The 72,089-nt window shown below is 39.1% G+C and overlaps 1 protein-coding gene and 1 long non-coding RNA gene across 3 annotated transcripts; one reads left to right on the top strand and one right to left on the bottom strand.

Moving 5' to 3' along the window:
• Positions 1-25,075: 25,075 nt before the first annotated feature.
• LOC113894145 lies at positions 25,076-34,765 on the bottom strand. 2 transcript variants are annotated; one of them, XR_003511483.1, is made up of 3 exons: positions 34,571-34,765; positions 27,012-27,104; positions 25,076-26,846 (listed from the first exon to the last, which is right to left on the bottom strand). It is a non-coding gene; the product is annotated as an uncharacterized LOC113894145 (long non-coding RNA). The 2 variants fall into 2 exon arrangements; XR_003511484.1 differs by having other exon boundaries at positions 34,617-34,753.
• On the top strand, positions 34,444-57,091 carry DIPK2A (divergent protein kinase domain 2A). Its single transcript, XM_027544099.1, has 3 exons — positions 34,444-35,783; positions 51,174-51,477; positions 54,172-57,091. Exons 1-3 carry the CDS (start codon positions 35,127-35,129, stop codon positions 54,501-54,503), a joined length of 1,293 nt encoding a protein of 430 aa, XP_027399900.1. The 5' UTR covers positions 34,444-35,126; the 3' UTR covers positions 54,504-57,091.
• The last annotated feature ends 14,998 nt before the right edge of the window (positions 57,092-72,089 follow it).

The following is a 72,089-nucleotide window of genomic DNA, read 5'->3' as shown; positions in this document are numbered from 1 at the left end:
TACAATTCAATGAAAAAAAGCAAATAATCCAATAAAAAATGGTCAACAGATCAGAATAGACACTTTTCTAAAGAAGATTTACAAATGGCCAACAGGTACATGTAAAGGTGCTCAACATCGCTAATTATTAGGGAAATGCAAATCAAAACCAAAAATAATATGTCAGGCCTGTTAGAATGACTATCATCAAAAAAGATAACAAATGCTGGTGAGGATGCAGAGAAAAAGAAACCCATGTGCACTATTAGAGGGATTGTAAACTGGTACAGCCACTATGGAAAACAGTATAGAGATTCCTTCAAAAATTAAAAATAGTATAGCACTATTATATGATCTTTCCATGGGGATGGTCTTGATCCCTGTCTCCTGTACAATGTCACGAACTCCAGTCCATAGTTCATCAGGCACTCTATCTATCAGATATAGTCCCTTAAATCTATTTCTCACTTCCACTGTATAATCATAAGGGATTTGATTTAGGTCATACCTGAATGATCTAGTAGTTTTCCCTACTTTCTTCAATTTCAGTCTGAATTTGTCAATAAGGAGTTCATGATCTGAGCCACAGCCAGCTCCTGGTCTTGTTTTTGCTGACTGTATAGAGCTTCTCCATCTTTGGCTGCAAAGAATATAATCAATCTGATTTTGCTGTTGGCCATCTGGTGATGTCCATGTGTAGAGTCTTCTCTTGTGTTGTTGGAAGGGGGTGTTTGCTATGACCAGTGTGTTCTCTTGGCAAAACTCCATTAGCCTTTGCCCTGCTTCATTCCGTATTCCAAGGCCAAATTTGCCTGTTACTCCAGGTGTTTCTTGACTTCCTACTTTTGCATTCCAGTCCCTTATAATGAAAAGGACATCTTTTTTGGGTGTTAGTTCTAAAAGGTCTTGTAGGTCTTCATACAACCGTTCAACTTCAACTTCTTCAGCATTACTGGTTGGGGCACAGACTTGGATTACTGTAATATTGAATGGCTTGCCTTGGAAACGAACAGAGATCATTCTGTCATTTTTGAGATTGCATCCAAGTACTGCATTTTGGACTCTTTTGTTGACCATGATGGCTACTCCATTTCTTCTAAGGGATTCCTGCCCACAGTAGTAGATACAATGGTCATCTGAGTTAAATTCACCCATTCCAGTCCATTTGAGTTCACTGATTTCTAGAATGTCGATGTTTACTCTTGCCATCTCCTGTTTGACCACTTTCAATTTGCCTTGATTCGTGGACTTAACATTCCAGGTTCCTATCCAACATTGCTCTTTACAGCATTGGACCTTGCTTCTATCACCAGTCACATTCACAACTGGGTATTGTTTTTGCTTTGGCTCCATCCCTTCATTCTTTTTGGAGTTATTTCTCCACTGATCTCCAGTAGCATACTGGGCATCTACCTACCTGGGGAGTTCCTCTTTCAGTATCCTATCATTTTGCCTTTTCATACTGTTCATACTGGTTTTTTCTGGGGGGTGGGGGGTGGGGCGGGGCTCCAAAATCACTGTAGATGTTGATTGCAGTCATGAAATTAAAAGACACTCCTTGGAAGGAAAGTTATGACCAACCTAGTTAGCATATTCAAAAGCAGAGACATTACTTTGCCAACAAAGGTCTGTCTAGTCAAGGCTATGGTTTTTCCAGTGGTCATGTATGGATGTGAGAGTTGGACTGTGAAGAAAGCTGAGTGCCGAAGAATTGATGCTTTTGAACTGTGGTGTTGGAGAAAACTCTTGAGAGTCCCATGGACTGCAAGGAGATCCAATCGGTCCATTCTAAAGGAGATCAGTCCTGGGTGTTCTTTGGAAGGACTGATGCTAAAGCTGAAACTCCAGTACTTTGGCCACCTCATGCGAAGAGTTGATTCATTGGAAAAGACCCTGATGCTGGGAGGGATTGGGAGCAGGAGGCAAAGGGGATGACAGAGGATGAGATGGCTGGATGGCATCACTGACTCAGACATGAGTTTGAGTGAACTCTGGGAGTTGGTGATGGACAGAGGGGCCTGGTGTGCTGCAATTCATGGGGTCACAAAGAGTCCGACAAGACTAAGCAATTGAACTGAACTGAACTGATCATATGATCTAGTGATTCCACTTCTGGAAATACATCCAAAGGAAATGAAAATGTTAATTCTAAAAGATATATGCACCCTGATGTTCAGAGAAACATTATTTACAATAGCTAAGACATGATAGGGGTTTCCCTGGTGGCTCAGATGTTAAAATATCTGCCTGCAACATGAAACACAGTTTTGATCCCTGGGTCAAGAAGATCCCCTGGAGAGGGGAATGGCTACCTACTCCAATAGTCTTTCCTGGAGAATTCCATGGACAGAGGATCCTGGCGAGCTACAGTCCATAGGGTCACAAAGAGTCAGACATGATAACCACCAAAGCGTCCACTGACAGATGAATGGATAAAGAAGTTATGAAGTTATATATATATATGATATGTATGTATGTGCATGATGGAATATTTTTTCACCCATTAAAAAAAAGGAAATCCTGCCATTTGCAGCAACATGGATGGACCTTGAGAGCATTTATACTAAGTAAAATAATTCAGACAGAGAAAGACAAATACTGTACGATCTTATTTATATATAGAACCAAAAAAAAAAAAAAAACCCAAATTCATAGTAAGAGAGATCAAATCTATGGTTACCAAAGGAGTGTGTGGTGGGGGGTAATTGGATGTTAGCAGTCAAGATACAAACTTTCAGTTATAAGATAGGTAAGTACTAGGGACATAATACTTAGGACAATTGCACTCATCTCCCATGTTGGTAAGGTCATGGTTAAAACCTTGCATGCTTGGGTTCAGCATTATATGAACCAAGAACTTCCAGATGTCCTAGCAAGCTAGGTTTGGAAAAGGAAGAGGAAGCAGAGATCAAAATGCCAACATTCACTGGATCACAGAGAAAGCAAGGAAATTTCAGAAAAATATCTACCTCTATTTCACTGACTTCACTAAAGCCTTTGACTGTGTGGATCATAATAAACTGTGGAAAGCTCTTAAAGAAATGGGCATACCAGACCATCTCACCTGTCTCCTGAGAAACTTGTAGGTCAAGAAGCAACAGTTAGAACCCTGTATGGAACAACTGATTGGCTCAAGATTGAGAGGAGTACAACAGGGCTGTCTGCTCTCACCCTGTTTGTTTAACCTATATGTGGAGCACATCATGAGAGATGCCAGGCTGGAAGAGTTACAAGCTGGAATCAAGATAGGTGAGAGAAACATCAACAACCTCAGATACATGGATGATACTATTCTTATGGCAGAAAGCAAAGAGGAACTAAAGAGCCTCTTGATGAATGTGAAAGAGGAGAGTGAAAGAGCCGGCTTAAAATTTAAAAAATAAATAAATAAAAAATCATGGCATCTGGCCCCATTACTTCATGGCAAATAGAGGGGGAAAAGGTGGAAATAGTGACAGATTTACTCTCTCGGGCTCTAAGATCACTGCGGATGGTGACTGCAGCCATGAAATCAAAAGATGATTTACTTTTTGGTAGGAAAGCTATGACAAACATAGACAGTGTGTTGACAAAGAGACATTACTTTGTCAACAAAGGTTTGTATAGTCAAGGCTATGGTCTTCCCAGTGGTCATGTATAATTGTGAGAGCTGGACTATAAAGAAGGTAGAATGCCAAAGAATCAATGCCTTTGAACTGTCATGCTGGGGAAGACTCCTGAAAGTCCCTTGCACAGCAAGGAGATCAAACCAGTTAATCTTAAGGGAAATCAACCCTGAATACTCATTGGAAGGACTGACACTGAAGCTGAAGCTCCAGTATTTTGGTCATCTGATGTGAAAAGTCTCTGATGCTGAGAAAGATTGAGGGCAGAAGGAGAAGAGGGTGTCAGAGGATGAGATGACTGAATGGCATCACTGATGCAATGGACATGAATCTGGACAAACTTCAGGAGATGGTGAGGGACAGAGAGGCCTGGCGTGCTTCAGTCCATGGGGTGGCAAAAGAGCTGGACATGACTGGGCGACCGAACAACAAGGGACATAATATGCAATATGATGACTGTGGTTAACATTGCTATATGGCCATTTGAAGGTTGTTGAGAGTAAATCCTAAGAATTTTTGTCACACAAACATGCACAATTTTTTTCCTTTTTTATATCTATACAAGTTGATGAATGTTAACTAAATTCATTATTATAATCATTTCACAAATATTAAGTCAAACATTACACTGTACACCTTAAACTGATACAGTGCTGTATGTCCATTATATATCAATAAACTGGAAAAAAGATACATTTGCAAAACCTAAAAACAATAATAACTCATTTATTAAAACCACTCCAAAAGAAACCAAGACTGTGACTGTGTCATAATAAAAAAACATTTTAATACAGGTTTACACCTAGAAAATGGATAATAAAACAATTCTGAGTGGGAAGCTCAGAAGAAAAGAAAAGGGGCAGTTATCACCATAAGATTTTTGAGTATCTCTACAGCTGCTTCAAGCAAGAAAAAAACATCAAGCAAGGAAAAACAATTGAGTAAGAATAAACTGGGTGAACATTGTAAACCAACAGCTAGTAATTTAGAAGAAACTGGAAAAGAGAGAATGAGTAGGAAAGTCAGAATCAGAAAATAAATGTAAAAAAAATTAGTAGATTTCAAAGTAGTTTAAGACATATAGCTTGCTCTCATATTCTACCTTGGGATGAAGTGTGGTCTTACCCTGCCAAGTAGAGTTTTAAAAGCTGCAGTAATTTCCTGACATTGAGCATTACTTCAAGCTGTTAATGGAGTCAGGATGTTCTCCTCATTCATGCCTGCAATTTATCTTCAAAAAATTATACTTCAGATCCCACATGCCCACTTTCAATAATCTTTGTATCCAGTTCCCCAGTTTCTTTAATTGCTTACCTCATAAAATACTTTTTTAATATTTTATTAAATAATTTATTAAACTATAAAATTTATAATGAAAGCATTTTAAAAAGAAAAAGAGTTAATTTTGATAAAATGATCTTTTTTTTTTTTTTTTCCTTTTTGGCCACACAGCATGAGAGCGCTTAGTTCCCTGACTAGGGATTGAACCCAGGGCCACAGCAGTGAAAGCGCCCAATCCTAATAACTGGACTACTAGGGGATTCCCCAAATTTATCAATTTTTAAAATTTGATACCATGGGGAGAACTTCTGTTGTTTTAGCTCAAAAACTTTTTTCTACTCCAACTCTATGGAGATTTTCTCCTAGGTTTTCTTCCAGAAGTTCTGTGATGCTTTAACTGTTATGGTAGATCAATGACCCATTTAAAATTAAATATCTATAGTTTTTGAAAATTAAATTAATTTTGTATTCCTAGAATAAATTCCACTTAGTAATGATGTATTATTTTTGTATATTGCTGGATTTGATATAAATGTTTGCATCTGTGTTCTAAGTGATATTGGTCTGTAGTTCTATTTACTTATAATGTTTCTATCTGGTTTTTGGGTATTAGAATAGTGTTGGCATCATAAAATGAATTGGAAGTGTTTATTACCACTATTTTCTGCAGAAGTCTGTATACGATTAGTGATGTCCTCCTTTTAATATTTGTTTGGATATACCAGTCCAACAGCATGGGACTGGTATTTTCTTTGTGTAAAGTTTAAAATAATCAATTTCATGTTTTTAATATGGGAAACGGACATTTGTTTTCCCCTGTGCTAATCTTGTTAATTTAGCCTTTCAGGAGGAAATTTTCTATTGCTATTTTATATAAATAGTCATAGATTTCAACAACACATGTCTTTATTACTCTTTTAATGTATGTAAGCCCCATAGAGTTTTGACCTCTTTCATTCCTGTCTTTGGCAATTTTTGTTTTCCTTCATTTTTTCTGATAAGTCTGGAAAGAAGTTTATCAATTTTATTGACCTTTTCAAAGAACCAGTTCTTTGTTCAATGGATTTTCTCTATTGTTTATTTTCTATTTATTATTCCAGTCCTTATTCCATTCCTCCTACTTATGTTGGGTTTAATTTCTTTAACTTTTTAAAATAGAAGCTTATCCTTGGTTTTTAAGTGTTTCCTCTTTTCTAACATTAGCACTTAACGGTACAGATTTCCCTGTAAGTTATTTTAGGTGCACCCTACAAATTTTGATGTGTGTTTTTTTTTTTTTTTTATAGTTCAAAGATAATTTAATTTCATTCAGCTCAACATTTTTTTCTAATTTACCATGTTATTTATTCATCAGATCATGGTTTATGTAGAACGATGTAATTAAATTCTCAGTATTTAGGAATTTACTTCTGGATACATTTTGTCTGCTTTCTAAATTAATTTAATTGTGTCCATAGATTACATGCCATATGACTTTGATTATTTCACATTTATTGGAACTTCTTTTGTGACTCAACATATGACCTATCTTGAGGAACATTTCTTGTGCATTCACAAATAAGATATATCTTATGTTGGGCATAATTTTCTATAATTTTAGTTAGGACAATCAGGGTGATATTGTTATTCATGTCTTCTATAATCGTAGATAAATTTTCTGTCAAATTATTTGATCAATTAGTAAATTGTGTTGAAATGTTCAGCAACATTTGTGGATTAATTTATTTTTCCTTTCAGTTCTCTTAGCTTTTGCTTTCTATCTTTTGAAGCTCTTAGACACATATATATTTAAAATTATGTTCTCTTAATTAAATGATTCTTTAATTATTTTGAGATGGCATCATTTACTTCAGTAATATTGTTTGACCTGAAGTTTATTTTGTCCTTTATTAATACAGCCATTTTATCTTTTTTATGACTAAAGATCTATCATTGTCTTTATATTTAAATGGTTACTGACAAACAACTAATCTCAAAAATATACAAGCAACTCCTGCAGCTCAATTCCAGAAAAATAAATGAACAAATCAAAAAATGGGCCAAAGAACTAAATAGACATTTCTCCAAAGAAGATATACAGATGGCTAACAAACATATGAAAAGATGCTCAACATCACTCATTATCAGAGAAATGCAAATCAAAACCACAATGAAGTACCATTTCATGCCAGTCAGAATGGCTGCTATCCAAAAGTCTACAAGCAATAAATGCTGGAGAGGGTATGGAGAAAAGGGAGCCCTCTTACACTGTTGCTGGGAATGCAAACTAGTACAGCCACTATGGAGAACAGTGTGGAGATTCCTTAAAAAACTGGAAATAGAACTGTCATACGACCCAGCAATCCCACTGCTGAGCATACACACCAAGGAAACCAGAATTGAAAGAGACACATGTACCCCAATGTTCATTGCAGCACTGTTTATAATAGCCAGGACATGGAAGCAACCTAGACGTCCATCAGCAGACGAATGGATAAGAAAGCAGTGGTACATATACACAATGGAGTATTACTCAGCCATTAAAAAGAATACATTTGAATCAGTTCTAATGAGGTGGATGAAACTGGAGCCTATCATACAGAGTGAGGTAAGCCAGAAAGAAAAACACCAATACAGTATACTAATGCATATATATGGAATTTAGAAAGATGGTAACAATAACCCTGTATACAAGATAGCAAAAGAGACACAGATGTTTAGAACAGTCTTTTGGACTCTGTGGGAGGGGGGGAGATGATTTGGGAGAATGGCATTGAAACATGTATAATATCATATAAGAAATGAATCACCTGTCCAGGTTCGATGCAGGATACATAATGCTTGGGGCTGGTGCACTGGGATGACCCAGAGGGATGGTATGGGGAGGGAGGTGGAAGGGGGGTTCAGGATCAGGAACACGTGTACACCCGTGGCAGATTCATGTTGATGTATGGCAAAACCAATACAATATTGTAAAGTAATTAGCCTCTAATTAAAATAAATTTAAATTAAAAAAAAATGGTTATTGAGGAAACTATAAAGTTTGGCCTTGCTTTTTCATCTAGTCTGAAAATCTCTGCATTTTGATGGATTGTTAGAATATTTGTATAGATCCAGATTTCCACCCGGTATTATTTTTGGTGGGGGGAGCTTCCTGGGTGGCTCAGTGGTAAAGAATCCAACTACTAATGCAGAATACACAGGAGACTTGGCTTCAATTCCTGGTCAGGAAGATCCCCCCAGGGAAGGAAATGGCAACCCACTCTAGTATTCTACCTGTAAAATCGAATGAACAGAGGAGCCTGATGGGCTACAGTCCATAGGGTTGCAAACAGTCAGACACAACTTAGCAACTGAACAGCAGAACAGCAGCATTATTGCTATATAGCCAATAATTTGGCCAATAGCCAAATTAATTTCCTTTATCATTGTAGTGCTTCACTGTTAATGACATATTTTCTTAGTTTTGTCTGAAAATGTCTTTATTTTGCCTTTATATTTGAAGGATATTTTAACTAGATATGGAATTTGATTAATAGTTTCCTTTTTTTTTCCCTTTCAGTCCTTTGAAGATGTGTTTCCATCACCCTCAAGCTGACAGTATTTTTAAAGAAAAACCAATTCTAACTCATCTCATTAATTCCAAAGCATACAACATGCCTTTATTTCCCCTTTGGTTAATTTAAATTTTTGTCTTTATCACTGATTTTCAACAGTTTGATTTTATGTCCCTTGGTATAGTTTTCTTGAGCTTGCTCTCCTTGGGACTTACTGAGCTTTGTGGGGTTGTGAGTTGATAATTTCCTTGAAGTTTGAAAAATATTTGACCATTATTTTATCAAATATATTTCTGTTCCCCTCCTTTGAAACACCATTTGTACTTAAGCTGGATCACTTGATATTGTCTCATAGCTCACAGAGTGAATGTTTTCATTTATACTCAGACCTTTTGCTTTCTATATTTTAGCTTGAACAATTGTTAATTGCTATATCTTTAAGTTCACCGATCCTTTATTTTAAAATGAAATCTCCCATTAAGTTCTTTTATTTTTTTCATTTTGGACATATTTTTCAGGTCTAGATGTTCTTTTTAGTTCTTCTTTTGTATCTTTCTTTCCTCTCTTTAAAATTCCTTAAAGTATTTCTAATTGCTATTTTAAGGAATGTTTCTGCTAATATTATTATCTATTTCATGAGTTTATTTTTATTAATTAATTACATTCCTAGTAATTTTTATTTTATTTTCATGTTATTGGGGGTTTTAGTTCTCCTCTAAAGAATGCTGGCTTTTTTGTGTGGCTCAATTATTCATCCATTTGAGTTTAAGTAGTTTTGTTTATGAGATACTAGTCTAGCCTTAGGGCTTCCCAGGTGGCTCAGTGGTAAAGAACCTGCTTACAATGCAGGAGACACCAGAGGTATGGGTTCAGTTCCTGGGTCAGGAAGATCTCCTGGAGGAGGGCATGGCAACCCACTCTAGCATTCTCACCTGGAGAATCCCATGGACGGAGGGAGTCTGGCTGGCTACAGTCTATAGGTTGCAAAGAGTCAGACGTGACTGAGCACACAGCACAGCACAGAGTAGCCTTAATATGGACATAATTTAGCCTGTTACTAAGGTAGCATCCTTTTGGGGTCCCTGCTGAATGCCTTGACTGTTTACTAATGTTTCTACCTTTGGCTGGTCTGATCTCAAATATATCCCAGGCCTATCCATGCTCTCCCTTCTTGCTTTTCATTCTGAAAAATGCCTCCAGTTAGAAAGGTAGAATGATTGCAAGACTCACTTAAGTGCTTTCCCTACTCTTTAGGATCACAGCTTCGTGCTGCCAAAGTCTGAAAATAATTGTTCCTATATATTCTCCAATTTTTTAGTTGTTTATGGTGTGCCAGTCTGAAATAAAACTTGCTTTATTTTTTGTCTTTTTGTTGTAAAATAAAATAAAGTTACAGAAAAAAATGAAGCTTATGAATTATAATACTATAAGGTTAAACAACTGCTATGGTTTCAAGTTTTGTGTACTCACCAAAATTTATATGTTGAAATTCTAACTCCTAAAGGTGAAGGTATTAGTAAGCAGTGTCTTTGAGAGTTACTTCAGTCAGGAGGGTGGAACCTTCACAAATGGTATTTGATTAGTGCTTTATAAAGGAGGCACGGAGAAGGCAATGGCACCCCACTCCAGTACTCTTGCTTGGAAAATCCCATGGGCGGAGGAGCCTGTTAGGCTTCAATCCATGGGGTCACTAAGAGTCGGACACGACTGAGAGACTTCACTTTCACTTTTCACTTTCATGCATTGGAGAAGGAAATGGCAGCCCACTCCAGTGTTCTTGCCTGGAGAATCCCAGGGACGGGGGAGCCTGGTGGGCTGCCGTCTATGAGGTCGCACAGAGTCGGAAACGACTGAAGTGACAGCATAGCAAAGGAGGCAACAGAGAGCTCCCTAGCCCTTTCTGCCTACTGAGAATACAAGGGAAAGTTTGTGACCTGGAAGAAGGCCCTCAGCCAGCTATGTCAGCACTGTGATCATGGACTTGAGCCTCCAATACAGTGCAAAATAAGGTTCTATTGTTTATAAGCTACCCAGTTGTGGTATTATGTTACAGCAGACTTTTGTAACCATCACTCTGGTCAAGAAACAGAAATTGGCTAGCCATTCTCAAAGTCTCTCTGTGTGCTCTTTCCCTCTCACATCCCCCTCTCACCCATATCCAGTATCCCAATTTTTATAATATTTGTATCCTTGGAGTTATTATGGTTTTTCAGTCACCAAAGTGGGCACCCGTAAATACTCACCCATTTATGTTAACTTGAATTGTCTTATAAGTCTCTTTATACACAGGTATTTCATTCATTGCTTTCTTTTCTTTACTACTTACCTGCTGGAGAGACAAGCTGCTTGTCCTGTCCAGTTTCTCACTGACTGAATTTTGCTGATTCTGTATTCATGGTGTTATTCAAATGTTCTATTTTTTCTATTTCTTGCAAATTCTCTTCAGGATACAGAAGTTGATAAAACTATCTTTTTATCCCTTTGGTAAGACTATAATTTTAATCTGAAGGCCCTTATAGCTGTTTTCATTCAGTTTTGATACTGGCAGCCATTTGTGTTCAACGTCTGAATTCACTAATTCATTCATGTTTGCAAAATAGTGATATCCATACCTTCCCTTGTGGCTCAGGCGGTAAGGCATCTGCCTACAATGCGGGATACCCGGGTTCAATCCCTGGGTCGGGAAGTTCCCAGGGAGACGGAAATGGCAACCCACTCCAGTATTCCTGCCTGGAAAATCCCATGGATGGAGAAGCCCGGTAGGCTACAGTCCATGGGGTCGCAAAGAGTCAGACACGACTGAGCTACTTCACTTCAATGTTTTTATTAACTGAAATAAGTTTATAAGAAGACACAACCTCATTACTATTTACCAAGTATGGTAAATAGTGAATGGTATGGTTCATTTCCCAGGTGGCTTAGATGTTAAAGTGTCTGCCTCCAATGCGGGAGACCCGGGTTTGATCCCTGGAGAAGGAAATGGTAACCCAATCCAGTACTCTTACCTGGAGAATCCCATGGACAAAGAAGCCTGGTAGGCTACAGTCCATGGGGTCGCAAAGAATTGGACACGACTGAGTGACTTCACTTTCACTTTTCACTTTCACGGTTCATTTAGACAGGGTGACAAGAATGTTGCTTTCCTTTCATCTGCTTTTAAGACAGTGATTTGGGACTATAATAGTCTCCTACGGCTGCTGTAACAAATTACCACAAACCTGATGCTTTAAAACAACATGTATTTATTCCCTTACAATGCTGGAGGCCAAAAGGCTGAAATGAATCTTAGGGGACTAAAATCAAGGTTTCAGCAGGGTTTCACATTCACTTCAAAGGCTCTCAGTGAAAATCCCATGTCCAGGTCCTACCTCCATCTTCTCTCGTTGACAATGTTTCCATCACATGGCTTTCTTATTTCTCTCTGTAGTCAAATCTTCCTCTGCCTTCCATAAGAGAATACTTATGATAAGTTTAAGACCCACCTGGATAACTGAGGATAATCTCCCCATCCCACCATTCTTAGTTACATCTACAAAGACCCTTTTTCCACATACAGTTAAAAACTGTATATCTTTGGAGGTTTACCACAGTGACAATAAAATCTTTTAAAAATGTTATTTAATATTACTATGAACTTGGAGGTTTAAACATACTTGATTGGCTTCAATTCATTGTAATTTTTCTACAAACTGTGGTGAATTAGAGCCTCAATTTGATTTCTGAATCCTTGTGACATGACCTTTGTAGTTTTTTTTTTTTTAATTGTTTTTCTGTTATAAATGCTTCAAGATATTCTAGTATATTTTCTACTGTAGATCTGGGATCAGTCATATCTTGAAAAAGTTTTATGGTTTCCTTTAAGAGAAAATAGTGTTTCTAAAGAATAGTCTGGAAGCTAGGGTTTCTATTTGCACTGGTGATTTATTTTCTCCTGGGAATTTTCAAATTCAGGACTACAGGGTTTTTACTTAACCTTTTTTATTTTACACCTTTCCACACTGAGAATCTTCACTCTCAAGGTCACAAGTAATGATAGATTTAGAATATATCATAATTGCTCATTTGTTTTATCCTACTTACTTTATCCCACATCTTATATATGTTGTTCCATGTCTTCCTGCATAAAGCATTTTTATTAAAAAATCTGATGATAATTTTGATGCCCTTATGAAATACGTGTTCTTTTGGTTAGATTCCCAATGATTTGTTTGTTTGTTTGTTTAAGTCCAATACCTTTGTAAGAATACTTCTTGGTCTAGTTGCTTTGGGTTGATATTCTCAGGTAACAGGGTGTTCTTTTAATGTATACTTCACAGTAATATTTTTTAGCAAGCGTTTAATATTTGTTCTATTTCCTAGATCTTTTTTCTTTCTTTTTTTAGGTATTCCTGTAACTGTATATCTTCTTTTTATAACTTTAATATTTGTCATTATCCTTCAAATCCTTTTTATTTCTTCATTATTTTTAAAGATTTCCTCCCTTGGATCTATTTCCTGTAAGGCATTACTTGTTGTATTTGGTTTTGTGTGTGTACGTGTGTTATGTGTTTTTTCTTCTAATTTATTCTTCAGTTCTGAAATATTTTTTCTTTTATGAGTTCTATTTGCTAGTTTCTGAATTTTTCTGATTTTTTACTGTTTTTTCATATCTTGTTCTTTTCACTATGCAACATTGTTTCATTTTGAAATGTAACATTTCAATTTGCATACAAGATGAGCATGTGTTTCTAGTGTTTTCTTTGACTGCAGGGTTATTCTGCTTCTGTCATCTTATAGTTACTTGTATGTTATTTGACATCAATAGCTTTCCAGTGCTCATTTTTACATGGATTTAACTTGCATGACTTCTTGGATTTGGTCCAGATAGCTTTCTAACTTCTCACAAGCTCCCTTTTCTATGCTTTTCTATAGCAGTAAAACTATAATTGCTTTCTTGGTGTAGTTGGCAGCTCTGTTTCCTTCTCTATTTTATCTGAATCTTTTTTTCCCTTTGTCCTAGTTGTTCCTATGCTGAACAATTTTTTTTTTTTTCAGTTCAGCAGTTTCTCTTCAGTATGAGACATGTACTTGAAGGGAACTCTAGTGCCTGTCAGTTATGAGAATTTATGAAAATGGGCCAGCAATAAGACTTAGTTCTGACTACTGGAACATGCTAGACCTCTCCCAGTTTTAGCTGCTGTTCTCAAATTGAACTGCCATGATTCCCAGTGAGTAAGTTTTAGTTTATGTGGAGTTTTTCTCCTCAGGTCCATCAGATGCCCCATGGCTTCACATTGCTTCCCCCTACATAGACACTGATCAGACATGGGTCTTGTGGCTACTGGTGGCTTTTCTCACCTGCTTGTATTCTCAGGTTTGTGAGGATAGTCTGTTATCTTTTTTGCAAATATTGTTTTTAGCTTTGTTAATCTAGCTGCAGTGTCTTTTAATGTGGGAATTCCAAAGATCTCAAACATGTTACGTCTCCACTACCACTTTCTCAGAATCCTACAGTTATTTAAGTGAGATTCCTTAATATAAAAAGTTCATTAGATATTAAAGTACCAAAAGGCAAAAGAAAAATTCTTGACCATTACAGGGCTAGAAACTGTAGGAAGTAACTACCATATCTAGATCTGGAAAACTAAAGAAGTGTTTAGTACTTGGCTGGTGCTGGCAATTCTGAGTTCAAATGAAGGGACTCATGGAATTGGGATCCAGCCCTAAGAGAAGCCAGAGCTACAGTGGTGTTGGTTCCCCTGAGTGGGCATATTCAGCATGGTATTTGAAAGACTGCAAAACTACAGTCAACTGCTGCTGTGATGAGGAAATGTTACTAACAAGTGAAGCTTTATTGTGCTTGTGCTTACTCACTCAGTCATGTCCAACTGTTTACCAGCCCACGGACTGTAGCCCACCATGCTCCTCTGTCCATGGGGATTCTCCAGGCAAGAATACTGGAATGGGTTGCCATGCCCTCCTCCAGGGGATCCTCCCAGCCCAGGCATCAAATCCAGATTTCCCATATTATAGGTTGATTCTTTACCATCTGAGCCACCAAGGAACCTATGAATACTGGAGTGAGTAGCCTATCCCTTTTCCAGTGGATCTTCCTGACCCAGGAACTGAACTAGGGTTTTCTGCATTGCAGGTAGATTCTTTACCAGCTGAGCTTCCAGAGAAGCCCCGAAGCTTTATTAAAGTCATGCTAATAGGAAAAAGTACATCATGAGAAACTCTGGGCTGGAAGAAGCAGAAGCTGGAATCAAGATTGCCGGGAGAAATATCAATAACCTCAGATATGCAGATAACACCACCCTTATGGCAGAAAGTGAAGAGGAGCTAAAAAGCCTCTTGATGAGAGTGAAAGAGGAGAGTGAAAAAGTTGGCTTAAAGCTCAACATTCAGAAAACGAAGATCATGGCATCTGGTCCCATCACTTCATGGGAAATAGATGGGGAAACAGTGGAAACAGTGTCAGACTTTATTTTTGGGTGCTCCAAAATCACTGCAGATGGTGACTGCAGCCATGAAATTAAAAGACACTTACTCCTTGGAAGAAAAGTTATGACCAACCTAGATAGCACATTGAAAAGCAGAGACATTACTTTGCGAACAAAGGTCCATCTAGTCAAGGCTATTGTTTTTCCAGTGGTCATGTATGGATGCGAGAGTTGGACTGTGAAGAAAGCTGAGGGTCGAAGAACTGATGCTTTTGAACTGTGGTGTTGGAGACGACTCTTGAGAGTCCCTTGGACTGCAAGGAGATCCAACCAGTCCATTCTGAAGATCAGCCCTGGGATTTCTTTGGAAGGAATGATGCTAAAGCTGAAACTCCAGTACTTTGGCCACCGCATGCGAAGAGTTGACTCATTGGAAAAGACTGATGCTGGGCGCGATTGGGGGCAGGAGGAGAAGGGGACGACAGAGGATGAGATGGCTGGATGGCATCACTGACTCGATGGACCTGAGTTTGAGTGAACTCCAGGAGATGGTGATGGACAGGGAGGCCTGACGTGCTGCGATTCATGGGGTCACAAAGAGTCGGACACGACTGAGCGGCTGAACTGAATAGGAACAAGAAGCAAATGGTATAAGAAAAAAGAGTTTCTTTCCTCCTCTTCTGTCTTGTGATCACCCTTTATTTCCCCTATTGCCAGAGCTTAACAGGGAGCAAGTAGACAAATCAGAAATGCAATTTCCAGAGCTCTAGTGCTAACATCACAAAACAAAATATACAAGGGTAAATATGAAGCTGAGAGATAGTAACTTAAAAACTGGCTTATAATTGTTATAATCTCTTTGTAAACTGAGCCTTTTATCATTGAATAATCTTTATCTTAATACTTTTAATTTTTATTTTATCTATTAATGTTGCCTTTCCTCCATTTGTATGCAGTTGCTTTTCTCTTATCCTATTTCTTATTTCAAACATTTCTTCATTGCTTTGCTTAAATGTGTGTGTATGTGTTTAGGAATACATGGGTAGATTTGTTTTTATCAACTCAATCTGAGATTGTTTTATATGTTGGGGAATTTAACCATTTGTGTCATTTATTGCTTTCACCTTACCTTGTTTGCATTTTTTAACTTTTTCCTTATTTCCTTCTAAATATTTCCCTTATTAGTTTTCCTGTCTGATCATTACCATTACTTATCTTTTTCCTCTTTTTAATTTGGAAATTTTACTATACTTTTCCATTCAACTGGTGATTATAATTTTCATTTACTCAAAATCCATATGAAAAGTAAGGGCTTTATGAAAATAAAAAAAACAACAATTAATTCTCTTTTTAGGTGCTCAGTTCCTTCACTCGGTGAACTATTTAAAACACTTTTATTTCTCCTCTCCTCACCTCCAAACTCCTAGGATTTATTGCCCTATTTTAATTATTTTTAGCTAGAGTCTTATCTTCCCTGGCTCAGACAATAAAGAATCCGCCTGCAATGCAGGAGACCTGGGTTCAGTCCTTGAGTCAGGAAGATCCTCTGGAGAAGGGAATGGCTAACTATTCCAGTATTCTTGCCTGGAGAATTCCTCAGACAGAGGAACCTGGCGGGCTACAGTGCATGGGGTTGCAAAGAGTTAGACATGACTGAGCGACTAACACTTTCACTTTTCACTTTCAGAGTCTATTATCAGTGTAGTCTTGCTGTATGCCACGTCTATTTCAAGAACTGACCATTAGGACTCATATTATACGTACCCAGCCTGCATTTCTGTTTAGAATTCTCTTCAGGTTACAGACATGTTAGAGCTCATCACTCTTTCATTTAGTCCATCTTCCTGTCCTGAGATCTACATTTTTTTGTTTGTTGCTTATTTACAGTCCTTTCCTTTACTGTTTCTTTAATTGTACTACTGATATATTCTATCAGTCTTCAAGTATTTCCAAATAACTTTCTTTGAAATTGACAATTAAATGATATCTGAATTAGTTATTTGATCAGTCCTTTTTCTCCATATAAATGATACTTAATTTTTCTCTTGCTTCTAATGGTGTAATTAAAAGGTGATCTGATTCTTTTGCCTTCAAGATTTACTCTTTCTCCAAAGAAGGCAGACTTTTTCTTTATCCTTGGAACTTAGAAATTTAACTAGATTATTTCTAATATGTCCATAACAAGATACTACTAAAAGTCAGAATGTAAAGGAAGTTGAAATTTCAACAAAATGATAGATCCTTAAGATACTAATGAGTAGATTCTATGATCCTTCCTAATTGTATGATATTGGCACATTTTTCAGGGAGACAGTTTGTTTGCTAATTTCTGACTGCCAATATTTCCTTTCTCAGGGTCAGTGAAGTCCTTTCTTCCCTTTTGCCTGTAATGTACTTCCTGGAATTGGGCTTTCATTGTGTTTAAAGTAAACCATGATAATTTTATGTATTAAGAAATTAGTTATGATTGCTTTGCTATAGCTGATGGGAACTCCTCTCCTTTTCTGCAATGTCATTCTTAGTAAATGACAAAGTCTTATTTAAAATTTTAAGTCTATAGTCGAATTTTCTACAACAATGTCTTCCTTCATCAGTCATGGCTGAGTGGGACCTTTTATTCTGCAGATCTTTCTCTAGTTCAGGAACTTTTTATTTTTTCTATATAAAATTTTTTTATATGAAGTACTTCTCCATCTTTTTGCTTCCTCCCTTTGGAACTCCTGTTACTCACTGTCGGGTCATCTATGTCTTTCAGTTTTCTGATCTTGTCTTTTACACTTTCTATCCACTTGTATTTTTGTTCTGTACTCAATTTTCCTCCATTTGACCTTTTATACCACTAATTCTGATATATGCTTTACATGCTGAGGTTTTTTTTTTTTTGTTTGTTTGTTTGTCTTTTTTATGTACTGAGCTTTAAAGTTTGAAAATCACAATTCAAATCTTCACGCTGGGATACAGTGAGACAGGGATACCAGTTAATGTGCTCCTACAATTTTCTGGCTGAAGATGCAGGCCTGAAATGAGCATATGTCAATAGAAATGAAGAAGGAATAATAAACTGTGTTAGTTTTCTGGGACTGCCATAACAAAATACCACAGACTGGGTGGCTTAAACAACAGACATTTATTTTCTCAAAGTTCTGGAGGCTGGATGTTTAAGATCAAGGTGCCAGCAGTATTGATTTCCTCTGAGGCCTATCTCCTTGGTTTGCAGATGGCAGAACTCTCACTGCCTCTTCACATGATCTTGTCTCTGTGTGCACGCTCCCTCGTGTCAGTTTTTGTGTCCAAGTTTCTTCTTCTATAAGAGTAAATGACTTAGGCCCCAAATGGCATCTCTTATGTCCAGAAAATCATGCCTGGTTCTCTTTCTCCAGGGAACCCCTACCCTAACTGCTTCACTTTGTCAGAACCACTCCCAGAACACCAGTCAGATTAGCTTAGGACCATGCTAATGCCTAATTTTAAGTTAATTATTGCTTTAAAGACCTTATTTCCAACTACGATTATACTTTGAGGTACTGGGGATTAGGATTTCAACATATAAACTTCTGGGAAACACAATTCAGCCCATAACAACTATCATTGTTAAAAGTAGATATTTGTTGTTTATTCATATCAACTAACTCTTGTATCACCTAGGTTTCCAATAATTAAATTCTGACACCAACTCCCAGAGTTAGCATCAGGATCTACAAGTGTCTCAGTTTCACAAAAGACACACCCTCTTGAAATTCTGGCCAAAAATGGTGTGCAAAAGCTACTCATATCTCTGCTCAGCAGATTAAATATCAAGGGTTCCCTCAACCCTCTCCATAGATTTGGTAGCTCACCAGAACAACTCACAGAATCAAAAAAAAAAAAAAAAAAGCATTTACTTATGACTACTGGTCTATTGAAAAGCAGAGACATTACTTTGCAACAAAGGTCTGTCTAGTCAAGGCTATGGTTTTTCCAGTGGTCATGTATGGATGTGAGAGTTGGACTGTGAAGAAAGCTGAGTGCCGAAAAATTGATGCTTTTGAACTGTGGTGTTGGAGAAGACTCCTGCAAGTCCCTTGGAATGCAAGGAGATCCAACCAGTCCTTTCTGAAGGAGATCAGCCCTGGGTGTTCTTTGGAGGGAATGATGCTAAAGCTGAAGCTCCAGTACTTTGGCCACCTCATGTGAAGAGTTGACTCATTGGAAAAGACTCTGATGCTGGGAGGGATTGGGGGCAGGAGGAAAAGGGGACAACAGAGGATGAGATGGCTGGATGGCATCACCGACTTGATGGACGTGAGTTTGAGTGAACTCTGGGAGTTGGTGATGGACAGGGAGGCCTGGCATGCTGCGATTCATGGGGTTGCAAAGAGTCGGACATGACTGAGGGAGTGAACCGAACTGAACTGAACTGGTCTATTATAGAAGATATACCTCAGCAACAGTCAAATGGAAGAGGTATGTAGGGCAACGTATGGCGGCAGTGATGGGAAACTTCAGTGCCTTTTTTGGATGCATTAACCCCAGCACCTCAATGAGTTTATCAAATGAAAAACTCTCCAGATTCCATCCATTAGGGGTTTTTAAGGAGGTATCATTATATGGGCATGATGACTAAGTTACTGAAAACTTGTAAATACCCAGTCACCAGCCCCTCCCCCCTTCCTGAAGGTTGGAGGGTAGGACTGAAAGTGTAAGTGGATAGGGTAAGGGGTCCCAGCGAAAGAGAACCAGGCATGGCTTTGTAAACATGTGAGAAGCCATTTTTGTCCTAAGTCATTTTGTGATCTAAGCCTGGCCACAATACTTGCTCTTCACAAAGTCTATTGCAGGAAGGGAGACCCTTTCCAGGCCCCAAACGGGGCTCTTGTCTAACACTTGGAAATGAATCATCTGAGGAGATACACTTGCTGACAACGCAAGAGAGTTAATTGGGAAGGGGACCCCAGGCAAACAGCAGTAGGGTAAGGGAACCCAGGAGAACTGCTCTGTCACACGGCTCCCAGTCTCGGGTTCTATGGTAATAGGATTAGCTTCCAGGTTGTCTCTGACTAATTGTTTTGACTCAAGAGTCCTTCCTGGTGGTACACGCATTGCTCAGCCAAGATGGATGCCAGCGAGGAGGATTCTGGGAGGTGCTCAGATACATGGTGTCTCCTTTGGACTTTTCCTGAACTCTACCAGTTGGTGGTGGCTTATTAGTTCTTGTTCCTTACCAGGACCTCCAGTCATAAAACAACTCTTGCAAATGGTTACTACGGTGCCTGGCCAGGGTGGACAGTTTTAGTCAGTGTGTTTCTGCTAACAGGTCTCAGTAATTAATAATCTTAAAAGAAGTGAGGAAATGTAGGAACAAAGCAAAAGCGGTCAAGGAGCAACAGTTCAGTGATAAAACAGATTCATAGTTCCTCCTCAAGGGATATACATAACACTCTGATACATATCTTTGAGTTTCACAGGAACTATCCATTCAGGTGAAGGACAGTGAACTACCTACATGCTGAGATGTCAGAGTAGTGGAACCTAAGGAAAGATGATGCTTACCTTTCCTGATATTTGTGACTTTTAATCAACTAAAGCCTGGACCTGGTCAACCTCTGCCCCAATACAGTGTGAAATTCTCCTCTGCTTAAGCCCCTTCAGGAATATGCATACACTACTCAAGCCCTTTCATGAATATGAATATAGTCTTAGCTTAAAACTTCCTCAATTTTGCTGTATGGGGAGAGAAGGCTTTGGGAGAAATCCCTGTTATCCTCCTCACTTGCTGCAAGGAATAAATCCTTCCTCTGCTCTTTGGCTTGGTTATGTCTTTTGCACTCTCCAAGAGGCAAATCTATGTAGTTTTCAGGCAACAAAACTTCCAAGCTTCTAATCATGGTGCTAGGTAGTTAGAATAGGAAAAAGGAATCCAAAATAGCAGGGGCTAAAAGACAAAGAAAGGGAAAAGTCTATGAAAATGGAACAAAAGAAAACCCATGGACCTGAGTGAGAACTTCAGGTCAAACAAACACTCCCCTTCTTGGCTAGCCCAATTTACATAGGGCTGGCGGGGGTGGGGGGGGGGGAGGTGCGGAGACAACTGATAAAAAGAGGAAGCCAGGATGGATTGAAGCCTCTCCTTTTGGGTCAGCCCACTTTCATGCCTCAAGGGTGTACTATCCTTTGCTTGCCAAATAAAACTGAGCTGTAACCAAGCTGTAATACTGGTTTGCCATTTCAAATCTTTGCTGATGTGAGACAGAACCAAGAAAATTACACACTCCCCTGACAACAGATTGGCCTTTCTGGTGACCAGACCCCATTCTGAAGTGATCTAAAGGCCTGCTTATCACTAAAGAAGTTCAAGAAATTTTAGTTTTGTGTGAGGAACTAGAGACAAAGACCAAATATTTGTCTATTTCACTACATTTATGCAAAAAGGTAACAAACTGGACTACAAGATGCTTCTGAATCACTGATGAATACAAACTGGGGAAAATGCCATCTAAATATTATAATATGTCTACCTTTTAAGAGGTTAAATATATCTTTAGATTATTTCTTTGCTCTAAGAAAGACACAAAGTGGCCTGTAAAGTAAATGTAAATCAAGTCATCAAATCTATTGTTCCTGGGCAAAGCTCAAGAATCTTGAATGTAAATATCTTAGAGCAGCTCAGTTTTGTTTTGTGAAGCAAGTGTACCTAGGTATCACGTTTCTACAGGTTTTTTTGGCTTCTTTGGGGAAAACGTCCTTTGCTGTTTGGATTTGGATTGCCCCATGTATTAATTTTGTCATTTTTTCTTGAACAGTCATAGGAACTCTTGTGTTGTAAAAGGGAAAAGTCTAAGTATAGAAAGCTGACTGGAAAGGTGACACTAGAAATCAGTGCAAACTCAGCCAACTTTAGGGACCAAGCAAGTGACATAAATGTGTGTGAAACTGTTCATTCTAAAACTGAATTTAGTGGTAAATAATTTAGTAGTAAAGCTGGAAGGTTTGTGCCTTCTCCAGGAATGGAATTTCAAAAAAAATTCTTTTAAACACTCTGAAGTTTAGTTTCCAGCTATGGTAGAATAAGAGGAACCAGATTTTAACCTCCAGCCATAAAAAATAGGGCTTCCCAGGTGGCTCAGTGACAAAGAATCCATCTGCTAATGCAGGAAACGCAGGTTTGATCCCCGATTGGGAAGATCCTCTGAAGGAGAAAATGGCAACCCACTCCAGTTTTCTTGCCAAGATAATCCCATGGGCAGAGAAGCCTGGCGGGCTACACTCCATGGAGTCACAAAGAGTCAGACATGACTGAGCAACTGAGCACATGCATGCATAACGAATAGAAACTGGACAAAATACATGAATCAATTGTTTCAGATTATGGACAATGTCAGCACAGGACAATGGTCAATGTCCCTGTTAAAAAGAATATATGGACAATAATCCCCATTTTGCCCAAGCTTATTTCTGGAGTTTCCAGGCTGCATCATATGAAAGGGTACCGAAACAGAAATTAGCAGTCACTGTAAGTGAGGAAACAGAGTTTGGTGTTTAAGGATGTCAAGTATTCTATAATTTGCAAGATATAATGATGCTGAGGAGAAATAATAATGAATAGAAAGCACTTCGGAGATCTCTAGAAAGCTGACCTATAGTATTCCTGAGGATTAACCTGCATATTAAGCTGTGACTTTTAAAAACATCTGTGGAATTTGAAAGCAATTTTTTAAGATAATTTTTTTCTTAGTATTTTCTCTGAAATTTCCTTTGCAATTACTTCAAGTTTGTAGTCAATTTAGAAGGGACAAACATTCCCAACAATTAATAAATGATTATTCATGTTATGATTTAATGATTTTTACTGCAAAATGTTTACTATTTACTATTGGCCATTGCTTTAAGACTGACAGTGAGCTAGTTTTTCTCTCCTAATATTGGAGATTACTGTTTTCTAAATTATTGTTCATTATCTACAGTTCCATACTAAGTGCTAGTGTCTTAAAGACTTGGGAATCAAAACCTTACCCAAAGAAAGAGTTAAAATCTTCCCTTGGCAACTTCCTGACTAATGGTCAGACTGGAGGCTTTCACTCCTAGGGTCTGGGTTTGATCCCTGGTACGGGAACTAAGACCCTGCAAGCCATGCAGCACAGCCAAAAATAAAATAAAATAAAATCTGCCCTTATGTAGAGTTTAAAGCTTCTTTTAAAATAAATTCTAGAACTTCAATTACTGTATTTGCCACTAGGTCTGCAAACTGATAGCTGTAATTAAGTGCTACCTTATGTTAGAACGGGCTTCCATGGTGGCTCAGATGGTAAAGAATCCGCCTGCAGTGTGGGAGTCCGGGGTTCAGTCCCTGGGTTGGGAAGATCTCCTGAAGAAGGGAATGGCTACCCACTCCAGTATTCTTGCCTGGAAAATTCCATGGACAGAGGAGCCCAGCAGGCTACAGTCCATGGGGTTGCAAAGAGTCAGACATGACTGAGTGAATTTCACTTATGTTAGAAAAATGTAACACCTATAAAAACATACTTTATTTTGACATTTCAGTTTAATCCACTAAGTTGCTGTTTTCAGTTGGTCAATAAGTTCTAGCAGTCCTGTTATCATTAATTAGATCACTTTTTAAAAAAATATATTTTACTTATCTACAATTATTAAACTTGTATTTTCTAAGAAGGAGGCAAATCTTCAAGGAAGCTTATTTATAATAAAGGAATATGTAATATTTCTAATCCCTTTGATGTGATTTAAAATTTTAATTCTTGACTTTGAAATTGAGCAGGATCCTGCTGGGCCCTCCTGGGTACAAAAGCCCCTCCATGTCTCCTGTTTCTTGTTTGCAAAAAAAGGCTTTAATCTCCTAGGCCTTCCCAGAGTTCCAAAGAGCAGGGTCAAACTGTTACTAATTAGGGAAGTGAGAGGATACAGAAACAAAGGAAAAGCAGTAAAGCAAGAAAAGTAATGATAGTGGAAAAAAAAGAGACCTAGTTTTTCCTCAAGAGATACACCTAACAATCTGATGAATATCTCCCTGTTGGTCTATAGAAATTAAGATCCCCCTATGGAGAAGGCAATGGCAAGCCACTCCAGTACTCTTGCCTGGAAAGTCCCATGGGCGGACGAGCCTGGTAGGCTGCAGTCCATGGGGTTGCTAAGAGTCGGCAGGACTTCACTTTCACTTTTTCACTTTCATGCATTGGAGAAGGAAATGGCAACCCACTCCAGTGTTCTTGCCTGGAGAATCCCAGGGACGGAGGAGCCTAGTGGGCTGCTGTCTCTGGGGTCGCACAGAGTCGGACACGACTCAAGCGACTTAGCAGCAACCCAAATGGAAGAAGGTGACTACATGCTGACCACAAGCACACAGACCCCTGACTGGTTGGAACCACAAAGCTGATGGTTGAGATTCCTGAAAGGTCATGCTGTTACCTCACCACTAACCAATTAGAAGAAAGTCCATGAGTTGAAACCCTCATCCCAAATGTTGCCTTTAAAAACCCTTCCAGGAAAGCCACTGGGGGTTGGGTCTTTTGAACACAAACAGCCCTTTTTCCTTGCTTGTGTCAAGGAAATGTGTGCTCAGTCATGTTCCACTCTTTGCGACCCCATGGACTATAGCCTGCCAGGCTCCTCTGTCCACAGGATTTTTCAGGCAAGAATACTGGAGTGGGTTACCATTTTCCTCCTTCAGGGGATCTTCCCAACACAGGGATTAAACCCATGTCTCCTGTGTCTCCTACATTGCAGGAGGATTCTTTACCTGCGGAGCCATCAGGGAAGCCCTTCTCCTTGCTTGTTAGTTGCTCAGTCGTGTCCAACCCTTTGCAACCCCATGGACTGTAGCCCTGCCAGGCTCATCTGTCCATGGAATTCTCTAGGCAAGAATACTGGAGTGGGTTGCCATTCCCTTCTCCAAGGGATCTTCCCAACCCAGGGATCGAACCCAGGTCTCCCACACTGCAGGCAGATTCTTTACTGTGTGAGCCACAGGGGTTGGGGCCCTGCAAATAAATACTGTACTTTCCTTTCCTACAACCTAGTGCCAGTACGTTGGCTTTGCTACAAGGCAGGCAAGTGGACCCAAATTCGGTTCAGTAACAACTTCTCAAAAAATTACTCGAGCTTTACTATTTCCTAGAAGACAAGAGAAAGAAAAAAGCCTCTCAATCTGTCAAATTGGATAGACAGGTCAATCAGTTATATTTCTATTCAGAACTCACAGTTCTACTGGCCATACTATACAATTAGATTATACTGGATGATAAGACATCTCTTCAGTTAGTTTCTGTGATATAGTTATTTTTATTTTATATGGAAGTACAGCCACTTAAGAATGTTGTGATAGTTTCAGGTGGACAGCAAAGGGACTCAGCCATATATATACATGCATTCATTCCCCCCAAACTCCCCTCCCATCCAGGCTGCCACATAACATTGAGCAGAGTTCCCTGTAGGACAGTAGGTCCTGTTGGTTTTAAATATAGCAGTGTGTACATGTCCATCCCAAACTCTGTAACTATCCCAGTCCCCCATCCTTCCCCTGGGCAACTGTAAGTTTGTGAGACTGTTTCTGTTAAATTAATAAGTTCATTTGTGTCATTTCTTTTTAGATTCCGCATATAAGAGACATCATAGGACATAGTAAGAAATACATATTTGGCCTTTGGTTCCTGGCCCAAAGTTCTAAACACCTGGAATTTCCTGAGCAGCCAGCAATGTGTGCACCTTTTGTTACAATACTTGATCTCTTGTCCTCAGTTCCTTAAATCACTCCAGAGCCATCAAGGTGAAGATATCTTATTCATAACAAGCCCCCTTCCCCTACAGCTGGTTCTATGTTAATGAGGTGACTTTTGCAGAGCACCTAAGGATGCTGCTGGTTGCCAGGGGAACCAATTCAAACAGAGAACTTTTCAGTCCCACTCTGTCCTAGGGGAGAGGAAAGAAGGGACTGGATGTTGAATCAATCACCTATGGCCGACCAAAAGTTTAATCAGTTTTGCCTATGAATGAAGTCTCCACAAAATTTTAACAGGATGGGTCAGAGAACTCCTGGGTTGGCGAACAGGTAGAGAGTTAGGAGTGGAGAGGGCATGGAAACTTTGAGTCCTTTTCTGATACCTTGCCCTATGCATCTCTTCTATTTTGCAGTTCCTGAGTAATATCCTTTTATAATAAAACAGTAATCTAGTACATAAAATGAGTTTTTTGAGCCACTTTAGCAAATTAACCAAATCCAAGGATGGCATATGGTGAGAAGCATAGGTGATAACCTAGACTTACAACTGGCTTCTGAAGTGGGAGTGGGAGTCTTAATGGGGACTGACTCCTTAACCTATAACCCAAGGAGTGGGTCCTAGGAACCTCTGATTTGTAGCTGGTCATCAGAAGCACAGGTAATAACCTGGGCTCACAATTTTCTTCTTAACTATAGGGTGGTCTTGTGGGACTGAGTCCTTAACCTGTGGAATCTAATACTGTCTCCAAATACATAATGTTAGAATCGAGTCAAATTGTAGGACACCCAGCTGATGTCAGAGAATTGCTGATGTGGGGAATGCCCTCCCACATATATACACCCCACACACAGGAATTAGTGACAGAATCTTTAGGTCCCCAAAATGGGACTTCTTATTTGCCTAAAGGGTTTATAAACTCTTTTATAAGGAAAAAAACAAAAACATATATCAACCACATAATTTTGAATACTAAATACACACTATGATACTCAAACACAAGACATAAATAGGCTTCCTCAGCTGTGGCTGATTTTTATAAAATGAGCACAACAATTAGGCTGGAGACTACTCAGATATTTTACCTATACATGTGGTTTCCATGAAGGGATCTTTACTTAGAAGTCCAAGCATTAGCTACCCAGAAGATGCTGTTGCTCTGAAAAGGGCAGCTGTGGTTCTCCCAACTTTTTGCTTGCTTGCTTAAGAGCGAGCATTGGGCTGCAGTTATTATCATCCAGCAGAGATGGCAGGAACATCATCAGTAAATTCAGGGAGGTAGGAGTCACAGAATGTGAGGCTTATGAGGAAAACAGACTATGAAGGAAAAAAGAAGCAAAATTATATTAGTGAACTCTCCTAAAAGGAGTGCTATCAATGCAAAGGTAATGTCTATAGCTATAACAATTTCTTGTTTATGATCCTTTAATATTTGCTTACATCACATTTCTCACAAACATGTTAAAGTTAATATGTATGTACCTGTCTCTCCACAGGACTCTAAGAACCCCAAACCTCAGAATCTTGTACTTGGTGAAATTGGATAAGGGGCATTTCTAGTACATACGCCAACTCCTAAAAATAGAAAATAATATTAATTTACATAGGCTTTGGTTTAATTTTTCAACAGATTTTAATACAGGGTAGTAAGTGATCTCTCATTGAAATGCTGTTAATTTTTTTGTCTTTGCATATCTTACTTTCTCTGCTGAAACAAACTGGGGGAATAAAAACCAGAAGTAATAAAAATTTACTAAGAGAAAATGTGCCTCTCTGGATTAGTCTAGTTAAGGCAGAAAACACTTATGTAATATTGCATGTTAATCAGAATTAATATAAATCAAGAATTATAAATTACAGTTCCACTTGAGCTAATTTGAATTATTCTGACCATGTCAGAAAAACTATGATTCAATGTTCTCAAGCAAAATCATGGTTTTGATGTTTATGAGTTTGAGAAGTCTATTTTTATCCAACAGAGCCAACTGTTTGATATTAAATCCATCCTAAAAAATACCTGTGTATAATGTCATTGATTTAAAATATAGTAAAATGAGATTAAAACGTTATTGAAACACTGAACAGCTTTTAACAATATACATAAATCAGATAATTAACATTAGTTAGTGGAAGACTTACAGTTAACATTGTCAAGCATTTCAATTTTAGGTGTCAGAACTGAAAACAGGGAAAAGACCCCATCATTTTGTGATGACATAGGTCTTTCAATTAGACTAAAAGTAATAATTATTCATACATTGATAGATAACTGTATGTCTCAATAGCTAAATCAAGCTTAGAAACACAAACGTGGCACTGAAGTAAATGGACATGGAAAATTTTACTTGTATTGCGACTCTGTGTGACCCCAGAGACAGCAGCCCACCAGGCTCCCCCGTCCCTGGGATTCTCCAGGCAAGAACACTGGAGTGGGTTGCCACCTCCTTCTCCAATGCATGAAAATGAAAAATGAAAGTGAAGTCGCTCAGTCGTATCCGACTTGTAGCGACCCCATGGACTGCAGCCCACCAGGCTCCTCCATCCATGGGATTTTCCAGGCAGGAGTACTGGAGTGGGGTGCCATTGCCTTCTCTTACTTGTATTGCGTTGGCCAAAAAGTTTGCTCAGGTTTTTCTTTTTGTATTTATTTTTAACTGGAGGACAATCAGGTTTTTCCACAAGATGTTACAGAAAAACCCAAACAAACTTTTTGGCCAATGCAATATCTTTCTCATTCTTTTCCTCTCAACCTTCTTCACCTCAGTAAAGTGGTAACTCTTTTAGTAGTTTAGGACAAAAACTATGCATTGATAGCTGATGCTGTTCTTATTCTCACCCAAACCTTGAGTAAATTCTGTTAGATCTATCTTTGGAATATATTCAGAATATTCTCATCAACTTTAACCTGGGTCTCCCGAATTGCAGGCAGACTTGTCTGAGCCTTGCTATCAGCTGTCATTTCCAGCTTTGGACTATTACAATAGTATTTAATCCTAAAGTGTTAATTACTTCAGTTGTTCGTCCATCCACCTATACAACAACTACTAATAAACAATCACTTAAATCAGACACTATTTTAGGTACTTAAGTACACAGAATTATCTCTTTGGCCTTTCCAAAAGGAATGCCTCTTACGCATCCTAAATTTATTATGATATATTGTTTTAGGACATAACGATGAGGGGACTAAACAGTCAATAATGAGAAAATTAGTGACTCAGTAAGGAATCATTTTCTAAATCAAGATTCCAATGCTTTTCTTCTAAACTGGAAAACCGAACTGATATGTCCATTAAAAATATTCTGATAAACCACTGTAAGTAATGATTTTTGGCATACAACATTGAAGGAATAAAAATTATTTAAGGACATTACTGTGTAACATTTTTTAACTCCTCTCAAATAAACAGACATTTTGGCCTTTACATCTCTTAAGTTGAAAAAGAGAAAAAGAATTATGTTGAACTCTGTCAGATTACAGTAATAAATAATACTCATCTGTAAAAACTTTACCTAAATGATAAAAAAATCCAATCTCTTAAGAAATGTATTTCAATGAAGTATTATTTTTATAATGCTCAAAATGTGACATTTATACTTTGAGCAGATGTATACTAGTAACAGCTGTAATGATACAAAGTTTCTTTGAATTGACAATGTTCATAACATTATAATCACAAGATATGCAATAAGTGTAAATACACACACTTTTTATGCTGTAGAAAAGAATGCTAAACAATAAAGCTTTCATACCTAAAACCTTACTACCTAACAGCAGAATTTTGTAGGTCAGAATTTCTCAATAGCATATCACTATTGACATTTTGGGCTGGTTAATTCTTTGTTGTTGGAATTGCCTTGTACAGTATAGGATGTTTTGCAATATTCCTGGCCTCTTCCCACTAGATACCAATCCCTACTCCTTGGTTATGACACCAAAAATGTTTTCAGAGGTTGTCCAATGTACCCTTTCCCCACCAAGAGGCAATATTCCCTAATTGAGTACCACTGCTGCAGGGGACCCATTGATGGATCACAGCCTTGTCATGGTGAAGGGGCCTGAGTAACTCAATGAAGCTATGAGCCATGCCATGCAGGGCCACCGAAAACAGATGGATCATAATGAAGAGTTCTGACAAAACTTGGCCACTAGGGAAGGGAACTGCAACCCGCTCCAGTATTCTTGCCATGAGAACTCCATGAACAGTATGAAAAGGCAAAAAGATACGAAACTGAAAGATGAGTCCCCAGGCCAGAAGGTGTACAATATGCTACTGGGAAAGAGTAGAGGGCAATTACTAATAGCTCCAGAAAGAATGTAGAAGTTGGGCCAAAGCAGAAACGATGGTCAGTTGTGGATGTGTCTGGTGCTGAAACCAAAGTCCGATGCTGTAAAGAACAATATTGCATAGGAACCTGGAATGTTAGGTATTCAATGGACATAAATTTGAGCAGACTGTGAGATAGTGGGCTTCCCTTGTGGCTCAGCTGGTAAAGAATCTGCCTGCAATGTGAGAGACCTGGGTTCGATCCTTGGGTTGGGAAGATCCCCTGGAGAAGGGAAGGTTACCCACTTCAGTATTCTGGCCTGGAGAACTCCATGTACTATATAGTCCATGGGGTTGCTAAGAGTTAGACATGACAGAGAAACTTTCACTTTCACTTCCAGAAGATAGTGGAAGACAGAGGAACCCAGTGTACTGCAGTCCATGAGGTCACAGAGTCAGCCACAACTTAGTGACTGAACAACTACAACAACAGCTACAGGGGATATAATAACGACATAATGTAAAACTTTAATTTTCTAAGAGCAAGTTCATTTTTTAAAAAAATACATGATGGGTATTCCATTAAATTGTTTTCCTCTATTTCTTTACATTGATCATTGAGGAAGGCTTTCCTATCTCACCCTGCTATTCTGTGGAACTCCACATTCAAATAGGTGTATCTTTCCTTTTCTCCTTTGCCTTAAGCTTCTTTTAAAACAACAGAAAACAATAGAATGGAAAGACTAAGAGATTTCTTCAAGAAAATGAGATACCAAGGGAACATTTCATCCAGACATGGGCACCATAACGGACAGAAATAGTATGGACCTAACAGAAGCAGAAGATATTAAGAAGAGGTGGCAGGAATACACAGAAAAACGGTACAAAAAGATCTTTACGACCAAGATAATCATGATGGTGTGATCACTTACCTAGAGCCAGACATCCTGGAATGTGAAGTCAAGTGGGCCTTAGAAAGCATCACCAGGAACAAAGCTAGTGGAGGTGATGGAATTCCAGTTGAGCTATTCCAAATCCTGAAAGATGATGCTGTGAAAGTGCTGCACTCAATATGCTAGCAAATTTGGAAAACTCAGCAGCGGCCACAGGACTGGAAAAGGTCAGTTTTCATTCCAATTCCAAAGAAAGGCAATGCCAAAGAATGCTCAAACTACTGCACAATTGCACTGAGTTCACATGCTAGTAAAGTAATGCTCAAAATTCTCCAAGCCAGGCTTCAGCAACACATGAACCGTGAACTTCCAGATGTTCAAGGTGGTTTTAGAAAAGGCAGAGGAACCAGAGATCAAATTGCCAACATCCTCTGGATCATGGAAAAAGCAAGAGAGTTACAGAAAATCATCTATTTCTGCTTTATTGACTATGCCAAAGCCTTTGACTGTGTGGATCACAATAAACTGTGGAAAATTCTGAAAGAGATGGGAATACCAGACCACCTGACCTGCCTCTTGAGAAACCTATATGCAAGTAGGAAGCAACAGTTAGAACTGGACATGGAACAACAGACTGGTTCCAAATAGGAAAAGGAGTATGTCAAGGCTGTATATTGTCACCCTGCTTATTTAACTCATATGCAGAGTACATCATGAGAAACACTGGGCTGGAAGAAGCACAAGCTGAAATCAAGATTGCTGGGAGAAGTATCAGATATGCAGATATACAGATGATACCACCCTTATGGCAGAAAGTGAAGACGAACTAAAGAGCCTCTTGATGAAAGTGAAAGAGGAGAGTGAAAAAGTTGGCTTAAAGCTCAACATTCAGAAAATGAAGATCATGGCATCTGGTCCCATCACTTCATGGGAAATAGATGGGGAAACAGTGGAAACAGTGTCAGACCTTATTTTTGGGGGCTCCAAAATCACTGCAGATGGTGATTGCAGCCATGAAATTAAAAGACGCTTACTCCTTGGAAGGAAAGTTATGAGCAACCTAGATAGCATATTCAAAAGCACCCATTACTTTGCCAACAAAGGTCTGTCTAGTCAATGCTATGGTTTTTTCAGTGGTCATGTATGGATGTGAGAGTTGGACTGTGAAGAAAGCTGAGGGTTGAAGAATTGATGCTTTTGAACTGTGGTGTTGGAGAAGACTCTTGAGAGTCCCTTGGACTGCAAGGAGATCCAACCAGTCCATTCTAAAGAGATCAGTCCTGGGTGTTCATTGGAAGGACTGATGCTGAAACTGAAATTCCAATACTTTGGCCACCTCATGCGAAGAGTTGACTCACTGGAAAAGACTGATGCTGGGCACGATTGGGGGCAGGAGGAGAAGGGGACGGCAGAGGATGAGATGGCTGGATGGCATCACCGACTCTATGGATATGAGTTTGAGTGAACTCTGGGAGTTGGTGATGGACAGGGAGGCCTGGCGTGCTGCGATTCATGGGGTGGCAAAGAGTCGGACACGACTGAGTGGCTGAGCTGAGCTGAATCTTTTAGATAGTCTTGGGTGCCTGCTCAGTTGCTTCAGTCAAGTCTGACTCTTTGCGACCCTGTGGACTGTACTGTACCAGGTTCCTCTGTCCATAGGATTCTCCAGGCAAGAATACTGGCGTGGGTTTCCATGCCCTCCTCCAGGAATAGTCTTGCATTATACCTCAATTCTCTCAGCTTTATCACTGGCAATAATTCCAATGGAATCATTCACTCTAAATAAAAATATTGAAATGCATGTAGTGCTTTTGTTTTAAAGCAATTCCACATAAATCCTCTAGTATTGATTGAACATATCTAAATGACAGGAAGAAAGGATGTTAGGGATAAGAATTTTGCAGTTTAGTAATAACTAGCCCAGTTTACTCGGAGAAGGCAATGGCACCCCACTCCAGTACTCCTGCCTGGAAAATCCCATGGATGGAAGAGCCTGGTAGGCTGTAATCCATGGAGTCGCTAAGAGTCGGACATGACTGAGCGACTTCCCTTTCACTTTTCACTTTCATGCACTGGAGAAGGAAATGGCAACCCACTCCAGTGTTCTTGCCTGGAGAATCCCAGGGACGGGGGAGCCTGGTGGGCTGCCGTCTATGGAGTCACACAGAGTTGGACACGACTGAAGCGACTTAGCAGCAGCAGTAGCAGCCCAGTTTACAAATCAGCAGAGACAGAAGCAGAGCTGACATCTCCAGACCAATCACACCAAACTCTCAATGGAGATATTGTTCATAATTCTACATTTCATGAAGTTATAGGATGCTCTGAAAGTAAGTTAAATCAAGTTACTGCCGAAGACTTCAAAAAATCCTTAGCATTATGAAACTTCAAGTCACTTTGTACAAACTGAAGAACTAAAACCGCCCAATTTGTCTGGAGTCAATGTAACATCATTTAAAAGTCACTTCTACGCTGAATATATTTATTAGTTGTACAAGTATGTTTTTTTCCCCCAAAGTTTGAATTCTTTTATCACGAAGGTCAAAATGCTGACTACAACAGTACTTCTCGAGTATAGCTCTTTCTTTTACAAGTAAACAATGTTGAGACCACCACACAGAAACCAGTACAGACTTTTTTCATTAAGCCCTTCTAGAGTTGATTTCTACATGCCAGTGAATGGGTCTCCTAAACATCATTGTTCAACCCCTATCATTAACTCGGTTAAAACCCAGATATTTTAACACCGCATGAGGAATCACTTGTGCATCAGAAAAACTGCTCATTTTAATTACTTTAGCGCTAAAACTGAAAAGCATTATAACTGCATATTTCAGCTACTGTAGATAGAGTCTGGGTTCCCTTAAACTTCTACCAAAATAAGGCGCTGGAGCTACAGATTTCCGAGTTATTTTTGTAGTCGTGGCGTGAAGCTGAGCCAAGGTGCAGGTGTGGAGCACCAGGCAGCCCGGGTCCCCATGGCTACTGTCACAGCAACGCGTTGGGGCTCTTGGGGCAGGCCTGAGTCCGAGACGGGAAGTAAGGGCCCGCCCGCGCCTCAAGGGAGGCCCTGGGACAGACTCCCCGGAGTTGAAGAAAACGCCTTCAGTTGAAGGAAACCGGCTGGGAAAGCTGGCGGGAGCAAATTAGCTGCTAGTTCCAGCTCCTTCGCAGTGGCTAGGGCAGATTTTCCGGCGACGCCAGGCCGCGTCTGTTCTCTCTTCATCCTGCTTTGCCATTTTTTATCACGCTGCCTCGCACACTTCTCTTTCCTGGTGCCCACTCAGCTTTAATTTAAGATGTCTTCACAGACGTGACAGATGCCGAAGGTGAAGCCCCTAAATAGTCCCGCCACAACTCACGCCTTCTCCCACGTTTTCCTCGCAGGCCCGCCCCCGGAGTGAGCGGCGCGCGGGGCCGGGGGGAGGCGAGCTCCCGCCGCGGCCTCGCCTCGCCCCGCCCCCGGGCGCGCGCCCCTACTCGCATAAGGCCCGGAGAGCACGCCGCCCCGCCTACTCGGCCTCCACCCCCGGCGCGCCGTGCGGAGGGCAGGGGCTTGCAATAGGCTTCTGCGGCTCCTTTATTTTTTTCCCCCTAAGGTGACTGTTTGCACAACGGCAAAAAACAGGTCCCAGTAAAAGGCAACAATCAGAAAAGAGTAACTGTTACTAAAAGTATTAAATAATTTCACTACAGGAGCTTGCGAGTTTACCCAGCCTCCAAAAGCTCGAGCTCCGCCCCGTGGAGCAACCCTCCCCCCACCCCAAAGCTGCCCCCGGGAGCCCACGCAGACGCTCTCTCGGCGGCGCGCTAGCTCCGCCCCGCCAGCCCCGCCCCCCTGCCCCCTCGCTCTCCCTCTGGAGAGTCAGCGCGCACGAACCGGGGCGTGAGGCGTCAGGGACGCGCGGGCACCTCATCCTTCCCACCTTCCTACACTGTTGCTACTTTTCGGTGTGAGTCATTCCAGCTTCCCCTTCCGTGAGTTCCTCCTTTTCTCTTCTCAGAGACCTCGCTCGTCCCGCAGGCGGCCACCTCCGCCGCAGCTCTCGCGCCCCCAGCGAGTAGTGCGCGTGCGCGCACGGCGCACGCGGGCGCGCGGCCGTCGAGTCCCTGCGCTCCCTCCCTCCTCCCGTTGCTGTATAACTTGACTGGCTTGGAGGAGGCGCCGCCGGAGTCGGAGGGCGGGGAGCTCGGAGGAGGGAGCTCGAGAGTTGTGGAGACTAGTGACTGGGAGAAGTCGCAGCCTGCTCGGCTCGGCTGGTTCCCGCTCTCCGTCTCTCTCTTACACACCTACTCCGCTTCCCGCCCCAGCCCGCGCGCCTTGCTCCTTCTCTCGCCCGGGGGCCCCTGCCGGTCGCTCTCCGGGTTTCGGCGCGGCGGGGGCGCCCCGGGGGTGCCCTCGCCCTCCGGGTGCTGGCGGACGGGCGGCGGGCGGGATGTGGCGCCTGGTGCCCCCGAAGCTGGGCCGCCTGTCCCGCTCGCTGAAGCTGGCGGCGCTGGGCAGCCTGTTGGTGCTGATGGTGCTGCACTCGCCGTCGCTGCTCGCCTCCTGGCAGCGCAACGAGCTGGCCGACCGGCGCTTCCTGCAGCTCAATAAGTGCCCGGCGTGTTTCGGAACTAGCTGGTGCCGCCGCTTCCTCAACGGGCAGGTGGTGTTCGAGGCGTGGGGCCGCCTGCGCCTGCTGGACTTCCTCAACGTGAAGAACGTCTACTTCGCGCAGTACGGCGAGCCCCGCGAGGGCGGCCGCCGCCGAGTGGTGCTCAAGCGCCTCGGCTCGCAGCGCGAGCTGGCGCAGCTCGACCAGAGCATCTGCAAGCGGGCCACCGGCCGGCCCCGCTGCGACCTGCTCCAGGCCATGCCCCGCACCGAGTTCGCGCGCCTCAACGGCGACGTGCGGCTGCTCACGCCGGAGGCGGTGGAGGGCTGGTCCGACCTGGTGCACTGCCCCTCGCAGCGCCTGCTCGACCGCCTGGTGCGCCGCTATGCCGAGACCAAGGACTCGGGCAGCTTCCTGCTCCGCAACCTCAAGGACTCCGAGCGCATGCAGCTGCTGCTGACCCTGGCCTTCAACCCCGAGCCTCTGGTGCTACAGGTAGGCGCGGGGTTCCGGTTGGGAGCGTCCTGCCGGGAGGGCCGGCCGGGGAACGGGAGTCGGGAGAAACGGCCCCGCCCGCGCTGGTCGCCCTGTCTGGACCGGGCTCGGCGCGGCGGCGGGCGTGGGAAGGCGGCGGCGCAGGGGGACCCGGGGCGCAGTGCGGGGTTGCGAAGGGCGACCCGCCTAAGGGTGAGTCGGCTCTGGTCAGCTGGACGCGGGCGCATCTCCGATCCGACTGCGGATCCTTCAACGCCAGAGGGAGCTTGTCTCTCGTTCGCTCCCAAAATGTCTCTTCGGCCAGTTTCCCGGGGCTCTTCTCCCTCCCTGCCTTTCTGCTTTGATCCGCCCGGGCTTGCGCTTCCGCGGCGAGCTCAAGAACCATTGGACCTTTTTCTTAGTACTCTTGTCAAGTGTTTTTTGCTCTCCTCTTTAGTACCCCGCGCCGGCTGCCCTAACTTCGGCCCCGAAGTCTGTCTTTGTTTTATTCCTTAGCTCATTCACCTGGCACATCATCAGGGCAGCCAGACTGGGAGGATGAGGTTGGAAAATGGGGATCGTGGTTGGGGTGGGGTTCATCCTTGAGTCGTGTGCTTTGGGTGGGATTAAGAAGAGGAAAAATAAGGCACGTTGGAGTTGAGGCTGCGAGGGTGTCAGGACGGACATTTTCATGCTGATCCGGTGACCTTCTCTGTTCGTTTGGTAATTTGGCCGCAGGGAGGAGGTGAACGGTTAGGCCAGGGCCAAAAGAGTCACCTCTCCTGGTTGACGTATTGGCTCTCTCATGACTTAGGGAATAGGCTTTGATCTTTCTGCTGGCGGTGACAGCCAAAAAAGAAAACAGAATCCCTCAAAACTGTGTTTACCTTGGGGAAAGTTATTGAGTTTATACACATTCCCATTCGCCTTTAGTGCGGTGTCCTTGGACAGTTGTTGCAACTGTGGGGGTGTGATCTGTCCTGATAACCTCAGGGAAAGTTACCTTGCTCCTTCCCCATACCAATTGTGCTGTATTTCAAATACAAAGGGTGGGGGCAGGGGGAACATGACATAAAACTAATCCCAAGTAATTTAGATATACTTCACGCCCTGTCTGCGCTGCTAAGAATGTCACCAGTGGCTAGGAGGTTTGTACAGGGTTGCATTTTTTTTTTTTTTTAATCTAAAGTGCATGTATAGAAATGTCCATTATTCATTTATATGGCTTGCTTTTCTCAAGTTTTTCGCTGCCCAACTTAGCCAAAATAAACCAGCATTGTTTGATTAGTGTAGCCAAATAATTTTAACACAAAATAAGTATTTTGCCTCAAATAAAACTGTAGTAAATTTTAAGGAGTCATAGGATGTATGTAATGGGTTATTTAAAATACAGATTGAATATTAAATGTTGCTCCCGTATCAGTGAATAGGATATAAAACTGGTTAAACTTGAAGAAATTACTTTATTTGGTAGTTGCAAAATTAGTCAGCCTCTAAAGTCTAAGTCCATTTTTAATGCGTACATTTTGATTTAAAACTTTTTTTTTTCCATTTAAGCTGCCTTTTCTCTGAGAAATAGATGTTTATGTTAGCAAGTTTGGTCTCTGGAGACAGCTCTAGCAATATAGTTTGCTGAGTAGTCTGTCAAATTCTCTGGGATCCAAAAATTTAGTAAAGATCTTCCTTAATAATACACGTTTTCTGCACCTATAGTAATAGCTGCATATTAAAAGGTTTTTATCAGATGATTCTGCTGATGTTAGAACTAACACTTTAAGAATGTTGTACATGTAGTTCTATAAATGTATGTCACTTTAATATGAGAAATATTGACATTTGGTTTGCACTGAGATAAATGCTTTATTTAGGAAATACATGTTTTTGAAGCTTGAAGTTGTCTTGCCATTTTCAATTTACTTTACAGTTGAGATTGTCAAGTATGTTTTCTGATTAACTCTTCCCTTAAACTTTTTCTTCTTTTCATCTTTAGTGATAGACAACTTGAAAAAAAAAAAAAAAGTTCAGTTATATTTTTGTAATTTAAACTTACTGACACAATCACTTGACCATGTGGCTAGGTGGATTATAGGATAAGAGTTTGTTTTTAGCAAATGAGAAAATACATGTATCAACATTATTGACGGCTGTTTGTAAATTGAAATGTTAATTTAGTTTTATAGTTACATGCGGTGTGAAATACAGATTTGAGGCCTTTAGTACCAGTCAGTCATAGGAATGTTTATTTTTTTGACTCTATTTATATATATTTTGGGGTTCATGGGTTTCTTAAAAATATTTTTAAAAGTACAAGCGTGTGTTTTACAGCTTAACGAGGAACTCCCTTTTTTTTTTTTTCTCTTTCCAGGAGAGGGAGCTACTTATTGAATTTTTGGACAGTTGGTGAAAAACTAGTTTTTTTTATATTGCCCCCAAATTAACTACTTGGGAGAAAAAGTATTTTAAACTGAATTCATCAAGCTGTTCTTAACAAGAGTTTCCATATAGTAAACATGCTTCCAAAAATAAACATTTAAAAATCTCTTGATACAGTACTAAAGAACTGAAAAGTATGTGTGAATTTAGCCCATTCAATTTGCCTCTTCAGATTTTAAGAAACAGTAAAAAACCTAAGTTTCTATTATGCCTTGAAAGGAGACATGAATGGTATTAAATGTCTGCAAGATATGATATGGACCTAACTTATCTATGTAAAGCTGTACAGATTTGTTGTGTAGATTTCCCAATGTGAAATGATACAGAAGTATGACTCTTTGCCCATTGTTGAATAGTTTTACTAGCTTACAGCAGTTTATCTAGCTCTAAGGAAAAATTATAAGCATCAGCAGGATAATGCTAGAACCGATACCTTCTTTTCCTCTTCACAGTTTTACTTTACCTAGAGGTACATTTCATAACAAGTTTGCCATAAATTCTATGGGGAAAAATGCAGAGAGGGACTTTGTAATACAACGTATAGCAGCATTCTTGGAATAGTTAAAAATGAAGTATTTCGCGAGATAGCAAGATATTTTCTGTTACTGATAAAATTTTTACCAGTATTTGTACTTAACCTATTCTTGAATTTATAAACATTGTGAGTGTGTGAGGGAGAAAAATGCTGTCTGGATTTCCTGAAGCTCAAAATGTTATCTCTGACTTTATAACTCAGAGATAGTGAAGATGGTCTTATCTATAGAAATAAGAAAGCTCTTTGTTGTTTAAGGGCAAGAATGTGGGAATTTGTCTTATTTGCAGAATTTTGTCTTGTTTTCTAAATCATGTTTTTAATAGGATTTCTTTAATTTTTAAAGTATGTAACTATCATTGTTTAAGCTATAGATTTTAAACCTTCAGTTCTTGTAAATGACATAATACATGGAAAGCATTTTATATAGTGCTTGATGCATAGTAAGCACTCAATAATTAGAAAGTGCTTAGATACTAAATAAGTAAAAGTAACTTAATTATCTAATGCACTTGGTTAACAGTTTTGAAGCTTGTCTGGAATATGGATCACTTTAAAAATAGTTATGTTTTTGAATATTAACCATGCCTTTACTTCACTAATTTAGTCCACTCCTGCATTACAAGATGAATTTTTACAATTAAACTTGGAGTGAATGTTGTGTCTGCCCTTAAGAATAATTTCTGTAGGTGAAGAATATATCTTTAAGATGTACTAAGATGCACTTTTTGATGTAAACAGATTATGACCATTTAGCTGATTTTTTTACTTTGGACTGTTGGTGAACTTCTTGTGGGACCCCCTTTACTTATCTATAAAATGACACTATTGGATTAGATCCTTTCCTTTTCAGCCTCAACACCCTGTGACTCTTACACTCTCAACCTGAAGTTGTCACTTTGCTTCTGAACTTGAGTTTAACTGGTGGGTTTAAGCTCTTCTAGAAGGGAGTCACAGGTTTGGTACTTGATTCCTGATAGCGTATACGGGTCAGAGGCCAGATTAGCTAGCCCTGTTTCAAGCTTGTCTTCCTAGCCCCAGTTTTTACACAGATGAAATCAGGTTAAAACAAATCAAAATTTGAGACTACCTTTAAAGGAAAATAGTCTGGAGCTAAGGGTAGCTAAGGTTCTTGTGGGGCAGTGGCACCTAGAAAGGATGTTCCAGACTTTGTCTCAGGAGTTTCTTTTCAAACCAGAGTTTAAGGGGCCACCTGCTTCTCTACCAATGATTGCTGCTGTGGTAACCACACTCTCAGATTTAGGCTTCAGAGATGTTTCTGACTAGGTAGTACTGAGTAGATTACTTTTTAATCAAATAAATGAATAAGCTTATATCTAGAGGGTTTTTTTTTTTTCTTCTGTTTTTCTTCTTTTTAATAGAGGTTTTATTGACACTTGATTGAGCTTAGTGACAGAGCAAACAAAAAAATAACATCTGTGTATAACCCAGGTCTCAAAAAAGATACTTTTATTTTGGAAAGATTGTAGAAACAGATGATCATCCATAGGAAAACACTTCCAGATCAATGGAGCAAAATCATTTGATACCCTGGCCTATTTTCTGTTTATATTCCTATCTTTTGGCCATTGTTAGTTCTGAAAGTGCAGAAATATTTTTTTCGTCTAATATTTGAACTATTTTCCCTCGTATTTCCATTGCATGGGTCAGCACGTATTCCTCTCATACATTAATAGGGAGTCAGTTTTTCAGGGAATCATCAGACTGGTTTTTATTCTGATTTCCTGGCTTCTGGTCTCTGGCTCCTTCCTATATTGCTGTTATTGCTGCTTATTCTTCACAGAATGCTGGCATGTTTTCTTTCTTTACTTTTCACACTAAAACTAATATGTCCTTAGAATATAAGCCTTATACATAATGAACTTTAGTAAATGATTGTAAACTGTCTTAAAACAGTAAATTCTTGGCATAAAATTAGGATAGTTATTCACCCTGATCATAGACTTTGGAAGATTTTAAATTATGTAATCAAATTTTTTATCCACATTTTATGTCTTTTTTATAGATTACAGGAGTTTATCTGTGAAGCAGCTGGAAACTCTTTGAACTTATAGCCCTGGACTTAGAAGAACTGAATTTTGTTTGTTTGCTTGTTTGGTAAATAGTCTGTTAGAAGGTATTTGGATTGAAAAGGCTTTTCCAGGCAGCAAGTAGCTTAGCTGTGTGTAGCTGGCAGGTATATAAATGACTAATTAAAATCAGTATAGTATAATTAGCCCTACCAATAAAGGTACTTTGCATCCTGTCAGATGACTCATTTAGGGAGGGACATCTAAGTGTACCTTCATTGGAGTAAATACCAGGGAGGATTTCACAGAGGAATTGAGTTCTGAGGATAAATGGGGTTATGCTCACAGGGACTAGGAGGTGTGGTGATGGCAGTATTGAAATAGCATTCTAGACCACCACGAAGTCACTTGATGGTTCAGACCCTGAGTTTTTAAATGGGTAAAATGGGAATGTTAATACTTATCCAATGAATTGTTTTAAAGGAGAGAATTATTCAGATAATATATGTAAAATATCCTTAATTGTAAAGTTTTTTACAGTATATTATTACTTTGCAAATCAGCTTATTTCACTTTTAGACATGAGTAAAGGGAGGGATTGGGGGCAAGAGGAGAACGGGACGACAGGATGAGATGGCTGGATGGCATCACTGACTCGGTGGACATGAGTCTGAGTGAACTCCGGGAGTTGGTGATGGACACGGAGGCCTGGCGTGCTGTGATTCATGGGGTCGCAGAGAGTCGGACATGACTGAGCGACTGATCTGATCTGATCTGAAAGTTCCTTAGTACACCATGACATCCGTCTTAGAAATATATAAATTTTACTCTTCCTATGGCAAATGTTTAAATGTCATCCTCTCTACATACATCATAAATACCTATGTAGATGCTACTTCAGGCCGTAGTTTTTTTGGAATAGTAATTAAAAGGGCATTAAGGATTTGTCCCATATGATGATGACTATTGTATAAACATAGGTTTCATAAGGATTCAGTAATATAAACCAAATAGTTTAATTTTTCTCTGTAAGTCATAAAGTTAATAATTCTGTTTAGTACATTAGTAAATAATAATTTTAAAAATAGAGGTTAAGTCAAGGTTTTTCTTGGCATTCATAGACTCCTAGATGGAATCTTAAAAGATGTGTTATCTGAGGGAGATCTGACAGGAATTGTGCGGCATTGACAAATAGTACTGGGAACTGACCTTTGTGCCCTTAGGGTGTAGTAAAGATGACAGGCCAGGGCACAGTTGTGGATTCTTTGCTTTCTGGGGCATTAGATAGAGGCAGCAAACAAATAAAGAGCAAGGTAATCTTAGATTTTACATACTGTAAAAAGAACAAAGCAGATTCCTCTAATGGAGAATTGGATTGGAGATACAATTTTAAATTCAGTGGTCAGAATTTAAGAGTGACATTTTAGCTGAGATGTGAATGATGAGAAAAAGCCAGTGGTACAGAATTCTGAGGGCAAATTCAGAGGTTCCAAAGCAGGATCAAGCATGGGAGTAGAAAAGCCTGGTAGAACATAGGATCATAGAAGTAGGCAAGGTCCATATTGTGTGTGACTTTGTAAACATGCTTCATGAGTTTAGAATTTTGTTTTCAGAGCAGTGGGAAACAATAAATGTGTTTTTAGCAGTGCGTGCTTTGTGGAGAATGGTTTAAGGCATCAAAGGCTTTTGCCCTGGTTTGTGGGAGAAAGCTTGGTATGTATTAAGGTGGTTGCAGTTAGATATGGTATGTTTTGGAGAAATACCTGATAGGACTTGATGATGGGAATGGGTTACTGTATGAGAGAAAGAAACATAAAGGATATCACCAGGGTTTTTGGTCTAAGCAACTACTGCTGAGGAAGCCCAGAGAAGGAATGGCTTTGGGGGAGGGAGAACCAAGAGTTTTGTTGTGGTCGTATTAAATTTAAGACAAAGGAATACACATTCAAAACCAGGCACCAGGTATTTAATGCAGAGAGATACTATGCTCCTAGCAGATACTGTGTTATACTTCTGAAGGGCTGTATTAATTCAGTTTGTGTCTTAAAGGGAAGAGGGGAAGTTAGTACTATTCTATTTGCAGATTAAAGAAATCAGATCTTGACTAAAGAAAGTATGAAGTAGCATTCTTAGGTTATTGGGTCTAAAAGAAGCTGCTTATACCTATTTTCCCCCATTTGACAGTTTATTAGAAATATTTGAGTATAGTGTTTCTAGGTATATCTTTCAACTTAAAAACATGAATCACAGTTGCTAGTTCTCATGAGGTCAGTTGAGACTAGGAAATATATATTTAAAATTTTATTGGCCAAGCAATTTTTGTTTGTTTCTTTTTTTTTTTTTTTTGGTGGTATGGAAGAATATTTCTTAAGATATTTGTTCTCAAAGATGAGTTGTTTCTATTAAACTTGGTAGGTTTTTTTGTTATTGATGTGTTTTGACATTAGTTTCCTATTTTAGATACAGCTAGCTGTTGGACACGATATTCAGTGAAATAACACAACCTTGCTATTTTCAAGACATTGCTTAATATTGTTGGAATTCTAGGTGGGTGGAAATGGCATTCAGAAAATTACTTAGTGAAACAAATGGAACATATCCTGTGACTTGAAAATCTTGAGATTATTAAGATCCTACAGTCTTTGCAATGGACTTTGGCTACTATTTGGCAGTATAAATTAAGAAGCTGAGGTCTTAAAGAAATTTTAGCAAAAATTAGGTAACCATTAAATCATTCCAGTAATTTTACTGTATTCCCCCTCTAGACAGTTCACAAAACTGTGAACACATTAGTCTGTCACCAGAACATTTGACTAATCTCTATGAACAGCTGTTATAACATGCGTTACTACAATGGGATTTTGTTCAAATTTTGGCTTTTAAAAATAATTTTGAAGCTCAGATTGAACCTCTAAGCATTTTGTATGCTTTTGGTAATTTACTCTCTAGAAATGATCTCAAGTTTAAATTGTGTGTATGAGTAGAAATGCCAGTTCTTTGGAAAACCTGTAACTAGATTTTTAGACTATATGTTTGATTATTTATGAGTTTTTTTTCAAGTCATTATCTTTTTACTAGAAATTTTCTCCTTTAAAAAAAAATCAGTCTTGCAGTTGTGTAACACATTTCTATTTTAGGCAAACTGCAAAGTTATGTTCTTTTTAATGGCATGTTGTGAGATAATAAATGGCTATAAAATATTTCATATTTTTTGTATTAGAGGAATTACTATCTTTTAAACTTAGTATGCAAACCCCACTTTTGGTCATGTAAAGAGAGTAAAAGATAATAGAACATGAACATTTTAGAGTTGACTTTAGTTTTTTTTGTCAGTTTTACTTACACATCCCATGTCTCCTTTTTTCAGGACTGTATTCTTATATAATAGAATAAAATGATGTAATTAATATGGTAGGACAGTGGCTGTTGATTAAAGGTTATATACCACAGGATATTGATTAACTCTAGTAAGTAATATGTTTCTGAATGTTAAAGATTTGACACTTGTTTGGTGTTTTCATGGCATGTAGACCGTGTTGGGGAGTTTGTGTTTTATTCTGTAATTCCCAACATGATTGTGATCTAATCTCTACCTCCTTGTCCAGACCCCATTACCTCAAGCCATTCCCTCCTCATTTCACTGCAGCTTCTTTGGCCTTTTTTTTTTTTTTTTTTCTGAATTTCAGTTCTGAGAAGACAGTTTCTGGCTCTAACATATTCCTGCAACATTCTTCCTGCCTCATCCCCAGTCTGTGTAATATTATGCTCAGCATTTAGAGTTCTCCCTAAGTAGCACTTGGAGGCTGTCTTTTACTACACAGTTTAAAATAGGTCCCTGTTTTTCTTTCTCAGCATCTTCTGTACCTTTCTGTGATTTGTAACAAATTCCAGAATTTATCATTTATATATGTTTATAATCATCTTCCCAACTCAGACTAAAAAGCCTTGCTAAGAACAGGATTATGTTTTGTTTGCAACTCTTAGCATTTCCAATGGAGTTAGGCTTGATATAGGATTTTTTTAATTCAGGATTTTCATTCCACAGTAACTCTCTTTGCCTTTTAGTCCAGCTTCTTATAGTAGTCAGTGAAATGTGAGTTGACCTTATATGTAATTCTAGATTTAAAAAGTGAAGAAAAATAGGCCTTGCCAAGTTAAAAAACAAATGTGAAAACACATGAGGTAATTCATGTGCTTTATCCAACTTGGGATGAATAAGCTTATGGTATTTTTGCAGCAAAATGTTTTCTTGTAAGGTGCTATCCCAAAGTCCTTGAAGCATTGCATAATATGAATGTGAAACATACGTACTGTCACCTTTCCAAAATTTGAAAACTTCTGAAACAGGAATGTTGGGATCGAGGGATTGTATTAGCCTGACTTCACCTCTTAATACTTGCGTGTGTGTGTGTATGCATGCTCAGTCATGTCCAACTCTTTGTGACCTCATAGACTATAGCCTGCCAGGCTTCTCTGTCCATGGGATTATCCCAGCAAGAATCCTGGAGTGGGTTACCATTTCCTCCTCCGGGGGTTCTTCCTGACCCAGGGATCAAACTTGCGGCTCCCCATGTGTTTTGTGGCTCCTGCATTGGCAGGAGGATTCTTTACCACTGAGCCACTAGGGAAACCCTGCTACCTTTGTGACTTGAGGCAACTCACTTAAGTTATATGCTGATAAAGTTGAACTGTATTTAAAACTTGAGTACCCTCCAACTCTAGAATTTTTAGATTGCACATCCCATTTGGTCACATGAAGGGTCCACAAAACATTGTGACTTTTGGTTTTGATCAATAGATGTGATAGATATGTCAGCATTTAGAATTTACTTTGTGATACTTACCTATTATAAATGAAAATCAAATTACAGTGCTGTGTTTATATATATACATATTACCAAGTTTTAAATCTGTGTATTTACTGCTTGTAGATGCACTAGATATCTCTCATAGCACCGAGCCTTTTTACAGTTTAGCATTTCATACTTTTTTCCCTTTGATGGCCCTGATGAATATGGGACAAGTATTATTCCAGTTTTACAGAGAAGAGACTAAAGCGCTAAAAAGTTCTGACTTTGCCACCATCACACAGCTAGTGACATTCAGAGGTAAAGGTGAAACTTAGAAGCTAGACTAGTGATTTCAAGTCCATTTTCTGCTTATATACTGTTTTACCCTTTAAATATAGAAAGTTTATAAAATATTATGTATCTTAAAAAATATAAAATATCTGAATTGTCTCTTTACTATATTGATTGTATATATTTTATTTTCTCATAAAATGAAGATGATCCTAGTAGTTTCTGAAACCTTGATTTTTAAGCTAAAAGGTACCTAGACATGATGATATCTTAGGTTTCATATTCAAAATACTGTGTCAATTAACAGTGAAAGCATTTAATTTTGCTTTAAATCTTAGAGTTAAGCATTTTTGACTTGATACTTAAATTTCCATTTTAAATTATTACATTGGTAGTAATACTCAGACTTTTTCTTCGGGTGGTCACCCACTTAATGTAAAAAAAAAAAAAAGGCAGTAATAGAGTAATAAATATGTTTTTTAACCATTTTGTGTCTTTGTATAATCTTAAACTAATACTTGGTTATAACTTTGCATACTGTATGACATATTCAAACCTGATGAAAAACCCTGAACAATTAATTGGAGTGCCTCCAATCCAGTTAGAATTTAAACCATTCCAGGTTTAAAGACTCTCTTTCAGATGAAAAGTATTTATGCATTTTTCCACTAGTAAATAATCCTGTAAAATACACACATTTTCTCAGACAGCTCAGCAAACAGCCCCATCAAAAAATAGAAGATCTAAGCAGACATTTCTCCAAAGAAGACGTACCGATGGCCAAAGGCACATGAAAAGATGCTCAGCACCACTACTAGGAAAATCAAATCACAGCTGTAATGACTTACCATCTCACACTAGTCAGAATGACTGTCATCAGATAGTCCACAAGTAATAAATGCTGGAGAGTGTGAGAAGAGTAGGGAACCGTCCTACACTGTTGGTGGGAATATAAATTGGTGCAGCCACTATGGAGGACAGTATGGAGGTTCCTCAAAAAACTAAAATAGAGTTGCCATGAAAGAAAGTAAAAGTGTTAGTTGCTCAGTCATGTCTGATTCTTTGAGACCCCATGGACTGTAGCCCACCAGGCTCTTCTGTCTGTGGAGTTCTCCAGGCAAGAACACTGGAATGGGTTGCCATTCCTTTTTCCAAGGGATCTTCCTGACCCAGGGATGAAACCCGGGTCTCCTGCATTGCAGGCAGATTCTCTACTGACTGAGCCACCAGGGAAGCCCATATGGGAAGCTACCAGGGAAGAGTTACCATATGGTTCTGCAATCCTGCTCCAAGGCATATATCCAGAGAAAACCATAATTCTAAAATATACATGTGTCCTATGGTTCCTTGCAGCACTATTTAGAATAACCAAGATATGGAAGCAACCTAAATATCCACCTACAGATGAATGGATCAAGAAGATGTGGTATATATACACAATGTGATATTACTCAGCCATAAAAAGAGTGAAGTAATGGCATTTGCAGCGACATGGATGGACCCAGAGATTATCATACTAAGTGAACTAAGCAAGACAAAGTCAAATATATTAATATTGTTGTTTATATGTGGAATCTTAAAAGGATACAAATGAACTTATTTCAAAAACAGAGACTTGCACACTTTTGAAAACAAATTTATGGTTACCAAAAGAGAAGTGGGTGAGGGATAAATTAGATTGGGATTAACATATACTCACTACTATATATAAAATAGATAACCCACAAGAATCTACTCTAGCATAGGGAACTATACTCAATATTTTGAAATAACCTATAAGGGAAAAGAATAAAAACTCAATTGCTGTGCTGTACAATAGAAACTAACATAATATTGTAAATCACCTATACATTAATAAAAAGTAAAGTAAAAATATAAGTAAAAAATGAAACACACATTTTATTTCAAGTTACTTGAAATTGTGTGCCTGTTGTGTTAGGCAGTTTGAAAATCTGCCCAGCACAATGGGCAGATTTTTAAGATTTTGTTTAAAGAAAAAAAAAAAAAGTGAGCCTCAGCAGTATACTTCTTATCCTAGCTACTGTGTTTTATGCACTGTGGAAGTTTGGTAATCAGGAAGTAAGATGTTTTCTTTCTTACTGCTTGATATATTTAATAAATCCAAGTGGTAACATCTTAAAATTTTTGTCTCTCAAACTCTGCTTGATCATGGTACATTTGGTTCTAAGCCAGAATTGTTTTAAATACAAATTATAAATATTTTGGCTTCCTTGGAGCATTTTCAATAGAATGCTCAGTAGAATTCTGTTCTTATTAATGAAGTATGACTTTTGATTATTCAATGAAAAATTCTTTTCATATGAGCAAGTGATGTGAATTCATTTGTTAAAGTTCTTCCAAAAGATTTGGTAGCAAATTATATGAAAGAATTGTTGTGCTCTTCTTAAAATGAGGCAGAACAGGATTTCAGCTAACATTGTCAGAAATTGCTATATGAATATAAAGTTGCTCAATATGACACTTGTTCATATATTTTATTCTCTTCCATGAGGGACTTGAGTAATGAGGTATATATTTGACTGTCGTTCACTTGGAAAGGCTCCAAAAACAAGGAGGCATTTGTACATGTGCAGATGTTGGCAGGGTTCCCTTTTCTCCTGTTGTCAAAGACCATTTTAGTTTCACAAAGATATGTTTGTATCTGTTTGACAATATGGCATGTGAATAATATGCCAATAGTGTATGTGGAGGAGTTTTTTATTTTTTGCACTGCAAAACTGTATAATCTCACATACTTAGTTATTTTCAGTGCTTTTGTTTTATATATCAGATTTTATACATGAATACTTCTGAGAAATAGTTAAATCTTTTGTAATCATTTTACCTATAAATTTTCAAGATTATGGAGGTATTTTAAGTTGGGAGGAAAAGCTGAAAATAATGTGTGGTTAGCAATTTTTGCATGTCACATTGGAAATGAGCAATCTGTCACTTTCCCTAGTGCCCACAAGAAGTTTTAAAATCTCAGATAAGATTAAAAATGTGCTTTCCTCTAATTACTAAAGAATCAGTAGATACTGTCTGTGAACAAAATTGAATTAATTCATTTACTATATTTAAAGATTCATACTAACATCTAAATTTTTAATTTACATAATTAGTATTATATTACAAAACTGCAGATATTGAAATTTAAACAGAAAAGGTATATATACAAAGAACAAATACAGTTATTGTACATTTGATAGTTAAAAGGAAGCACACATTAAAATAGGCAATTGTGGATGAAGTATGACTCTATAAATCTTTTGTTTTAAAGTTGATACAAATTTTAAAGTTAAGAGTGTTACTGAGTTTTGTCAATTTTATAAAAGCTCAGAGTAAAATTAATATCACCCACCTACTTTCTTGAGTTCCCAGAAGAGCCTCATCTCTGGCTCTTATGTAGATTGTTCAATTTTTAGCAGTAGAAGTAGGCTATATTTATATTCTGTAGTGTTTTGCTTTGTTTGCCCTGCAATCTGTGTAAATATCATCTGCCTCTAATTTAAGGAAAGGACTGTACTGAAAGGGCTTCCCGAGTGGCTCAGCTGGGAAAGAATCGCCTGCAATGCAGGAGACCTGGGTTCCATCCCTGGGCTGGGAAGATCCCCTGGAGAAGGAAACGGCTACCCACTCCAGTGTTCTGGCCAGGAGAATTCCATGGACTTGTATAGTTCATGGGGGTCACAAAGAATTGGACATGACTGAGTGACTTTCACTTCACTATTCTGAAAAACAGCTCTTTAAAAACGCCTCTGGTCACGTGATCTTCCAACAGTTGTTGAAAGTATTACTTCCCACCCTTTTGCTCTTTTTTCAACTTGTAGCTGGGTGTTACAATACTGCAGAGTACTTTAGAATAAGCCTGCCATTTTACTTAGGTTGAAAATAACTTGTTCATAATCCTGGAAGACTTTTGTTTTAGGATGTTAATCTTACTGCTGCTGCCAAGTCGCTTCAGTCGTGTCCGACTCTGTGCGACCCCATGGTCTGTGCGACCCCATGGACTGCAGCCTACCAGGCTTCTCCGTCCATGGAATTCTCCAGGCAAGAACACTGGAGTGGGTTGCCATTTCCTTCTCCAATGCATGAAAGTGGAAAGTGAAAGTGAAGTCACTCAGTCGTGTCTGACTCTTAGCGACCCCATGGACTGCAGCCCACCAGGCTCCTCCATCCATGGGATTTTCTGGGCAACAGTACTGGAGTGGGGTGCCATTGCCTTCTCCGTTAATCTTACTAGTAGTTAAAAAATCCATTAGAAAATCTTGGCAAGATCAGGAGAATAAATAATTTTGAAGTTGGATTTAAGGTGATTAGACATGGGGTGACATTGGAAAGGGAAGCAAAGCTAACTTGGCATCAGAGATACTTGGAGTGGCGATTGCATTGTAGGTTATCAGACTGCTCTTTACCAACCTGTGGGTACAGATTAGAAGACATTTCCCAAGAATCTTTCTCTGCATTCCTCTCCTGCCTGCTTCTGGACTAGATTAGGTCCCTATTAAAGACTCTTAGGACCAGAACCATTTTTTTGTAACTAATACTTAATTACACTCATAGTTATTTGTTTGGTATTTGTCTTCTAAAATTTTTATTTTAGAGACAGTGCAGTTCACTCTTATTGCCAGCATAACAGAGTGCCTGATGCCTGGTAACACTTGCTGGCTAATAGGTGTGCAGTCCTGTTCATTGAAAAGAAAGTTTTGGTTGATTGTATGTACATGAATCAAAAAGATAAAGGAAAACATCTCTACTTTTAGATCTGGTAATAAAGTGTCTTGTGTTTTGTTGATCAATTTGATTCTGAGATTTCAATAAGCAAGACTTATTTTAGCTTTATAATGTGAGGTGCTCTATTAAAAAAATTTCAAGTCCGTAGTAATGGTATGAGTTAAAAAAGAAATAAAGTTACTCACAGACCTAGAGAACAGACTTGTGTTTGCCAAAGGGAAGGGGAGGGGTGAGGGGGGGGTGAACTTGGACTTAGCAGATGCAAACTATTACATATAGAATTGGATAAATAACAAGATCCGACTGTGTAGCACAGGAAACTGTATTCAATATCCTGAGATAAACCATAATGGAAAAGAATTTTTTTTTAAAAGAATGTATATATACATATAACTGAATCACTTTGCTGTTTAACAGAAATTAACATCACATCTTAAATTAATTATACCTCAATTAAAAAAATGTTTATGTCTTTTGAACTGTTGAATATAACAAGAAAATCCAAGCTCATGCCTAGCAGAAATCTCTACTGCGAGAATCTGGGGATAGACCTAGGATATCCTCATCAGAATGTCTTGTAATGAAGATAATTCTTTCGTAGAGTTTTCCATCTGATGAAGGTTGGCCATTTGCAAAATATCTTGGAGCTTGTGGAAGAATGGTGGCTGTAAATTATGTTGGAGAAGAACTGTGGAGTTACTTTAATGCACCATGGGAGAAACGAGTTGACCTCGCTTGGCAGTTAATGGAAATAGCAGAGCAGCTCACAAACAATGACTTTGAATTTGCACTCTACCTCCTGGACGTCAGCTTTGACAATTTTGCAGTTGGTCCTAGAGATGGGAAGGTAATCATTGTGGACGCTGAAAACGTTTTGGTTGCTGACAAAAGGTTAATCAGACAAAGTAAGTATATAACTTGTAGGTTTTTTTTCCTATGTCAAATGTTTACATTATATGATGCAGATTTTTAAAACTTCCTCCTTAAAAAGCAACTCTTAGTCACAGTTTGTCCATATATAGTAAAATATACTTCAGGTTCAAATGGACCCAGATATACTGTGTGTGGGGTGTGTGTGCATACACGTCTCTTCCATACTGTCTGCTGCGTGCTGTGGTTTAGGACTCTAATGCAGTATTAAGTTTTTATTTAGTTAAAGGCTACCAGAGAGACTATACTGCTTTTGTAGAGTCTGTTTTTCTGTGGATTCTCTTACAGTAATATTCTGTGTTACATTTTTCTGTGAGGTCCCTCCAGTGATTCTTTTTTTCCTTTTTAACCATGTAGATGATTCCTAGCACTGCAGATCTCTAACTCTGGTTTGACATTAAACTTTGCTTTCATTTATTTATGAGCTCTTCACTGGATAGTTGGGCAGAATGTCTAAAGTGTTTTGAAAATTAAGTGTCATAGGAATTTTAGTTTCAAGGACAAAGCCTGTGGTTCTGTAACTAATGTACTTAGTAAAAGAAACCGCAGGGTTGTTGTTCCACGGTAAAAAGCCTTGTATTTTTAACCCCCTCCTGTCATGTGGGTCTGTTGATGAAGAGACCAAAAGTTTGTGGCGCCTGTGGAATGCAGTGAGTGTAACAGCAATGTATTAGGTTGACACATTTTACATTATCTCAGCTTATCTTGTTAAATACTTGATTTTTCTCAATGCCTTGTTCCGATTCCATACTCACAAAACTACTTTCTGATTCTTTCTTATCTGCCATGCAGATCCTTTCACAGGGAGTGGATGCCCTGCTCTGAGTACATCATTCCCCACTTAACCCCTTTATACATTTGTGGAAGTTACAGCAGCTTAAACTGTGCTTTTTTTTCAAGTATTCAGTTTTCTTTTTTTTAATATATATATTCACAGAGTTGTGCAACTTGCCTAAACTCTACAACATTATTATTCCAGTATTTGTAAAAATAATTTTTTTGTAAATTTTTTTTTTTTTTAACCATGGGCATTCCTGGAATACATGTTACAGTTTTGTACCAACTAATTCCTGACCTTGGATGAATACAATATAGTTTCTGTACTTTGGCATTTCATACAGTGAGCATTGCTCCAGTGCTTTTTTAGCTCTGGCTAATTCTTTCAAATATCTCATGGTAGAGCTGGCTAAATAGAAACTTTGCAAAAGGCTGTATTTATTTATTCACCCTCTTTTCTTACCTCTTTCTAGTAAATGACCTTTACAGGGAGATTGTGGTTTTGTTGTGGCAACTCCCTAATGTCCTTCCCTTTATCATCTAAACTAGTAAAAGCAATACACATTTTCTTCCAGAGAAAATAGATCTTTCATTGAGAACTTGTTGCATCAGTTAGTTTCTTCATTTCCCACCCTCCTTCTTAAAATCTAGTTTTTCTTACTTTCCCATAAACAAGTATGCATAAGATTCTCTGCTGCTTTCCCTCTATTTTTAAAAGTTGCTTACTGCCTTTCTCTACTTCCTCAGTGTCCATTCATTTCTCAGCCCATTAAACCTGACTTAGAAGATCATGTTACTATTTGCAGTCACCCAATTGGCAAATTTGTGAAGTGACTGATTAGTAACAGCTTTCTGAAATTATTTCCTCCTTTGGTTTCCTCCTACTCAGGTAGTTCCTTTTTCAAAACATAAATCTGATCTTAGCACTCCCTTCCTTAATGCTTGTAATGACTTCCAGTGGTTTGTCGACTAAAATTCGTACACTTTACCAGAGAATAATCTATGTGACTTGGCCTTGTTCTGCTTCATTTTTAACATAACTCCAGTGCCCTTAATGCTTCCGCTATAGTGGCCTTTTAGTTTCTTGAATGGATCTTTCTACTGAACACCTCACAGCTACTTTATATTATTCTGTATGTATAAAATATTAATATTATCTTAATAGTGTCTACTTTGTCATCCAATTAGAACCTCTGACTTTACTGTTAATTTTTGTATCAAGTGTTTGTACAGTCTGACCTTTTCCCCTGGACCTTCTTTAGTTGTTGTCATCATCCTAGCACCTCCAGTCTTCAGCCCAGAGTACATTTCTATTAGATCGTGGTCATGACCACAGGACGTGCAGCCTTCTTCTCTAGCATTGCCTGTGCCTCCTCCCCAGTCACCTGTCTCGTGCTCTAGCGACAGTGAATTTATTATTTCCTTAATGTACCAGCTGTACCAACCCCTTAGATCCATGCCTTGGTACATACTGTACTCTGGGCCTAGCATGCTGTTTTCCCTCTTTTTCAGACGTGTTTATCTTTCAAAGCCTCAGTCAGTTGTTCCCTGTGTGGCTTTCCGCAGTCTAAGGCACTGGAACTGCTTACTCTGTACTCATGTAGCACTATGTCAGACTTGCATGTGGCACTTTCTCTGTATCATGGAGAATTTCACTCTAAGCTGAACCCTTTGGCCTTTAGTATGGAGAGACCCTTGTCTGATCCTTCTCCCCTGCCTTGGTGGACTCCTTATAAATGTCTGTGTAGAAATTAATATATTTAAATGTTTAATGTAATATAGTTTTAAGAACCAACATTACTGTGTTCATTAGTCAAATGTTACATTTTGGGAAACAACGAAAAGCCTTCTAAAATGTATTTTTCTCTTTCTCCTTCTTTCCCTTTTCACAGATAAGCCTGAAAATTGGGATGTATGGTATGAAAGCAAATTTGATGACTGTGATAAGGAGGCTTGCTTATCATTTTCAAAAGAAATTCTTTGTGCTCGTGCCACTGTGGACCACAATTATTATGCTGTTTGTCAGAACCTCTTATCCAGACACGCCACGTGGCGTGGCACTTCTGGAGGACTCCTCCATGATCCACCAAGTGAAATTGCCAAAGACGGCCGCCTCGAGGCCTTGCTGGATGAGTGCGCAAACCCAAAGAAGCGCTACGGCAGATTCCAGGCTGCGAAAGAACTGCGTGAATATCTAGCACAATTAAGTAACAATGTGAGGTAGTCTACGGTGAACTTGTCTTTGCTTTTCTTCATTTACATAGCACTGGCTAAAAACGAAAACTACCAAAACCTATCCGGAAAAATGACATTTGGAAGTAATACTTCCAAATGGCTGATAAACTTGCACTGACAGATCTTACGTTAACATCCACCAAAATAAGACATGATTTCAGAAATCACGCGCTGCTTCTGCAGATGGGTTTGTTCTTAAACTTTGGAGGCTTGAGCTCTTGTTGACCGCTTCAGCCCCTGAATGCCTGACTGGATTAATGAGTATTGTTAAGCTATTGGAAATGAGTCTGATAGTTACATTGGCTTGTGTATCAAAGGGTACTTGGTACTTGACTTAGTTTGCATTACTGTCATGATTTTGTGAATCTCTTTTATTTACTTTGATTATCAAGTTAGATTATGGCCTGTTTTATAGGCTACTTTTTCCTTCTGATGTGTAGGGGTTTTTTTTTTTCTCTTCCATTTTTATGTTTTTTATTAAATTTTACACATTCAGGTTACTATAGGTGTTCATTTACAGTTGGGCTAGTTTTCATTCAGTGCTATGCGGTACATATTTACCGTTAGGATTCCTAGGTTTACTGTGTTTTTCCGAAAAAACAGAATTCAGTTTTCAGAAAACTGAATATTTTATTGTGTAAATACTTATATTTCTTCCCACTTTCTGTGGCTTCACCATTGCATGAGATCATTTAAGGTTATTTAACAGTTACATCCCTCTATGCCAATAAATTATAACTGTACACTAAATATGAACTTTGGCATATGTTGCAAAATGTCATTTTTGTCCCTTAAAATGCTTTAAGAGTATACTAGCAATCTATACCTTAATGTTAATTTAATTGAGAGGAAAAAAAAACCAGTATTTTTTAAATGCTAACTTGTCCAGGATAGTAAGCATATGCCAAAGAAATATTAGACCTAGTCCTAGATTTTAAAATTGGTCACCTACTTATTCTTACTGTCCTACTTCCAATATTTTGAGTCTGTCATTATTAAATTCATATCTTCCTGGTTATTCTTTAATGTTGAAAAATTGTGCTACTACTTCCAAACGTATGTAACTTCAGTTACATTTCTGTAACTTCAGTGTGGTAGTTTTGCAAAAATTGGCGTGGTAGTCATTGTTTGAGTTTAATCTGGCATCATAACTTTTTAATTTATTGATGGACTAGTAATTCTAACTATAAAGCAGACAGGTTTATTAGCCAGTCTGTCCAACTTGGTCTCCATTACCTAATTGTTAACCATCAACAACATCAAATTTAAGTATGTGGATAAAAATTAACAAATGTGTGAAATTTCTCTCGGGTGTTTTTTAAAGTTAAAATATATGTATATATAAATTGGCTAAAGCTAATGTAGGTGATATTTTTCTGTTTGAAATCGTAACTTTTGTTTACAGCAAAGTTTGATGTAGTGTGCAGTATTTAGTTCTAGACTGATCTTATTCTAATCAGAACGTGATTAAAGTATGCACAACCAAAGCCAAGTTTTTCTTTTTCCTTCATTCAGCAACTATTTATTGAGCATCAACTCTGTGCCAGGTACATTACTAGCTGCTACGCACTGTCTGAACATGACATATGGTTAAGTAACTTTACAGTGATTATCAAAGACTTTCATGTGGATATTTCTTAAGTTGAAATAGCATTCATTAGGATGTTGCTTTCATGTTCTTTTACTGTTGTGATGGACGTTCTACCTGTACTATCTATAACAGTTGCTAAAGAAAGAGCAGGAGGAAATCAATAAAATTAATCCCAGTTTAAAAACTGGAAGAAGGGTAAGATCTCTTCCTTATAAAATACATTGCATTATGTTAATTTTAATACATTAGTACATTACATATGCCAACTAGCCCTCAAAGAAATATTCAAGTGCTGGAAATTTTACTAAGCTGACTTTTTACAGCTTTGGAAAACTTTTGAGGAGAGTAGGTAAAATTACTTGTCAGACATTCGCCTCTTGCCCAAAACTTCGAATAAAATACACATTTCAAAATGGAGCACCTTTTATATTTGTATAAGTATTCATTACAAACCTTAGAATGCCAGTCATTAGAGCAGTTGTCTTACTGTTTAGCAAACATTTATCTTACTTTTTGGAAGGGCGACTGTGATTGCAGAACAGGAAGTGAGAAAACACTGCCAGCAGTGATTGCTTCTTGAGGTAGTTTTTGATAACTACCATTTCCCCTGTGAGATTATGTGGAATTTCTTTTATCTTTGGAAAAGTTGAGAAGATAATAAAAGAATTAGGAATTTTAAATTACAGGGAAAAATATATATATGAAAAGCAATAAATATTTTGTTCACTTTGCTATCAAGATGTTCACTATCAGATATTTATTATACAGTAGCAATTTATATTTTTAATCATTGCCCATTAATAGACACAGTAAAATATTTTTGAATCAGACATTTGGGGTTTGTATGTGCATTAAAATTGTCTTTTGTACTGTAAGTTACTGTTTAATTTGAATATTTTACCAGAACTGTCTCCCTGTGCCTTTATAATATAAAGTTGTTTCTACAACTTTTAATAATCTTAATAAAGAATACTTTAAGAACCACACTTTTCAGACTATCTCTTAACTTCAGATGTACAACTTTTTCTTGAATGTAAAGTGAGATAAAATAGATAAGTTTGTTTTTTTTTTTTCTCTTGCATATAATTTTGAGAAACTATCTGACTGGGTGTGAGCTAGACTTAGGGTATGTTTGTCTTCTGTTTTTCTGTAGTAGTTGATGACTTTTTACAGTTTTACTACTAAAATGAAATTATAAGCTTCATTATGGAATTTTTCAAATGTATACAAGAGAATGATACAAGGAACAATAGTAAACTGTGCTTATACTAACTTCAGAAGTTAGCAATGGGCGGCCAAACTTGTTTTATCTATACTCCAGCCTGCTTGCCCCAGCTTATTTTGAGAGAGATCATTCGATTCATACGTGCACATTAGGCACTTTCTCCTTCCAACAAAAATTTCACATCGGAAAAATTAATACCTAAGTATTGCCAAAGCAAGAGAGCTTTCAGAAACGTGAAGATGTTTTCTCAGAAGCTCAAGATCCAATGAGGGATTCTAAACAACTAGTGATATATGTGGAGTACTTTGATGTTCAGTAAAAACTGAAATGAAATGAAATGCATTGAGTATATAACTTATGCATTCAGAATGATAAAAGAGGGCAAAAACAAACCAACTCCGTTACCTTTGGAAAGATGTTGAGGAATTATTCTGAAAACTGGAAATCTGAAGAGAAAGAAGAATTTATCCTGCCTTATCCCAGGATAATTAAATAATTGAGGGGAAGAATTTATAGAATTATTGTAGTTAATATGTGGAGATAAGTGTTAGAATATCACCATTTTAAAATTCCTATTAATTTGCAAGAGCTAGGCAGTGCTTATCAATGGCTGCTGAAGCTATTAATTAAAAAGCTGATGAGGAACTTTGGATGAAATGGCAGCACCTGATGAACTCATTGGTTAATCTTCATGATGTGCCTTATAATACAATTCAAATAAAAGTGCCCAGCACCACCTATGAAGTGTCTTGACAGGGGGCGGAAAGCCTGAATCTGATCAAGCCTCCAGATCTGTCCATTAATAGGAAATACACAGCACAAAGGGACATGTTACAGAATACCATAGGAATATGATCAACAAAATCCAGAATAGGGATAATTCTACAGGATAAATGTCTTGGCATTGTTAACCAATTGCAAGAAAAGGGAGGGAGACCCTTTAACTTAAAAGAGACTTAAGTTAAAATGCAGATAGCACCTTTGTATCCTGATTTGAACAAATCTATTTTAAAACCAAGTGGAAACATAAATTTGAACAACTGAAAAATAAGGTGGATGTCTTGAGTAATCTCATCCACTTTTAATTTCGTGCTGGCTTTATTATGTGGAAGAACCATGAAACTATGCTGCTGCTGCTGCTAAATCGCTTCAGTCGTGTCCGACTCTGTGCGACCCCACAGACGGCAGCCCACAAGGCTCCCCCGTCCCTGGGATTCTCCAGGCAGGAACACTGGAGTGGGCTGCCATTTCCTTCTCCAATGCATGAAAGTGAAAAGTGAAAGTGAAGTCGCTCAGTCGTGTCTGACTCTTAGCGACCCCGTGGACTGCAGCCCACCAGGCTCCTCCGTCCATGGGATTTTCCAGGCAAGAGTACTGGAGTGGGGTGCCATTGCCTTTTCCGAAACTATGCTAAGTGAGCTATATATCTAAATTTTGAATAAAGACATTTTAGTTCTCTTTCTTTTGAAGTTATTTGCCACTGGTCACAAAAATAGTGGCAGACCTATGGCTCACCGTTGACTTTCTGGTTGACTTCAGCGTTCTCTCTGCAATGTGTGTGCTCATTTGCTTAGTTGTGTCTGACTCTTGTGACCCGTGGACCACAGCCCACTAGGCTCCTCTGCTCATGGACTTTTCCAGGCAAATTGTTGGTTTCTCAGTCATGTCTGACTTTGTGACCCTACGGACTGTAGCCTGGTAGGTTCCTCTGTCCATGGGGATTCTCCAGGCAAGAATACTGAAGTCGGTTGCCATGTCCTTCTCTAGGGGATCTTCCCAATCCAGGGATTGAATCCAGGTCTTCCACATTGCAGGCGGATTCTTCACCATATGAGCTACCAGGGAAGCCCATGAATACTGGAGTGGGTAGCCTATCCCTTCTCCAGGGGATCTTCCCAACTCAGGAATCAAACTGGGGTCTCCTGCATTGCAGGTGGATTCTTTTACCAGCTGGGCTACCTGGGAAGTCTAGGCAAACTGTTGCTGCTGCTAAGTCACTTCAGTCGTGTCCGACTCTGTGTGACCCCACAGACGGCAGCCCACCAGGCTCCCCAGTCCCTGGGATTCTCCAGGCAAGAATGCTGGAGTAGGTTGTCATTCCCTTCTCCAGTGCATGAAAGTGAAAAGTGAAAGTGAAGTCGCTCAGTCATGTCAGACTCTTAGTGACCCCATGGACTACAGCCTACCAGGCTCTTCTGTCCATGGGATTTTCCAGGCAAGAGTACTGGAGTGGGGTGCCATTGCCTTCTCCCAGGCAAACTTAGTGGGCTGCTATTTTCTCTTCCAGGGGATCTTCCTGACCCAAGGATCAAACCTGCATCTCTGGCGTCTCTTTTCATTGGCAGGTGGGTTGTTTACCACTGAGCCACCTAGGAATCCCTTCTATACCATGTTGCAACTTTTAAGAACCGAAGCGTATAGTTGAAGATGACCATATAAATATAATTGCATAGAACATTTACATGCATTCTCAATTTTTAACAAATGAGTGGAAGGAAAGTTTTGTGATGGCAAGGAGAAGTAGAGAAATCCAAGTTAAGATGCAAGGTTTAAAAAAGAGGAAGTTAGGGTTAGGAGAGAGACTTAGGGAGAAGAGTAGAAAGAGAAAAGGGTAAGATCTTTTTTGCTTTGACCTTGAAATGTTAGACCTCTCATAGATCTATATAGATTACTTAGATTACTCTTGCCAACAAGAGTTTACCGATATATTGTCAACTATAAACTGGCACTTGCCATCTACCTCTACAACGATTAAATCATGTGATTCAACAACCTCTGAAAGGAGTTCAGAGTAGAAAGCAGAAATGAGGTACTCTGTGCTGAGGAGAAAACTGTCAGGACAGCTCTTCAGATATTTTAGGAGCCCATTTTATGAGCCTAATTCTTATGTCACCTCATATCTAGAAAAGCACTGAAGTCCTTCATGATGACAGTTGTCCATTGTGACTGACAGAAACCCGCAAAAAATACGTACTCTATTGATGTATTTCTGCTTCAGCAAATCAACATATATACTGACCTCCTCCCTGCCTCTTTGGAGCAGTTTCTCAGAGCTATCTGAAATGCAGTCTCCTGGCCTATAGTCTCTATTTTACCCCAAATAAAACAACTTGCAACTCTCTTGTTATGCTTTTTTTTTTCTTTAAGCTGACAACATTCTGTTTTCTGGGACCTACCTCAGCCTTTCAGGATTATTTTTTTTTTTTTCCACTTTTATTTATCCTATAGATAACTTGAAACTGTACATCATGTCTTATACTCCAGGTTCTAAGACTATATAAGGTCTGCCTTGTAAGGTGACAAACCATTAAAGTAAGCTCAACCTTATTCAGTCAGGCCTGGGAGTTAATTTTAGCTTTCCTTTTAGATGTTTATCTCAGGTGTTTAGGTAACAAAATCCTGAGGGGTCACCTGTAGGCTTTTAGATGAAGACAGAACAAGCAGAAGCAATACTCTGCTTGCTGCTGCTGCCGCTAAGTCACTTGAGTTGTGTTCGACTGTGTGCGACCCCATAGACCGCAGCCCACCAGGCTCCCCCGTCCCTGGGATTCTCCAGGCAAGAACACTGGAGTGGGTTGCCATTTCCTTCTCAATGCATAAAAGTGAAAAGTGAAAGAGAAGTCACTCAGTCGTGTCTGACTCTTAGTGACCCCATGGACTGCAGTCCACCAGGCTCTTCCATCCATGGGATTTTCCAGGCAAGAGTACTGGAGTGGGCTGCCATTGCCTTCTCCAATACTCTGCTTATTTCATGTTAATCCTGGAACAAAGTCAGTGGCCCTCCGATGACATTGAGTGGTCTCACTGTTTTTACATTTTTTAATTTTTATACTTAAAGACGTTGATTATTGGTTTTAGTTTTTTGTAAAATGTATTCTTTGTTTTTTTCCTTTTTTTAGCTACCCGGATGACTTAATTATACTTACAGTCTTCTAAGGACTTCCCATGTAGGTTATCTACATTTTTTTAAATAATCACTTGGTAACTTTGAAAGGTGTGTTTTCAGTTGTCTCATCAACAATTTTAAATTTCAATGTTTTAGAATTTTTTTAAATCAATGCCAATATTTTTGAGTTACTTTGATTTTTTTCTACTGTTACTGGGACAGTGTATTATTGTGTTTCTTTTATATTTTTCAGACAAATTTTCAAATATTGGGGAAGTAGAATAAGGTAGCAATTAGGAGAAGTTACTGGCAGATTTTGGTCTTAAACTAGTTAACGATACGGGTGTACTCCTAGATGTAATGAAGTTTTGAGTATAATTCTTTCTTGTCTTCCTCTGAAATTAATATTCTCATTTAAAAAGTCATTTGCTGTTACTAAAGCCACAAATAGAAATCTCAAACACTTAACACATGTCCCCCGTGGAAAAATAATTTCTCTGATGTCATCTGAGAAAAGGCCATGAAAAAGAAAGATAGACATCTTTGAACTGCTAAAAATGTATACTTAGATGTTTCTCAGAGAGTTTGAATATCTTCCTTGACACTTTGCCAGTTGTTCCCCTGGACAGATTATTTAACATCTATGAGATAGCGTTCACATTAAAGAAACACAGAATGTCCTCTCCGACCCTTTCTACAAGTTTACTGGCCAGATGCAGTAATGTATGGGAAAACACTTTGTAAGCTGTAAAGTTCTATACAAGTACATGGTAATAACAATCATTGATGGTTTGCCCAGAGAGAAAGATGAGACTTCATTCAAGGATTAAATAATTGACTTCTTGCTAGCTGGCAATGGCACAGGCACCCATGCCTTTTACGTCTTTATAATGTAAGGCTCTAAACTAGTTTTAGCAGGGGGAGAGGAAGCAGATATTTTTAGAAAACATCCTGTGGGTTAGATGAAATTGCCAAGTATATGATTCAGCATGAGAAATTTAAGTTTCCAGGTTCTTAGGCTTCATGTGTGTGTCCTTGGTTACTCAGTCATGTCCGACTCTTTGCGACCCCATGGGCCATAGCCTGTCAGGCTCCTCTGTCCATGGGATTTTTTAGGCAAGGATCCTGGAGTGGGTTGCCATTTCCTCCTCCAGGGGATCTTCCCAAGGCAGGGATCAAACTTGAGTCTCTTACATTGGCAAGTGGATTCTTTACCACTGATCCAGCTGGGAAGCCCTCTTGTGCTTCATAGGATAATTATAATCAAAAGGGAAAGAAAAATCACCAACTCTCAGGGGGAGGGGAATTGTTTCAAGACTATTTGTTAAATTATCACTTTTGAAGCTTAATTTTTGCATCTTTCCTTGAAATATCTAAAGAAAAATGTCAGTTACTTAAAAATGTCAGTTACTTAAATAAATCTCAGTTACAGAAAAAAATGATACTTAAAGGTATAGCCACTTGTTTTCAGCTCATGGTTTTACTTAGAATTTTCTTTATCTGATCAAAATTAAATAAAACCAGTATAGTATCTATAACTTGAGCCTTACAGTTTTCAAAAGAAATACAGTGGTGCTGATATGAAAAAATATGCAAATTTACTACTAATAAATAATGGACACTTCATCCCTATAGTACCAGTAAAAATGGGACAGAATCAGATGAAGAGTTTTTCTACTTGGCTTGGCACAACATGAGTCTAGACTAGGGATTTAGTAAAGGGTTAGGGATGCTGGAAGGCAAAGAGAAATTGCTTGATAGATCCAGACATTTTGTTTACCCTTTTGGATGCCTGTGTAAGAATTTCCAAAAGTAATACAAGAATATACACCCACTGAAATCACCTCTCTCCCCCTACCTCAGCTCTTCTCTCCTTCAAATAAGCAATGGCTGTTTATGCTACCTGTGTTGAATTGTATTGATGTAACCATACATACAGATTTTTATATAATGAAGATCATACTATGTAATAGGCATTACACTAGTCTTCAACTGGATTGTGTGTGTGTGTGTGTGTGTGAAAATCAGAACCTATCAGTCTAAATCTACTTCATTTTTCTAAATCAGAGGTTGGCAAACATTTTCTTTGATGCTTTGTAGGGCATGTGGTCTTTGTTACAATTCCTGAATTCTATCCTATAGCACAAAAGCAGCTGTAGACAATACAAAAACTTGTGATGGTTGTGTTCAATAAAGCTTTATTTGCAAAAAGAGGCCAAGTTTGGCCCATGGGAGGAGTTTGCCAACCTCTGTTCTAAATTGTTATATAGTACTTCTGCTAAAAATAACCATTCTTCTGAAATCATATCCAATTTTTCTCTATTAAACGCAACTGTTTTGAATATCTTTATACAAATAACACTGTACATATTTAAGTACTTCTGTAGAAAGTGAATACCAGCTCAAAGATATTTGTATTTAAATATGAAAACATAGCTTCCAAACTCTCCGAAGACTTACCGACTTACACTCCCCAAAACTGTATGAGAATGGGCTTCGTACTGCCTGCCAACACTATTACTTTTATATTTATGTATATTTTTGGCTGTACCACACAGCTTTCAGTATCTTAGCTCCCCAACCAGAGATCAGACCTGGGCCCCAGCTGTGAAAGTGCTGAGTCCTAACTATTGAACTACCAGGGAATTCCTAGCGTCCACTGCTTCAAATTATCATCCTAGCCCTCAACATTATCACTTTTATCTGACCTATCCTAAATTATTTGTGAATATATCTATACATATCCATGAAAATAAGTTGAATTTAAGGAAGGAAAATAATGTATCATGGGCCCAAGAGCAGGACCTGATCTCATAACACCCAGGAATAATTTGTAAGTATAATGTACCAAGTTCATTGTCCAGAGTTCATTATTCTCCTCTGGAAAAAAAGAAAAAGAAATTGTGTTTATATCACTATATTCCATTTCATAAAACACTGTTGTAAATGCTGTAAGGAGTGATGGGCCAAGATAACGTTTACCTCTGTGCCTTCGAGGTTGGGGAGCCCCATTTTGTGGCTCAGATGGCAGAGAATCTGCCTGCAAGGCAGGAGACACGGGTTTGATCACTGGGTCAGGAAGATTCCCTGGAGAGAAGAAAGGCTACCCACTCCAGTATTCTTGCCTGCAGAAATCCATGGACAGAGGAGCCTGGAGGGCTACAGTCTATGGTATTGCAGAGTGGGACACAACTGAATGAATAACACTTTCACTTTTCAAAGGAGGTTAATGGTTTATTTTTATTTTTATGAGTATTATGTGCAAAATACTGTTTCCCTTACTACTGATACTTAGCTGATGAAGCTTGAGAGACCTAATAATACTCTTTTACCTTCCTACCTGATTTAGAGTAAATTGAGAGACAGATGCTGCAATCAAAAAGATAGAGAATATTGCCTGTGCTATTGAGAAAGCTCTTGGACAGCATGACCTATATCCCTCATAACAACAGCTTTCTGAATGCTATATCCTATAATGAGTCTTCCCCACTTTTAGAAGAGTTTGAAAATGACAGACCTTCTAGTCTGTCCTTGGAAAACATCTCAGAGAGTTTGAGATTCATAAGATAGTCATACCCCATAAGGAAGGAGAAAGAGAAAGTGTCTGAACCACACATATCCAGTTCCCTTTCCTAACTCACCAGTTAGATGAGTCACTGGGGAAGGGGAGAAGACAGGCCAGGAGTGTCCCTCTCAGTCAGTCCTTCCTCTTGGAAATGAGTCAATCAATGTCTTGCTCTAACACTAACCCTTGTGAGGTCGACCATCTTTCCAGTATTTTTGATGGCCATGTAATTGTTTTGTGAACTGATTGCTGTTATCCTTTGACCATTTTTAAAAGCTGGTTCATATTATTCTATTGATTTATAGGAGTGCCTCATCTTATTAAGGATATTAATCTTTGGCTATTAGCCACAATGACTGCATTTATCAAATTTAAGCTGCCATTGCTTGTAAGATGCCTTTATTTTATATATTCCTAAAGGGAGGGAGGTTAAAAAAATATTGCTGATGAAGCTATGTCCCAGTGAATATTATCACTTAGAATTTTTGTTTTCTATGTACTGAAAGAGCTTGTTTAGACGTTTTGAGTGTGTACTTAAAAGGGAAAATATAAGCAAAATTGATTGGCTAAGGGATTTGCAAAACATTTTGTAGTCAAAATTCATCTACTGTCTTGACTTACTTTTCTCTACAGCACCCTCCCTGTATGTGTTTTTCCACACTGTATGTTATCCTTTGTGTCATCAAGTACATTGGTACAGCCACATTTCTCCAAAGAGTGCTTTGGTGCTGGGTCCAGAACTTTTTTCCAAGTCATAGCCACCAATTCTTTAGGTTTTGATACTGGAACTTTCTTGAGCTTACCAGTAGAAGTAATGGGATTTCAGACAAAAAAGAAAAACACTCATATTTTTCTCCTTAAATGGTTCTTGAATAGTGTGTCAACCGAAGTGTTAAGAGATTGAGCCTCTCCAATGATAAGCAGAGTATCAACCACATTTGAACATGTGCAGGCAGTGGCTCCACTTCACAACCACAGCCTGGTAGACAGCAAATGTAAGACACAGAGGTGGTAAAACGAATGTTGATTCAGATACATTAACATTTAAAGACATGCTTGTGTTCTAACTGGTGAATTAGACTGCTTTTTTTCCAATGTGTCATGATTTTTTTTTTCTTTCTACGGTAAAATATATAAAACATTTGTCATTTAAGTATTTTAAGTGTACAATTCAGTTGCTATTAATTACATTCACAATATTGTGCAGCCATCACCAAAATTTCAAAAATGTTACATCATCTCAAGCAGAACTCTGTACATAATTAAGCAACAGCTGCACATTATCCCTTTCCCCAACCCCAGGCTTCTAATTTACTTCCTATCTCTATGAATTTGTCTATTCTAGATATTTCATGTAAGTGGAGTCATACAACATTTGTCGTTTTGTGTCTGGCTTCCTTAGCTTGGCATAATATTTTTAAGGCTCGTGTTGTAGTGTATAGCAGACTTTTATTCCTATTATGAATGAATAACATTCTATTGTTTGTCTCTACAACATTATCTATATATCTTGATGAATGCTTGGATAATTTCTATCTCTTGGCTGTTGTAAATAATACTGAATGGAACGTTGGCCTACAGGTGACTGATTGAGTCCCTGTTTTCAATTTTGGAGGTTATATGCTGCTGCTGCTGCTGCTAAGTCACTTCAGTCGTGTCCGACCCTGTGCGACCCCATAGACGGTAGCCCACCAGGCTCCCCTGTCCCTGGGATTCTCCAGGCAAGAACACTGGAGTGTGTTGCCATTTCCTTCTCCAGTGCATGAAAGTGAAAAGTGAAAGTGAAATCGCTCAGTCCTGTCCGACTCTTTGCGACCCCATGACTGCAGCCTACCAGGCTCCTCCATCCATGGGATTTTCCAGGCAAGAGTACTGGAGTGGGGTGCCATCGCCTTCTCCGTTGGAGGTTATATACAGGAGTAGAATTGCTGGGTAACGTGGGATTTTTATTTTTAACTTGCTCAGAGATCGCCAAACTGTCACACATCTTTTAATTCTAATGTCTGGTTGGCACTAAGGAGATGAACAGAAAGTTTTTCATTGTTGTCCCAGAGTTGGTAAGGGTGCAGCAATTGCTGTGAGGAAACCAGGAGCAACGTCAACAGTGTCCACAGAGGTGTATGTCTTACTAAGTGCAAGAGTGCCCAGAGGTTCCTTAATTATATCTTTAGAAACAAAGGGATTAGCCATTGTAAATAAATCTAAGGAATGAGCCTATACCCAGAGTTACTGAATAATTCATCTTTTGAAAATTTGGAGCAGCAGGTGAAAAGAGCTAAATGGCTCTGCCTAAGAAAAGAAAGAGACAGAAACCACAGAGATGACGTGGAGCTTGCGGAAAAAAGCTACCAGAAGGAAACAGGGAGAGAGAAGAAACAATTGATTTAAGTCTGTTAACATGGGCATCATTTTAAATGCAGGTCCCCAGAGCACATACTAAGTGATAGGATTTGTGCTTAACACTTTAAATCAAATCTTTAAGGCAAGACAGGTAGGCGGTTTCCTTTTTACACACTGGAAACTATGGCCTTAGAAGTTAAGTGCCTGCCCAAGGCCGCAGAGCTAGTGAACTGCAAAAATGGGATTTGTCCCTCTCCCGCAGCCCTTTTCACCCTGCCACTCTGGCCCTATAAGTTACATATTTGAGAGTCTTTCTTTCACAACCACTCTTTCCTGCCTACCGTTGTAGAAAGAACAAGGCCTCTTTCCCTTGCCTTGCCCTTCCCGGCCTCGGGGGGCTCTGCTGAGACCCTGCCGGGAGCTGTGCGGCTCCTTCAGCGTGTCTGGCATCTGGTTGCATGCTGTGTGTTTGCTCGGCTGTGTCCGGCTCTCTGCGACCCCACGGTCTGCAGCCTGCCAAGCGCCTCTGTGCATGGAATTTCCCAGGCAAGAATACTGGAGTAGGTTGCCATTTCCTACTCCAGGGGATCTTTCCAATCCAGGGATCAAGCCCACATCACCTGCATTGGCAGGAGGACTCTTTACCACTGAGTAGCCACCAGGGAAGCCCCTGGTGTCTGGTTAGTGACATACAAAGCTTCATTCCTAAACTCTTAAACCATCCCATGTGCTGCTGGTATGAATTTGCTTTATTTTAACTTCCTCTGTTGATTTTGCATACTTCGAAGTCCTATCTCTTCCTGCATGTTGGGGCCACCTATTTTCACAGGAGAAAAGATAATTTATGCACTACCCTTTGAAGTGCACCTACCCATATGTTCTATCCCTGCCCTCTCAGGAGACCCTCTATTTCCAATTTATTTATTTATATTTCAAAGAATGTTTCTCCTAAGAGCCATATTAAGGGATCTTATGTCCCTGGAGTTTGGAGAAGGAAATGGCAACCCACTCCAGTGTTCTTACCTGGAGAATCCCAGGGACGGGGAAGCCTGGCAGGCTGTCGTCTCTGGGGTCGCACAGTCGGACACTACTGAAGCGACTTAGCAGTATGTCCCTGGGGTTATATCTGTCGCTTCAGGGGGTCGGTCTCAGATTTGTCATAGTTCCTTTTCCCTGTTACTCTGAGCATTACATTTACAAAGCACACACATGCTATACTAATTTGGTGATTAAATGATTGTCATAATAATATTCTCCAAAACACAACGTCCTCTCACTGATTTCCTCCTCAAGTGATTTAGTCACTAAGTCATGTCCTGCTTTTGCCACCCTATGTACTGTAGCCCACCAGGTTTTCTGTCCATGGGATTCTCCAGGCAAGAATATTGGAGTGGGTTGCCATTTCCTTCTCCAGAGGATCTTTCGGACCCAGGGATCACACCCATATCTCCTGCATTGGCAGGCAGATTGTTTACCATCTGAGCCACCAGGGAATCCTGCTCAAGAATTTGCACTTATTTTCTGTTTTCCAAAATTTCCTCCCAGTTCTCTCCTCAAGACCTATAGGGGACAGGAGCACCAAGAGCAGAGGTCCTACTAGGAACCTTAAGTTAGTGTGGGGCTTCAGGGCACAAAGGAAGCTGATTAGAGGTCCTAACTCAACACCCAAGGGCAAGTACTGGGTGATATTGTAAAGAATTTCGAAAAGCTAGATATTTCTTTAAGGGATTAATTGAAAAAAGGATGGTCCATCTATGCAGTCAAATATTGATACCTTCTGGCACTTAAAATGATAATGCAGAGATACATTTATTCACATGGAAGTGGGTGAATACAGATATGTAGGGCCTGAAGTTTACAGAATTTCTTTAAGAAGATAGATTCAGATACCTATAGCTTAAGTTTCATAAATACACTTAGGGGAAAAAAACAGGTTTCTGAATAGCATGTGAAACTTTGTTCTTATTTCAGAAAAGCCTAATTGGCAATGTAGAGGGTTGCTAGCAGTCATTATCTGTTGTATTTTTACTTTTAGTATATTTTCATTTTGTATACTTGTAATGTGATTATATATGTGTGTATATGCATATACATATATGTGTGCATTTCAAATGTATATGTGATATATATATACAGGAATTCCCTGGCTGTCCAGTGGTTAAAACTCTGCTTCCACTGCAAGGGTCCTGGGTTTGATCCCTGGTGGGGAACAAAGATCCCACTTGCTGCGTGGTGTGGCCAAAACAAACAAACAAATAAAAACAAAACAAATATAGTGTATTGTTTTTCACTAGAAGACCATGAGTCATCCAGACTTCTCTAGTCCAAAGGGCTAGGCAAATTAAGAGACTCCAGATTGTAGGAGTTGGGAAAGCAGATGTAAGTAAGGTTTAAGCCAGAGAGTGGGAGCCAGAGGAATTCTCCAAGAATTGGTTTCCAGGTATGTTTTTATTTATTTTTAAATTGAAGGGTAATTGCTTTACAGAATTGTATGGGTTTCTGCAAAACATCAGTAAGCTTTCTTAAGCTTTCTAGAGTTACAGAAAAGTTGCAAAGATAGTACAAGATAGTTCCTGTATAACCCTCATCTGCTTTCCCCTATCATCAGCATTTTTCATCTCAGTGGTAATTTTGTCAGAACTAAAGACCCAGTAGGTGCCCACTAGGTGCTAGGTGCTCAGTCGTGTCCAGCTCTTTGCAACCCCATGGACTGTAGCCTGCCAAGCTCCTCTGTCCATGGAACTTTCTAAGCATGAATACTGGAGTGGGTTTCCATCCCTCCTTCAGGGAATCTTCCTGACCCAGGAATTGAAGCCGTGTCTCCTGCATTGGCAGGTGAATTATTTACCACTGAGCCATCTGGGAAGCCCAAGGACCCAATGTTGGTATATTGTTAACTTGGTTCCATACTTTATTTAGATTTCACTAGTTTTTGCTTAATGTCCCATTTCTGTTCCAGAATGTCACATTACTTTTAGTCCTCATCTCCCCAACCTCCTCTCGTCTATGACAATTTCTCAAACTTCCCTTGATTTTAATGTCCTTGGCAATTTTGAAGGGTACTGTCTGATGTTTTCCTCATGGTTAGACGAGGGTTTTGGGATCTGGGGAGGATGACCAGACAGGTGTAGTACCATTCTTGTCGCATTAAGGCTGATGTTCGTACCAAGAGTTCATGTTACCAGCATGACTTATCACTGATGAATGTCAACCTTGATCACCTGTTTTAGGTAGTTTTTACCAGGTTTTTCCACTGTAAAGTTACCTTTTTTCGCTTTCCTATTCTATTCTTTGAAAGCAGGTCACTAAGTACAGACTGTACTGGAGCAGTTAAGCTGCATCTTTTAGAGAAGTATCTTCATAAATTATTTGGAATTCTATCATGTGAGAGATTTGTCTCTTCTCCCCCATTTGTTTATTTAATCATTTATTTATATCAGTACAGACTTCTGGGTATTTATTTTATATTTTAGTGACAACCCAATGCTATATTATTTATTGTATTGTTTAAATTGTTTTAGCTTTGGCCATTGAGAACTCTTCAGATGGGCTCCTGTGTCTTTTTGACACGATTGGATCATTTGTTTTTTCAGCATTTCCTTACTTGCTGGCACTACAAAGCCCTCCAGGTTCATCTCTTGTATTCCCTGCCCCAGCCCTAGAAACAGCCATTTTTCCAAAGACCCCTGGTTCCTTAATTGGAGGATGATACAGAAAGCAACAAGTGAGCCCTCAGTGTGACTGTTGCTACTGGAGTGTCATTCCTTCTAAGCCTTTTCAGTGCACAGAGCTAGGAAATGTATGTATGTTTATTAACATACATGTGTTGTTGTCGTTTAGTTTCTAAGTCATATCCATGTTCTTGTGACCCTGATGGACTGTAGCCTGCCAGGCTTCTTTGTCCATGGGATTTCCCAGGCAAGCATACTGGAGTGGGTTGCCATGCCCTCCTCCAGGGGATCTTGCCAACCCAGGGATCGAACTTGCACCTCTTAGGTTTCCTGCATTGGCAGGCGGGTTCTTTACCACTAGCGCCACCTGGGAAGCCCAGCCTTTGGGAGAGGCTGTGTTAACTTCTTTCTTCCTGCCATCCACAGGTAGACAGGGTCCTGAACAAAGGCATTTTGGTTTAATATTCAGACAGAGGGGCAGGGTTCCCTGAGGCAGGCCATTATGTGTGGACAGTATCCTTTTCATGAACAAAAGCAGCGGGAAGGAAAGGTTAAAGTAAAAGAAACAGATCCAACGTGGAGTCAGAATTGTCTCTTCCCTGTAACACTGCCTTGGTTTGAGTCTTCTTTCATGGCATAGGGCGTGGCTTTCCAGGTGGCTCAGTGGTAAAGACTGCCTGCTGATGCAGGAGACATAGGATATGTCAGTTTGATCCTTGGGTCAGAAAGATCCTTTGGAGGAGGACAGAGGAGGAAATGCAACCCATTCCAGTATTATTGCCTGGGAAATTCCATGGATGGAGGAGCCTGGTGGGTCACAGTCCATGTGGTCTTAAAGAGTGGGACATGACTGAGTGACTAAGCACCTTGGCCCCTGCAATTCATAGCCTACTTCTCATTTGATCTGCTCCCACTCAATAAACTTCCATATTTAAGTCCATATTACCAATATTTGAGGGTCTCTTACTCATATTATTCTGTTAAGATATGTTTAAAATGGATTTTCTTTTGATGCACATAGTACTAGGGTGATGAATATTAAAAAGGAGTAGAAAATAAAAAGGCATGACGCAATGTTGTTTAAAAAAATATTTATCTCATTTTTAAGGGTAGCCACAATAAAAATTTAAGGTAAAAAGGTATAGAAGCATCGTTAAATTTCTCTCTCAATTTTAATTTTTTTCTTGTGATGTATACTTTTTCAAGTACAGGTATTTCAGTATGATTTTGAGAAAATGATCTGTTCACTCTTAACTGAATTCATAAAGCTAAGTTCTCAATTTTAAGTATGCTGTTA

This window comes from Bos indicus x Bos taurus, chromosome 1 (genome assembly GCF_003369695.1).
Source record: "Bos indicus x Bos taurus breed Angus x Brahman F1 hybrid chromosome 1, Bos_hybrid_MaternalHap_v2.0, whole genome shotgun sequence".
NCBI classification, from domain to species: domain Eukaryota; kingdom Metazoa; phylum Chordata; class Mammalia; order Artiodactyla; family Bovidae; genus Bos; species Bos indicus x Bos taurus.
The sequence above is the reverse complement of the archived record's forward strand: the minus strand, read 5'-3'. Positions and strand labels throughout refer to the sequence as shown.

Coding starts and splice junctions, on each gene's coding strand:
- DIPK2A (XM_027544099.1), top strand. CDS start 35,127: ATGTGGCGCCTGGTGCCCCCGAAGCTGGGCCGCCTGTCCCGCTCGCTG. Junction 35,784..51,173: donor CCGAGCCTCTGGTGCTACAG/GTAGGCGCGGGG, acceptor ATTCTTTCGTAG/AGTTTTCCATCTGATGAAGG. Junction 51,478..54,171: donor CAAAAGGTTAATCAGACAAA/GTAAGTATATAA, acceptor CCCTTTTCACAG/ATAAGCCTGAAAATTGGGAT.